Below are 66,148 nucleotides of genomic sequence, written 5' to 3' on the forward strand. Positions count from 1 at the left end.
ACATAAGTTCTCTTGGCAGTCCTTCTTCTGTAAAGAGGGTTGTGCACCTGGGCAACTGCTTGACACGCTAGGTCTGCCCTGACCTCCTGGTAGACTCCAGAACTACAGTTAGATATGTGGGACTTTTTACTTGAAGGAAGGAACACTGCAGGTAAGAAGTAATAACACTCTTCTCTAAGGCTGTCGTGAACAGACATTAAATCCTTATATGCAATAGTTAGGCTTTTGTTTCTAAATTGTAGGTTTGATTATTTCCTCTCAGCACATGTGTAAGGTGAGTTCAAGATGGACATGTCATTGAATTCATTATCCCATTGGAGCAAGTACAGGGAAAGATTGTGGCATAAAAGCAATATCTGACATGTTTTTGGGGCTCAGTATTTTCTTACTGCATTTTGAATATAAATAGATATAAAATGATTTTCAAGTAATTATCTGCTTACCAAATCTCATCTCCATATGTCTCTCCTCTTACCTTGTATTGACATCATGATGCATATATCGGTACAGAGGACACAAGCTCCAGAGGACAGCTACAGAGGACACAAGCTCTCCTGCTCCATCAGGTACAAGCCAAAGTATTTTGGGTACTACTGTACCCTGATCCAGCTTGGCCAATGGTCACTCAACACAAATTGCTGAAGCATATGACTGACTGCCAACAGGGAGATAGGAATTCTATTTGGAAGGGGCTTTGAGTTGTTTACAGAACAATAATAACATTCATAAATCCTAGGTTTTAGAATTGTAATTATAAGACATAAGCAATAGGATGTATGGGATGATGCTTGGTTACATCTGATTATGGACCTCTGACTGGACGTTTGTAGTAGGTCTATAAAGAGCCAAAGGTGGATAAATTAGCCTTGCACCATATGTGGAAGTAAAAATAATTGCATGCTTGTATTGACTGTCCTGGCTTGGTAGCAGGAAAAAAGCCATTTCCTTACATTGTAGGTGCTGGATGCAGAACCAGAATTCCTCTTTAATACTTAGCAAACATTTTTTCTAGAACTGTTCGTGTTTTCATGGGAAGTTAAATACACGGCTTCTCTGTATTCCACATAGCATGAATAAAACACCACTGGCAGAAGTTATAAATCAATTTGAGATGGTAGTTAGTACATGGAGAAACCTAAGGAGAGTTATGCTAGCTTAGCGTATTAAACATGCACACTGCTAGACACATTTGTCACTCTGGGGAATGTACTTAACAAGGAATGTAAGACAGCACTAATGAATATGGGGGAAAGAAGCAATAATGGAAAAAGCTGTCAGCTGTTAATTTTTGTTATTTAAGGTAGACAATTTTATACCGTATTAAAGATTTTTAAAGTGTTATGCAGTAATATAGGGATGTTTAAAATTGTATGTGAGGATCCTGTGCTGTTGATGTGAGCATTTTCTAGCCAAAATAATTTTCATCTTCCCTTGTGTGTTACATTTTATGGCTTGGTTCACTTTATTGGTGCTACTGGCAGCTCTCCAAACCCTGTGCTCCATCCAAAAGAAGCAGCCAAAATGAAGCTGTGCCAAACCACAACTATTGCAGTGTTGGTTTGTTCAGTTTTTTTGCAGGTATGATTTACAGTATTTAGCAGGCAGTCATTTCCTGATATTCACAGCAGCAGCAGATCTTCAGTATATATGCTGACATAAAAATGAAAGAAAAAGAAAATGGAAAGGTCCCAAAGCAAAGTCTTGAACCTTAATGTCACCTGTATCTTAGATAATGTCTGAACCTGGATCTACCCCATGACTGTGGGTGTTTTCTACTTTTGTGAAGGAAGTAAACAGATTTTTGAACTTCTGCTTGACTTGCTTTTTTCAGAAATCTCATTTTCCTTGTCTTTGGTAAGACGGTCTCACTTGTAACCTAGAAAAAAAAGATATCACTACCTTAAGCAATATCTTGTTCTTCCACATCTCCATCACACTGCTACTGTCAAAAAATCAGTGAGATAGGAATGTGGATCAATGGTGGCATATTGTAAATGTCTTTTGTAATATGTTTATTTTCAAAAATAGCTTTGAAGAAAATCATGACAGTTTTTGTCAGAGTTTGAGAAAATCACAATGTGTGTTTACATTTTAGCATTTAGCATTTGTGGATTATTTTATTTATATGATGTTTTCTGATCTAAGTTAAGAAAGGAAGTAAACGTGCTAAAAACAGATACATGAAATTGAGGAAAGTACCTCCAAATAGAGGTATGAGACTTAATTCACAGACTGCCTGCATCTTCACAATCATTCTGACAAGCGCTAAATGGCAGTATGTTACACCTACTTCTCACATAAGTAATTACGCAGAGAAGTATCACTGGTGGCTCTAGTCCAGTGTTTATATATAAAGTAGCAACAGGGATATGAATAATTTAACAAAACACCTTTAAGCAGTGTGATTTTTTTTTTCTTTTTGAACACTACTCAAAATTGAAATTGTAAATGCTTTCTCTCGTGTTTTGAGATTAAATATCTAGCTATATTAATACCTCTTTTGTTTATTGTTCCCATTGTGCTTTTTATTTTTAGTTTAAGCATATAACCTTAGATAAAGAATGAAATCAGTAGTCAATATCAACAGTGGTCCATGCTTCATCTTTTTATGCCTTTTATTAAATAGTTTATCTTAAATCTGGAAGCAGTGTGATATGGCTACATCTTGGTACCAGACTGTAGGTGAAGTGAACCAGACTGTAGAATCAGCAGCTTGATTTCTGGAAAGTTTCTAGATCCCTACTAGCAGCTGTGGCCTGAGAAAGGACATTTTTTTCGTGTTTTACCAGACTTATCGTGGGTTATAACCAGCCCAAGCAAGCAGTGTGAGTGAGACAGCCCAGACCAGAATTTAGAGCTCTCCCTCTCCCTCTCCCTCTCCCTCTCCCTCTCCCTCTCCCTCTCCCTCTCCCTCTCCCTCTCCCTCTCCCTCTCCCTCTCCCTCTCCCTCTCCCTCTCCCTCTCCCTCTCCCTCTCCCTCTCCTTCTCCCTCTCCCTCTCCCTCTCATTTTTACTGAGGTGTCACTGAAATATTTATCAGCTGGAGTAAGAGTTTGGTAAGCCTCTGCTTACAAGGAAGAGAGTCTTTCACACAGTCCTCTGTGCACTTTATTTCCTTTTAGAAGCTATTTAGATTTAAGAAGTCCAAACTACTGTTTAACATCCTTTCCCCTCTTATTTGTTTGGGTTTGTTTACAAAAACATTATAGTCAAGGTAATTTTTTTAGTTCTATGAGGATTCCTGATTCAGAAGCAGAGAAGGCAAATGTCTAATATTTCTAAAAGCAGTGATAAAAAACTGTAATGGTGATGAAGCTGTTTTTTTTTTCTACATGAAGAGAGACACTGAAGGCATCAACACATTGCCCTGTCATTTATGCATCTTTTTTATGGGCTCAAATCCATGCCATCAGCCTTGCATGTCAGCTCTAAGTCTGGGTAATTTCTGTCTTGCCTTTAGTCTGTTTTCTGTGGAAACACTAATGTTTTTCGTTAAAGTAGCAAGGGGCAGAATTTTTCAATTGTGTTAAAAGTCTCCTGACTTTCACATTTAGCTTCTGAAGAAGACAAGTGCTTGTGTGGGAGGGAGGGAGGGAGGGAGGGAGGGAGGGAGGGAGATAACTAACTTTTTGACATAGATTTATCATAATTCTTCCTCAGTCTGCAAAGACTGCTTTTCCTGTGTGATGAGATCAAGGAATTACACCTTTCCAAGCCCAGCTCACACCTTCCCTGTGTCTATGTAAGGTACTAAAGCAATAAAGACTTTCTGGAGTTTTTAGAAACATGACGGCAGCTTCTAGCCTGAGGAGAGGTCAGTCATTCTCCTGCCTGTCCCTCCAGCTCATTGTGTCCTCCTCTAACACCACCAGTGTGAAGCTGCCATTAAGCTGAAGTTAAGTCAGAAGAAAATGCAAGTTTCTGGTTGTTTCTGGTCATTCACAAGGAATAATGGTTAAAAGCAGCTTAGAAAACATCATGGTGAAGATCTGTCCTCCCTCTGGCCGCCAGAAAATTAAAAAATTAAAATGAAAATTAAAAAAATAAAATAGCATGAAGGTTAACAAGCTGTTCGTATGGAAAAAAAAATGTCTTTGGCCACGAGTAGTTACAACTTACTGCCCTGTAAGAGTGTTTGTTGTTAGGTGACAAGTGACTTAACAAATTGATTTCTTCTGGCCAAATTCCCATCATTCCCACCACCATACATCACCTCCTGAGTGTGTAAATTTATGAAAGTGATTAAAATCAGGCTGTTAACAGCTGAAGTTATCTGTACATCCTAGTGCTACACCATGGTCACAAGACATGAGACTCAGCACAGATTCATTCCTATGCTGGAAAATACACTTCTGAGGTTGGCCTCCAAGTCACAGAGCTCTCTGTGCTTTATATATATTGCCACCACATACACTGGCTTAATGACTAGATTATATGGACAATAGAAAATGAGGCAGTAAATAAAGTCTTAATACATAAAGTAATTTTCTGCTGTTACTTATCTAGTACTGAAAGCTATGTTGACATTTATGTACAGTGGATAGGCTCTGTACAGTAGGGGACAAGTCTCTCCATTTGTTGGAATGCATCTTCTCCGGCATTAGTTAAAAGAAGAAAGGTTTTGCAATCTTTTTGAAAAAAGAAATGTTACACAACTTTAAACATTGCACCTCTTTTAGAAGTCAGTAACTTTTAGCTGTCATGCAGCCATCTGTGTGTTATATTCACTGTGTTCAGCTCTGGGGCCCTCAGCACAAGAAGGACATGAATGTTTTAGAACGAGTCCAGAGGAGGCCACAGAGATGATGAAGGGTCTGGAGCACCCTTCCTACAAAGACAGGCTGAGGGAGTTGGGGTTGTTCAGGCTGGAGAAGAGAAGGCTCCAGGCAGACCTTATAGCAGTCTTCCAGTGCCTAAAGGGGGCCTACAGAAAAGCTGGGGAGGGACTCTTTGTCAGGGGGTATAGGGATAGGACAAGGGGTAATGGCTTAAATCTAAAAGAGGAGAGATTTAGATTAGATATGAGGAAGAAATTCTTTAAATTAAGGGTGGTGAGACACTGGCACAGGTCACCCAGAGAAGCTGTGGATACCCCATCCCTGGAGGTACTCAACACCAGGCTGGATGGGGCTTTGAGCAACCTGGTCTGGTGGCAGGTGTCCCTGCCCATGGCAGAGGGGGTTGGAATTAGACAGTCTTTCAGCTCCCTTTCAATCCAAACCATTCTGTGATTCTATGACACCATGATATACATGGTCCTTCGCATGACAGATCACCTTGATTGTTATTGGCTACATGGTCAGCTGTAATAATGGGCTCCAAAATACACTGCGAAGCTTTGGGGTAAATTATGGACAAGAAAGAGATGTTGTGAAGAGGCCAAGAGCAAGTGGGGACAGCTTGTTCAAACTGGCTAACATGGCTCATTCTGTCAGGATGTTATAACATACATAGCTCTGCTGTAATACTAGGGTATGGTACAAATGTGTGAAGTATATGGCGGTGGGTGGGGGCCCTTTCTTCATTTTCCTGTTTCTCGGTAGGAAGGAAAATAACAAACCATTATAGGTGATACTGTAAGAGATCATAGAATCATTAAAGTTAGAAAAGACCTCCAAGATCATCTGGTTCAACCATCCCATAATGTACTTCCTCTCTAAGACAAAATACGTTGCTTTCATCTTTCTGCCTTTTCATAGTACTATCTCTGGCTATGCAGTTTTTTTAATGGACATAACACGTTAACCGTTTCAGCTAAAGAAACACTGTGGTATTGATGACTGACAAGGAGATGGGTCTTGGCACACACAAGAATCATAGAATCATAGGGTTGGAAGGGACCTTAAAGATCACCTAGTTCCACCCCCCGGCCATAGGCAGGGATGCCACCCACTAGATCAGGTTGGCCAAGGCCCCATCCAGCCTGGCCTTGAACACCTCCAGGGATGGGGCATCCACAGCTTCTCTGGGCAGCCTGTGCCAGTGCCTTGCTACCCTTACAGTGAAAAATTTCTTTACAGTGTCTAATCTAAATCTATCCTCTTTTAGTTTAAGACAATTCCCCTTGTCCTATCATTTTTAACCTGAGTAAAAAGTCCTTCCCCATCTTTTTTTATAAGACTCCTTTAGTACTGAAAGGCCACAATGAAGTCTTCCCCAAGCCTTTTCTTCTTCAGGCTGAACATCCCCAGCTTTCTCAGCCTTTCTTCATAGGAGAGGTGCTGCAGCCCTCTGATCAACTTTGTGGCCCTCCTCTGGACCCATTCTAACAGACCCACAACCTTCTGCTACTGGGGGCCTCAGACCTGGACATCCACTCCAGGTGGGGCCTCACAAGGGCAGAGTAGAGGGGGACAATCATATCCCTCCACCTGCTGGTCACATCTCTTTTGATGCAGCCCAGGATGCAGTTGGCCTTCTGGGCTGCAAGCACACACTACTGGCTCATGTTGAGCCTTTTATCCACCAGAACCCCCAAGTCCTTCTCTGCAGGGCTGCTCTCAGTGAGTTCTTCTCCCAGTCTGTACACCTGTCTGGGATTGCCATGATCCACATGCAGCACCTTGCACATGGCTGTGTTGAACCTCGTTAGGTTTAGGCTGGCCCATTTCTCCAGCCTGTCCAGGTCTCTTTGGATTGGTCTCTTCTTTCTTTGGTATCAACCGCACCTCTCAGCTTGGTGTCATTTGTAAACTTGCTGAGGGACAAGAAGAGCCTTAAAAACGTAGGGGTAGGCAGCTTTAAATGCTCAGGTGACTGTGGCTCTACTAAAAAGGTGAAAAGCCTGTAAAGATGGAAAAAGATAATACAAATTTTAAGTGTTTAATCAAATAGGACAAGGTTGCAGCTAACTTCTTTTCCCTTTATTATATATATGGGCACAGCACAGAGATCTTCAGTTAATCTTTTTTTTTTTTTTTTTTTTTTTTTTTTTTTAATACTAGCACAAGAAACATCTCCAAAGTAAAAAAAGTTCTCCCACCTGGAAGAAGGTACTTCTTGGTTTCATCAGTACTGTCTTTTCTGAGGCACCTTATAACCAAACTCACCAAGCTGTTAGTTAAAACATCTGTGAGCTAGAAGTGATAGAAAACTTTCTGAGTTATTCAGAAGGGTGATACAATTCACAGTGAATTCATTTTTCTCCATTTGAAAACTCTTATGGGAGTTTACATGCTTTACAGTCTGTAGGCACAATTAGTCATTGCAGATGATTCACAGGTACATATTCCTAAGATTTTAAGGTACTTAATTTATAAAGCACCATAGAGAATGTTCAAAAAAAAAAAAAAACAAAAGGACAGTTATCAGGGAAGCATATATTTGTTTTTGAACTGCTAACATCCAAAGATACCCAATGAGCAGTAGCACAGGAATTGTTAAGTTTGGTTTAGAGGAAAAGAAGGAAAATATATCCAGGCTGATGTCTGCTTGATTTTGTTTTGCATACATTGCTTTTCAGATACAAAGTATGGTACTGTGGTTTTGAGAACAACGTATTTCAATTTGCTGTATTTGTTCTTTTAAAAATTCAGTATGTGAAAGAAAATGCGTGATACACAGTCTACCAAGATATCTGGGAGAGAACAGGAGCTCATTCTGAGAGTGCTCTTTGTTTTCAGGCAAGCAAAACTTTGAAATCTCCAGGCACAGTTTTCATACTAGGACTGTTGAAATTCTGTTGAAGTAAATGCAGTGCTTTTTTTTTTTTTTTTTTTTTTCTTAAGACAGAAATCACAATTATCAATAACTGAAGTATTTGAAAAGTCAAAGTTGAAGATGAAACAGAGAAATAATAATGATGTATAAAACTAAGCAAATCTATGTATAAATCATCTAATTATTGTCTGTTTTACTAAAGGCTCCATTACAGAGCATCTGCTTATGCAGTATGTATAACTGTGAAATTAACATTTCTTAGATGCTCAAAATTTGGGAAGGTAGGTAGAGAAAGAAACTCATTATGCTTATCTACTTACTTCAGAGTCTCTGCAAAATTGTATGTGTTTTCCTTTTTATTCTGTTTAATAGGAGCGGGAACATTTTAACAGTATGTGTTAATGAAAGGCTTAAACTAACTTCACCAGATGAACCTCCAGTTTTGAGGTGTCCTTTGTCATCTGGTGCTTGGTAACCACCTCATCTGCTCTGAGTTACAAAGATCTCCTGCTCTGGTACCTTTCTTAAGTCAATGTGAAACAACTTGAGAAGGCATGAATCTGAAGTATCAGACAAATGAGAATATTAGATCCTCTCCCAGTAGGAAATAGTACCTGAAAGTAGGGGAGGATCTGTTTTATTTATATTTTTTTTACAGTGAGCATTCACCTGTGTGGGGGAACTCTCTATTTGACCCTGTAATAACCTTGCAAAAACAATATTTTGGCACACACAAGAACAGAACTATGTGAAGGAGGCTTTGTGCAATGTTAGTACAGGCATATGGCTGTATACTCATGAGCAGATGCACAGACACAAATTCAGTGTTTGTTTGGGCTTGTTGGAAGGGTTTACTGGGCACACTGTCCTGTTTTTTCTTGAACAGGTAAATGTTGTACTACTGACCTGCTTACAGATTTGTGAAACTGTTTGTAATTCAGTAAGTGGAAGAAGAAGCACCCAAAATGCAGCCCTAGTCCAGATGTGCTTCTAAAGTAAAGCAACTATGTTTGGCTAAGAAGATCTCCCTGTAGGTTTGTGGAAGTGCTGAACAAATCTTTTGACTTTACCACTGTGGCTTCAGAAAAGTCACTTATCATGGACGGGCTTAAGCAAATGGGTTACAAGTACTTGGTGCTTTCTTTTGTGTCACACAACTGAGTGCACTTCGGCAGAACTGACTTGGGATATCTCAGAAAAGCAGAATGCATTCATAAAGGGAGATGTTGATAAATTGGTCATCTCTGGCCTTTTCAACAAGCAATGGTTAAGAAACAAAACAGTTCGTAGTTTGCCAATGCTAATCTGGAACTGCATCAGAATTTGTAAACAAAATCCAGTTGCCAGGGAAGAATGGGACTCAGTAGGTCAGGCTGATGGTTGGACTTGATGATCCTGAAGGCCTTGTCCAATCTAGATGATTCTGTGATTCTGATTCTAATTTGTATGCCACCTTTTCCTGTATTCAAATTTTAATAGAAAAAGAGTAGTGAGCTGATCAAAAAATCTGTCTCCACAGCTTCTTGTTTAGCTACTCACTTTAAGAGTGCTAGGGCAATGCATCACATAGAAATCTGTTCTTCCATCTGCTGATCTAATGATACGTTAAGACATAACAAAACATTCATTCCCAAAACCTTGAAATTTTATTCCCTGTATTACTGACATTATAATCCATTTCCTTCATACATTCAGAGTGCTCTGCAACTTTGTAAAATAACAGTAAGACTGTGATGTTTCTCTTTTTTTATTTTTTCCTCTTTCAGTGTCTTCCATTCCTTTTCCTTTTTTCCTTTTTTTCCTTTTTTTCCTTTTTTTCCTTTTTTTCCTTTTTTTCCTTTTTTTCCTTTTTTTCCTTTTTTTCCTTTTTTTCCTTTTTTTCCTTTTTTTCCTTTTTTTCCTTTTTTTCCTTTTTTTCCTTTTTCCTTTTCCTTTTCCTTTTCCTTTTCCTTTTCCTTTTCCTTTTCCTTTTCCTTTTCCTTTTCCTTTTCCTTTTCCTTTTCCTTTTCCTTTTCCTTTTCCTTTTCCTTTTCCTTTTCCTTTTCCTTTTCCTTTTCCTTTTCCTTTTCCTTTTCCTTTTCCTTTTCCTTTTCCTTTTCCTTTTCCTTCCTTCCAGCATTGTAGAGCAAAGGTTGTGGAATTGGTGCTCACAGAATGGAGGTTTACGTACATGCAGAATGTTGTGTCATAAGGCCTTGCCATGGGGAAGAAATTATTTTTCCCCAGTTATGTACATGAATGCCAAAACTTTCTATTAATATTCTTTTGGATCCAAGCGATCCAGTCCTCATTTAAAAGTTTCAAGAAATGGAGGCAAATAAAATCCCATGATAATAACCCACTGGTAGTCAGTGTTCCTTCTTTGAAAGGCCTCTTATAAAGAGCTGCCAATACATCTTGCCATGTGCTTATTTGAACTGCTTAAGAGCCCTGAAATGCAAGTATATCTCTGTAAGCATTGCTGGTCCCTCCACATTTTAGCTTTTCTGCAGCAAACTTTCTTTTCCCCCAGCAAAGACTTAACCCAACCCAAGTAAGACCTAGGGTCAGAAGAGAGTCTCACTGCAGCGAAGTTCTTCACCTACTGCTATAAAAACACAATTCATCTTTTCCTCACCACTTTTGTTTTTTGAAAACATCTAGCCAAGCCCAATCAGAGGTACCTCAATGAGTAATCAGATCTTTGCCATATGTCCTCAGGAACATCATGCCTCTGTAAAGGTTGCTCTGACTCCATCGAGAGCTGGATCTGCTTATTCTGTCCCAAGCAGAGACAATGTCTGCTGAGAGGTTGAAGACGACTTTGCATAAAAAGTGGATGCTTTCATTTTAAGCTCACACAAATGCAAGGTGTTTTTTGGTGTTTAAGATCTTTTAAAAAGCAAGTGCACTGTCTTCTGAGGGCAGCATACTGCCAGAAACACTGAGGAACAATACTGGCTCACTGACATTTTTCTGTCTTGGGTTTAAGTGCCTAATCTTGAAATGGGAATTTTGGATACTTATGAATTGAACAGCTAAGACAATGTCATAGACATACTTTCTATGTAATAAATATCAGCTCTATCAGTCTTAGAAATATTATGAATAATTAACACCAACATTTTTAGAACATGTGCTGTTCTTTATTTTTGTGAGTGCACAACTCAAGCAGTGATACATTTCTTTTCACTAGCAAATGTAGAAATATCGGTATGGTAAATGCCAACTTGAAGGTTGAACCAGATTATCTTGGAAGTCTTTTCCAACCTTAATGATTCCATGATTCTTGACTGGCAGGTGACTGATTTTTGAACAACATTACATTCCTACCTTTCCAGGTGTTTTTTAATTACTTAATTAATCAGATGCATTTGCAGCCTCTGCTTCTAGCTCACCTTCCCCATTGTATGCAAATACTGTTGAAATGACTGCAGAGCAAAAGGAACAAAAAGCCGAATTTGACAATTTTTTCTGTAAGATTAGTAGCTAAATTGTTGTTGTTGCAAATCTCTGAACTGAGGAAGATCTGCAGCAAGTAATCTGTACTTTGGATGTAGCATAATATTAATTTTGGCATTCTTTAACCCCACTTAAACTGTGGAAAAAACTGTTCAATCTGACTTACAACTGACATAAGCAATTTCTGGCTGATTTGGAATTTCTAAAGCTTGAGGCAATTATAGTAAAGCTAAGCACCAAATATTTGTTGACACAAAATAACTGAATGCCAAGTGAAGAATCAGATATATCATGATATTAATTTTGCCAACTGACACAAAGGAACAACATTTAAATTTTGTACATTCTATTTTTTTAGTATCATCATGATTTCTAATGATCAATTTTGTAAAATGGGTTTCCAAGCCTGTTCTGCAAGTATCCAAAATAACTGATTTTGCTGATGTGGCCTTACTAGGAAACTGTAAGGTGATGGTGACCCATGTAATGGGACCTTGCTTAACAGCAAGGAAATCTTGTCCCTGTGGTGGTTCTTGGCTAACCTCTCCCTAAAGTCAGTAGATCCAGAGTTCAGTGTTAGGTTCCCAATCAGAGCTGGTGTTTTCTACATATTCCAAGAGAAGGGAACTTAATGGTATAAGATCATGAGATTATTAACTAATGAGAGTTTTAGGAAAAAGAGGTGTTGCATAGGAAAAGCCACTGAAAATTAGGTACCATCTCAGTAGTCAGATAAAGAGGAAGGATGGGGGACTGATGACTTTCAATCGGGATACAGCTTCATTTCATATGCGACAGTGCCATGTGGTTATGTGAAAACTGAAATGGTGCAGCATAGTGAAACCTTTCTTCATTTATTGCTGGAGAACATAGAAGTTGTATATCAATGAGTGTCACATCAAAGATCCCTGAATACCACTCTGGGTCCCACATTCTTAGTCTGAAGTGAAAGCAGAGTCCAGTCCATCACCTTAATTAGAGGGCTGCAAACAAACAGCAAACAGTGACAGCAAACATGTTTGCTAGGAGAGTTATCGTTTCAGAAGTGCATGATGGCAGACATGCCAAAGAATAATGGATGGGCCTAGTGTATTAGTGTATTAATGTATTAGTGTTCCTTAAATTAGGAAAGCGAATGGTCAGCAGCTTACTGTCTTGGTGTCTACACCACATCCCTGCAGGGAAGAACAAGCCCAAGTGTTACTGGAAGTAAATGGAAAGGTTCTGGTGAAATACCTAGACTTTATATGCTGGGTCAGTCACCAGGAAAGGAAGGGGTTTTTTTTAATTCCTTTCTTCTGCCTACATTGCCTCAATGGAATTGCGCCTGACTGACCTCTCCTGCTGAGCACGCCTCGCTGTCTGCAGCTATGGTTTGTTCCTGCCACATACTTTTTTTTTTTTTTTTTTTTTTACCAGTCTGGAGTTCTAAAAAAGCTGGCATTGTTTTCAGGTGTTATTTGCCTCATGATGTTCTTGGGCCACTCCAACACTATGTCACAGGACCAAGATGCTGGGGGCTCCGCACAATTCCAATGAACTTTGGAAACAAACATAGCCATTGTTCTGCATTACTTTTTGTTGTATGGTGCCTAGGGATGCAATTATTTAAAAACTTAAAGTCTGAAATTAAAAATAGAATTCTTTTTGTTAACTTCATCTGTTGTGGAAAATAAGTAAATACTCACATATGCAATCAGGTCAAATACTGTTCTCAGAAAAATACATACATCTGTTTTTTAAAGAAGTAGATAAAATAAATAAAAGCCTTATGCTTAGCAAAAGGACAAAAACACTGGCTTACACTAGACACAGGTTTAACAATGAAGTTCTGTTTGATACAACACTAAGACTGGTCTACCACAAAATCATACCAAGCATTTAGGGTGAAAGAGATCAGTGATCGTGCACAACATGCAGCCAATGCCCAGAGCCAAAGCTCAGAGCCAAAGCTCAGATTACTTCCAGTACTCTCTAACAAACACAAAACTTCTCATGTGGAATACTGAAAGGTTCCCAAAAAGTTCAGAGGAAGTAGATTGCTAAAAATATTAATATTGCTAAAAATATGTAATACTTCTTAACAAGTAAAGCACTAAGATACAACATAAGATACAACAAAGCTGTATGTGCTAAGTTATAGTCCAAGTTAAAGTAGCTATTTTATCTTCTTTTTACGTATGCAGAAATGTATCCAAACATCAAATGCTTTATGCTTTCATAAAACCTCAAATATAGAGATTCCAGGAAGGTCTTCTAAAATGGGAGTGAATTAGTAACTCGATACAGCACTCAACATCTCCAGCTCTCTAGATTAACCCGAGTTTTTCAGGAAAGCCTGTCTTCAAAAAAAGTAGCACGAATACAGGCATTACTTTAGCATGACAGAAGGTTCTAGTTTTGTGTCATGTTTTTGTTTGTTTGTTTATTTTTCAATCAAACTGGAAGTGTTTCTAAAAAGTACTGAAAATGAAGCATAAAACTCAGTTTGGCTTGAGAAAATTATCTCTCTTTCTATACTACTCTTTTAATTTAAATAAAATGTCAATTTCCACCAATCAGTACATTATGGAAACAAATGTTCCTGTGTTGTAAAAACAGATACAGATTGTCTGTGTGCAGATCCTGTTAGCTATACTGAAGTCCTGTCTGAAGGTCATTGCACACAACAGCAATGTAAGCATGGGATAATGTGCACAAGCAACTTGGACAAAGTGAAGTGATTCCCAAACTCACTCATTAAATGGGTAAAAGACTATCAGATTAGACCCAAACATTAGGTTTTATGTAAGGCAGACAATCTTTTTCTCTGTAAATACTTCTCCAAGACTATGTGGCAGTGAAGCTACTTTACCAGTGTCTGAAATGCCCTCTCAGGCTTACTCAGAAGCAAGATCTTTCATAGCACCATCATTAGAAGAAATGCAATATAGAGAATAAGTTTCATGGATCTGGGATTCATTCTTTACAATAATTAAAAGCTCACTGAACTGAGGGATTGGTTATCAGTAATGTCTGTTCTTTGTGGAAGAATGTTGGTAATAAAATTTCTATTCAGTTTTCTTTAATAGAGTTGTGACTTTTTTTTTGTTAGTAGAACTCAGGAAATAAACAATCTTATTAACATAACCTGTGCTAATTTGTTGGTTGTCATTGCAACACTGCTCTGCCAAGGACAAAATAGTAGAAAATAACTTAGGATAGTACAGTCTGTAAATTACTTTTACCTGAAGAGTTAGTGTATTCCTATTCTGAACAGACCCTGGAAAAGTGAACATAAATTAGCTGACTGGGGGACATTTGTTTTAAAGAAAAACTTAACGAGAGAGAGAAAATAATGAGAACAGAAATATCATCTGGTTTTAATTATTGAACAGTATTTAGTAGTGATTAATCATTGCTGGTACTGCTGAAGCAGAAGCAAGAAGAAATTTTCAGTCCAACATTTTGTAAAAAAATCTCAAAACACTTAAGTCAGATCTTGGCTTCTTTTTACTCAATTTTTACTTATCAACATTGCTAGGGAACTTAGAAACTCAACGACTTGTGCACAAAAGAAATTAGCTGTGGTATTATCCTGTCATTACGTATTATCCTCATCCATAACTTTTCACTCTCATATTTGTTTTTCAGAATAATGCTCTGAATGATTTATGTAATGATCTTTCTGGTTATGGCATACTCACATGCTATTTCCCACAGCTCATGCAACAAATACTGCTGTTGCTGTGGAATTGCCAGCTACTTAATGCTCTATTTATGTCTGCTGCAGACAGAATGACTGTTAAAACCTACAAACCACTTTCAGGATAATCATGTGAAGACTGTCTTATTTTTTTCTGGGTTCATGTACTTGGAGTAAGCTATGGAAGATAAGTAAGAACCTTCTTTAAAAAATACATATATCTTTTTTAAGATTGCATGAATCTGATTTGATTTGCTACACAAAATTGCTGAGTTTTAGGAAACCAATATCCTTGTCCGGCCAAGATGGCTACAGGTAGAAAGGCACAGAGCCTTGTATAGAGCTCTCAGGAGCTCTTTTACTTTTACTTAATTTTACCAAATACTTTTTTTTGTTGGCTGTTCTGTGGGAGATGTAGAGATATGTCATGGCCTGGGGCAGTCTGTATGAGACCGAAGATTGCCAGAAGGTACAAAAACAGTCAGAGACATGAAATAAATCTGTGGGTCATGCAGGTTGCCAGAGTACTTGAAAAAGATGTTGCTGAAATGTTGAGTATATTTTTAGGAGGAATAGCTTAAAGTAGAAGCTGTACTTTCCTTTCTGGAGGGAGGTGGTAGTGGTGATGGCAGCTGGTGTCAATCTGCCCAGCTTTCAAGCTCATGACCTGAGAAAAAGCCATGCACAGATCCCCTTTGAGAGCAGGGGAAGAGCTCCATTAGATTCAGTTGATGATTGTTTTTTTCAGTGTTCTGTTATATTTTTATCAGTGTACCTGAGCCTAGCAGCAGCTGTGGTAAAACCACTTGGCACATATTAAGAAGTTAACACATAAAAATTGTAAATGTGGTGTCTGCATAGAAGTACCTATGGTGAAAAATTAAGCAAGAGTGACTGCTTTCTGGCTTAACTGTGACAATCATGATAAATACACAACCTCTGCAGAAGGTGAGCCAAAGGATACAGGTAACTGGCACAAAACCTTTATTGACTGCAATATTTATTAGGATATGACAGTAAACACAAATGAATCAACACTGTTATGAAGCTGTTACAGCCCAGGCAGTCTGAAGTATTTTAGTTTTGTTACTCTATAGAAAGCTAGTACAGAAAAAGGCATACCATATTCCAGCCCTGTAAGGGGATTTCATTCTACTTTTTAACCTCATCCAACAATCAGGATGTAGCACTACGTAGTGACAGATGGTTTTCATTGCGGCTATCTTTATCATTCCTTTCACTTCCAACAGAAGTGCCTCTGGAGGAGAAACCAAAGAGCTAATTCTGTTGGTACTGGGGAACAAAACATCTCCATGGACAGTGGGGTAGAAACTTCTGGGGAGAACAGCTCCTAGGGATAAAGTCTGAGGATAGTAAAGAGTGTTATGCAGCTACAGAGACGAAGGCAATTCTCCTTTCCATGCTTTTTGTTGTTGTTGTTGTTGTTGTTTTTTAACTTAGATATCCAACCAGCATCTTACAGTGGAATTCTTACAGGCTAGTGTGTGATTCAGAGAGTTACCACCTAGTGAAGGGTTTTTAATTTTGCACTCAATAACGGTGACTGTTTCTTGAGACAGTCAGTGCGTGGTGCCTATCTGTGGCTTGGTGTTCCTCTTTGGAGATGAGGCAAACGTCTTTAATTCTTCCATTAAGCCACCACGAATGCAGTAAAGGGAAAGGAAATAATCCAAGATGCTTGGATTGCAGTTGAAGTGCAAGAGACCTTCCTCTTTTGTCATCAGACCTGAGCTGTGGTGTCCTAGTTCTCAGTACAGTTGACCAGTGCTTCATCTCAGGAAAGATAGCAGTGTGAGGTGAGTACAGAGCTGCACTAGTCTGCAGTCTCCACACAGTACTTCCTATCAGTGCAAGAGATACAGAGGAATGTTTTCATCACCTTGGCATTATTTTGAGGCTTTTTTAATTTTTGTTTTGTTTTGTTTTGTTTTCCTCTTTTTCTTATGCAAAGAAAATATGCCTTGGCTGAAGATGAGTAATCTTGATAACTTAAATCGAGGATCTGATCCACCGTTCACTAGCATTTGCAAAATTCTTTGAAAATGGAAACTGCAGTGCAAATACTCTTTGTTCCTGCTCTTCCGTCACACTCCAATAGCAACTCTGATCGAATGGTGGAGATTTAATTGGTGGAGTTTAGTAGTTAAGTTTTGCCAGGGTTGGAGTGAAGAAAGAACTCGGTATGTGGTTTTCACATCAGTGTACTCGAGAACAATCTTTTTCCTCACCAGCCAGATGCTTTATAAACCTCACTGGACTGAAGACTGAAAGATTTGTCTTGTCCTAAGTAGGCTACATTTTAGGCTATTGGTTTTCTGAGGGTTTAAAAAATGAAATCATAACACCGACACAAGGTCAGTGTTAGTTTTTTGCTTCTCTGCTCTAGGCTGTCCATGAGAAGCATCAAATGCTTTTATTTATAAAATGTTTAGAAATAAAGAGCTGCAGCAGTTCATGTTTGTAGCTAGAGTAAGTAAATATACAGGGCTTGCTTAAGCTTCTCAGTGTTGACACAGTCATAATCACATGGAGGACAACATTACAGCCTCATCCTTTGGGCTGCTTGAACCATTAAATTCATCTTTAAGGCCTGATTCTCTCTGAGCTCAGGTCTCTGTGAAACTGAGTAAAATAACTTCTGCAGATGTTGTTGGAGACCTTGCCAACTAGTACAGAAATCCTCAGACTTTACTCAAGTTGAGATAAGCAGGGGCTGAAGCAGCTGCTGGTGCCAATGCTCAGCTGATGGAGGCCATCCCGAGTGAGGCCTCCACTTGGGTGGTGGAGGTCATAGAAATTCAGGGAACAGATGCTGCTGAGCATGGCCATGGGCAGATGAAACGGGAAGCTTTCTGGGAGGATATCTCTCTGGATGCTTCATGAAGAGCCATGTTAGACCTTGATTTGAACCCAGACCTCTGCACAGGCTGCCGTCCTGAGCTGAGAAGTCAGCTCAGAGCCTGGCACAGTCAGAGAAATGTGCTCTAGGACAGACTAGTGCCCCTCACCTAGCGTATTTATGGTGTTCACTTTTTAAGCATGCATAAGGAATATCAGTTTTTATTGTTACAGCTTAAATCACATCTAAGGGAGACTGGTGCAGCAAGGGGAGAAGAATTACTTAGTGTGAATGGGAGTATCACTAAGACAGATAATAAATTTTGTCTTCTAAACTCATGAAGATGATCAAATTTTAAGAAGTTGGAAACTGAATCCTATTTCTTCCTTCTGCCCCTCCAGCTAAATGGAAAGACACTTTTTCATGACTGCTGGAGTTGTAGTTTCTCTGACTTACTGCATGGGCCTCTTCCAAGGCAGACAGGAAGATGAATGCAGTAGCTAATCTTCCTATTCCTACTTTTGTCCTCCTTGTGCCTGCAACCTTGCAATTCATGCAGCTCAATTGCAGCATGAAAGGAGAGCTTCTCTTACAGAAGCTTATTGTAAATTTAGGCTGTGCTAAAACCTGAGAGATCAAAGTATTTTCAATAACATAGGAGGAACTGATCCATAATATAGCCCTTAAAGCTAACTTGGAAGTTATAAGCTGACTTCATTGCATGGGGAGCGGTCAGTCAGTCACTCATTGTGACTGTAGGGTTGTGTTGCAAAGGTATGATAATACTGCTTTTAAGGACACATTCTAGGCTGGAAGTAATTGTTAGCTGCAAGGTTAGCGTGGGCTTTCAGGCATGACCTACAATACAAACTTAATGCCTAACTGCTGTGTGGCTGCCTGATGTTTCAGTGCTACCCATGTGAACAGCCAGCATTTTATGTGAACCACAAAAAGTGCAGCAGGGGAGAAGAAATGGAAGTACTTCATTTAACATTACCATTGTAATCATGCTTTGCTACCACTGAGGTTTAGAAATCAACAGGCAACACTCACAATCCTTTGAGATATTTTTTGCATATGCATGTTTCCCACGCACACAGCATGGGAAACTAGCAGGAGGAGTTGGAAACCATGGTGCAATTAGACAAATATGACCTGATTGCTTTCCCAGAAACATGGTGGGACTTATCTCATAACTGGAACACAGAAATAGAAGGCTACAAGCTCTTCAGAAGAGATAGGCAGGGAAAGAGGGGTGGGGGTGTTGCTCTCTATGTTAGGGAAGGGTTTGTTTGAGAAGAGAAGCCTCTGAGAAACAGGACAGGCTGAGAGCTTGTTGGTGAAAGTTAAGGACCACACCAATAAAAGATACCTTGTGGTCAGGGCTTATTACAGGACACCTGATGAAGGGGAGCCTGTGGATGAGGCCTTCTTGCTTCAACTACAAGAAATGTCATGCTTGCATGCTCTCATCCTGATGGGGGACTTCAACCACCCGGATGTCTGCTGGGAAAACTACACAGCAGGCTGTGACAAATCCAGAATATTCCTGGAGTGCATTGAGGATAATTTGTTGGTCCACGTAATACCAGAGGACAAACATTACTGGATCTGCTGCTTACTAATGCAGACAAACTCGTTAAAGATATTAAGACTGGAGGCAGTCTGGGTTGCAGTGACCAAGCCCTGGCTGAGTTTCTGATCTTGAGGAATATGGGCCTGGCAAAGAGCAAAATCAGGACCCTGAACTTCTGAAGACCAAAATTCAAGCTATTTAAAGACCTAGTAGATGGATCCAGAGATCCCCTGGAACACTGTCCTTAGAGATAAAGGAGCTGAACAGAGCTGAAAGCTCATTAAGGATGTTTTTCTTGGAGCACAAGAACTCTCCACTCTCCTGTGTAAGAAAGCAAGCAGGGAGGGCAGAAAACTGGGATGGCTGAGCAAAGACCTGCTGGTCAAACTGAAGCACAAGAAGGAAATGCACAAACAGTGGAAGCAGGAACATGTGACCTGCGAAGAGCACAGGGATGCTGTCCAGATGTACAGGGATGAGATCAGGAAAGCCAAGGCACAGATGGAACTGAGTTTGGTAAGGGGTGCAAAGAGTAACAAGAAGAGATTCTATAGGTGCATTGAAGGAGAGTGTACCTCCTCTGATAAACAAGAAGGGAGAACTGGTAATGACAGACATGGAGAAGGCTGAGGTACTCAGCAACTTCTTTGCTTCAGTCTACACAGCCAGTCAGTCTTCCCACATCCCTCATTTCCCTGAAACTGTAGATGGGGACTGGGGGAGCAAAGTCTCTCCCACTGTAAGTGAAGAGCGAGTTTGAGACCACCTGATGGAATAGAACAGTACAAGTCTATGGGGCCTGATGACATGCATCCCAGGGTCCTGAGGGAGCTGGCTGATATAGTTGCCAAGCCTTTCTCCATCCTATTTGAAAAGTCTAGGCAGTGAGGCGAAGTCCCCAGTGACTGGAAAAAGAGAAACATCATTCCCATTTCAAAAAGGGTAGAAAGGAGGACCTGGGGAACTACAGAACGGTGAGCCTCACCTCTGCACCTGGGAATATTATGAAGCAGATCCTCCTGGAAGCAACATCAAGGCACATGCAGGACAAGGAGGTGATCCAAGACAGCAGCATGGCTTCATCAAGGGCAAATCATGCCTGACCAATTTGGTAGCCTGCTATGATGGAGTGACTGCATCAGTCAACAAAGGAAGACAAACTGATGACATCTACCTGGACTTCTGTAAGGTCTTCAACACGGTCCCACATGACATCCTGATGTCTGAATTGGAAAGATGTGGATTAGAAGGGTGGAGCATTCGGTGGATAAGGAATTGGCTTGAAGGTCACACCCAGAGAGAGGTGGTCAATGGCTTTATGTCCAGGTGGATGCTGGTGATGAGTGGTGTCCCTCGGGGGTCTGTCTTGAGCCTGGTGCTCTTTACTGTCTTTATCAACACCACAGACAATGGGATCAATTACACCCTCAGCATGTTTGCAGACAATACCAAGCTGAGTGGTATGGTTGATATCAAAGAAGGAAGGGATGCCATCCAAAGGGACCTGGACAGACTGGAGAAATGGGCCTACCTGAACCTCATGAGGTTCAACATGGGCATATGCAAGGTGCTGCACTTTGATCATGGCAATCCCAGACATGAGTATGGACTGGGAGAAGAACTCACTGAGATCAGCCCTGCAGAGAAGGACTTTGGGGTTCTGGTGGATAAAAGGCTCAACATGAGCCAGTAGTGTGTGCTTGCAGCCCAGAAGGCCAACTGCATCCTGGGCTGCATCAAAAGAGATGTGACCAGCAGGTGGAGGGATATGATTGTCCCCCTCTACTCTGCCCTTGTGAGGCCCCACCTGGAGTGGATGTCCAGGTCTGAGGCCCCCAGTAGCAGAAGGTTGTGGGTCTGTTAGAATGGGTCCAGAGGAGGGCCACAAAGTTGATCAGAGGGCTGCAGCACCTCTCCTATGAAGAAAGGCTGAGAGAGCTGGGGATGTGCAGACTAAAGAAGAGAAGTCTTGTGGGAGACCTCATTGCAGCTTTTCAGTCCTTAAAGGAATTCTATAAAAAAGATGGAGAACATCATTTATTATTATTTTTTTTCCTCAGGCAGACAGGACAAGAGAGAATGACAGGACTAGGGGGAATGGTTTTAAACTAAAAGAGGAGAGATTTGGATTAGAGTTTAGGAGGAAATTCTTCACTCAGAGGGTGGTGAGGCACTCAAACAGTTTGTCCAGAGAAGCTGTGGATGCCCCATCCCTGGAATTGTCCAATACCAGGTTGGATGAGGCCCTGGGCAACCTGATCTAGTGTGAGGTGTCCCTGCCCATTGCAGGGGGTTTGAAACCGGGTGAGCTTTAAGATCCCTTCCAACCCAAGCTGTTTTATGTTTCTATGGTTCCATGTTGCTCTTGCTTGCTTTCACTGTCTCGCTCACTTTTTCATAGTCTCACTCATTTATACAGGTTTCAGACAGTATTTGATCCACTTAGTTTCATTTGAAAGCTTCTCTTAAATAAATCAAAAAGGAATAATGAAAAATTACAAACCTGACTGACTATTGCACAAGTTTTGCCAGAGGGATTCATATTTTTTGTATGTCTTTGTTAAAAAGAGATGATGCAAAGACATCTTCATACAAGCTCCTATGAGTAGTGGCTGGCGGACTGCCACCATTTGCTTGTTCACAGTTGTTTAGGAACAGAGCGTGTTCAGAATCATAAGAAGGTACGTCTTCTCCCAGAAGTCTCAAATGGCAATGAGTCAGGTACTGCCTTGCACTAGCATAAAAAATTAAACAGGTGAAATTTGCCACCATCTGGGCTCCCTCACTTCTTCCTGCACTGGCCTGTTGCCATTACTTACCTCCTTTGTCCACTAGGCTCCCGTGGTTTGCCTTTGGATGATATACCTGAGCTCTGGTGGGTGCCGTGCTTGTTAAGTGTTAGGGGACTGAAAAAGGTAATTTTATTCCTCTGTTTTGCTTTTTTGGCTCTGCCTGACAGTTATGAGCTGATGGATATATGCAATGAGACAGATAATCTGTATTTAGGTTCCGGGAACACTTGTCACAAATACCTATCCATAATTAGTCCGTCCACTGACTGTATCGGCAGCCAGGAATGTAACGTGCGTGAAGCAGGTACTGGCTGTCAAAAAGGGCTGATCTCACAAACATTATATGCACATATGTTTAATTAATGTAAGGATGGGACTGTTTGACTTTGGAGAAGAGCTGCAATGAGGAGGGGTCTGAACAAGTCTTTGGCTTACTTTCAACTAATTTTTGTCACTCTTTTTAATCAGTTTTCTTTATTAGGGTTACAGATAAATTGTAAGCCTGGAGGGTATTACAGAGACAAGTATGTCAACAAGTGTGTCAGATCATTAAGATGAATTTTCTTGAACGATGTGATACCAGGAATTTATTCTGCCTCCACAGCTGTGGTAAGAGATAAACTGGGAGCTAGGAAGGAAGGAGAGTTGTTGGAGGATATAAGCTTTCTAACAAAAACACTGGGGATGCTTATGTTGGAAGATTGAACACATGTAATGATAAGTATGACTAACTGAGAACAATGCCCAGGTGGCATGGGAAATGTAATTAACCTTTGGCAATGCAACAGTCTCAGAAAGATGAGACAAAAATCCACCGAGATGCATTAGAATAGTAAGATGTTCATATATATACAGTGATCAGTTTCCCTATGTCAGTATCAGTGTTATTATAAAATATGTATGGAGACTATATCAAGACCCAGAAGCAATCACTTTAAAATGCAGTAGCCAAAGACAAGAGAGGTAAAAGTGATGGAGATAGCCAACAGATAACGATTTGGCTTACGGTTACCAAACTTGCAGTGTAAAAAATGATCCTTCTGGCAACAGAGAAAAACTAGGAGACATGGTACTTAACGAGGAAATTTGCTTCAGTGCTTCCCCCTAACAAGGTGTACTTTCTTCCTGACCTGACAGGCTGATAAACCTCAGGATGCCATTAAATTGATAATGAAGTACTAAGCTAAAAATAGTCTTTTTTTTTTTTTTTTTTTTTCCTGCATGCCAGAACCAGCTGAATCGTCTGTGTAATCAATTTACTCATGAGTTTGAGACATCTCTGTATGGAAGCCTCCTGGGACAAGAAGTGTCATTTTCTTTCTGTAGCTCAGAGCAGATTTCAGTGTGCATCATCTACTAAATAAGCAGAAAGAATTGGAAACTAGTCACTTGATCCTGTTTGTTTGCTATGTGTTTGGATTATTATGAATGTGCTTTAAAAGCTTAAGCCTGAGCATAAGTTTAACCAAGGAAAATGCCCTTCTTGGAAAATGTTGTATGCTTGTTTATTTTTTTAAATGCTGTCCAGTTGTATACAGCCCGTCTGAGGCCAGATCTTCAAACTACACATTTCATGGGCTATGTAACTAGAAATGGGTTTCCATTAAGAGACGCAACAAGAGTACCTCAGAGGCTCACTAGGGCTATAATTTAGGACTTTTAAGGTTTCCATTTTTAGGTTTCATTGGTAATTGTCTCTAACTACACTCAACTTAACCGTTGTATGTAACCATGGGGACATAGGCATCACAGAAGAAGATACCACAGTTTTAATGTGGCAAGACTGGCTGAAAATAAGTTGTTGTCTAGAGAAAGTGGAGGGGACAAGGATACACAAAATCCTGCTTTGTGGAACATGGAAGTTAATTAACAGGTTATGGAAATCCTGCATCCCAAACCTCCACCAGGGTGTTTCTCCTTACCTTCCTCAATGACAAGCAACAACAGGAGGGTAGTACTTTCCTGCTCAGGAGCTACACAGGAACATTTTTAATTACTTGTGGTTGATAGTTTTTTTGTTTGTTTGTTTTGTTTTGTTTTTAGAATGGATAATGCTTTGTGTATTGAAGTAGGTTAGCATAAAGCATTGCTGAAGTCAGATAATTTATTTTACTTCTAGCTGTTTATAACCTTTCCATAAACCCCAGGCAGTGAGGCAAAACTTCAAGCTCTTTAGTTATTTTGCCCTTTGGCAGTGATTAACTTTTCTTCATGCAGGCCGACCTGCAAAAGAACCAACATGCTTTGCCATGTTCCAGCCATCTATGCTTCCATGCTTTCTGTGCCATCAGTGATGTTTACTATATGCAGAATGGTACATGTGCATATTTTTTGATGAGACATAAGTGAATCTATATTAAGATAATGCTTTAAAAGTTTAGCTGAAGGAATTTCATAATGATCATATCCTCAGATCTAATGGGATTTGGCCTTTTAATGGGATTTGTCCTTTTAATGGAATTTGGCCAGAGTCCCTTCATTATACCTACACATGTAGAAGGAACTCCAAACCAGAGTATGTTGGAGAAGTATGGCCCACTTGTTTCTAATACTATTCTCTGTCCCCACATGTATTAGGCTTGACAGGCACACTTCAGGTTCAAGAAAAGGAAGCTTATCTTTCAAGTGATAAATAAACGTCTTCTCAGAAAGAGCAGTCAGGCACTGGAACAGGTTGCCCAGGGAAGCGGTGGAGTCACCGTCCCTGGGGGTGTTCAACGAAAGGTTGGACGTGGTGCTTAGGGACACGGTTTAGTCGGTGACATTGGTGGTAGGGTGATGGTTGGACAAGATGATCTTGAAGTCTTTTCAAACCCTAATGATTCTATGATTCTATGATTCTAAGATTCTATTCCTGTGAAATATGAACATACTTCTATTTTAAGAGCTATTGGACAGACATTCAGAATGGAGAACTAAATATTTCTTATTTTGTTTTTTAGAATTGCCTGTGATGAAAGTAAAGGTAGTCTTCTCAAGGGCTTGCTACTGTTGGATGCAGTTTCCTAGATTAGCAAGTCTTCTCTTCAAACTCCTGCATTTGTAGCCATTAGATGAAGATCACAGCTTAAGTCATCTTAGTGATAGGGAGCCAGAATCTGACTTCAATGGCTATCTAGGAACTTAACCAGTTAAAAGAGCTATATAGTGTTATAAATCAGGAAACCATAGTGCATATATAGTCTTCTAAAGAAATAGATGGCAATGGTGCAACTTAGACAGCAGTTATCAGACTGCCAAGAAGCTCTAGCAACACTAGTACAAGCTGAGGTGCAATCATCAAGCTGTTTCTCTGTCGCAGTCCTGTACCAAGTTTATAATAGTCACACATGAAAATATGCATCTCAAGGTTGATTTCAATGTAGAAGTCAAAATCACACAGAGATCAAAATCCCAATTGACACCAGTACATGCCCCACACTTGTATTGTTTTTATTTCTCATAATACTAGGGCTAATATCTAACTTTTAAGTTCTGTTATTATTTTTGCATGTTGGTATTTCTCTTGGTTTTGGATAAGGAGAATAATGTTGCCCGGTTAAATTGTACCTGCTTTGTTTCAATTAAATTCTGTCCTGTGGTTTTCATGCACTACTGTGGTATCTTAGTAATTTGCTTGAAAGTTATTGAATAGAAATTGGATTTTATTTGCTTATTTACACCAATTATTTTTCATTCCCAGGTCTATATGTCAGGCCTGATTTATTTGAGCAATATCAAGTTAGTTTAACAGTCACTGAAAACGTTACTGGTGTGCTTGTTGCCGTAAAAGCAATGGGACTGGCCAGTCACTTCAGCATTTGGTTTTACTCAGCATTAAAACATATACTTGTAAAACTAGTTAGTGTAGGAAAGGATTACTTTTTAAATTTTCTTGCAGTATTCCTACATGCTTGTCGCATCTGAAATGATCTCTAGAGTGCAATTCACGTAGTTTGATGAAAGACTTTACCCCCAGAATTCAAGTTCAGAGGGAAATCTTCATGTAAACATACTAGGAGACCACTGAGCCTACATTTTATTCCTGCTGAGAAGAATAAACTCTTCTTGTTCTCATATTAGTGTATCTTCCTCTGTGGATAAAAATGCAGTGGGAACATTTTTAGCTGCTTTTGTCTGGAGGGTAAGAATAGGAAAGGGAAAAGGAAAAGAGCTGAATTTTGAGTCACTTTTTAAAAAATGTGTTTTTTTAAAACAATATTTTTGGAAGACTAATTCCCTCCAGTAAGCATCAAAAGCTCGGCTACTGCCAATTAAAACACTACAAGATAAAATAATAAGTTTTTAGTGAAGGAGAAGGGCTTGTTAGATTGCATCTTGAGAAACACATGGGGTGATCACAGTCTTCGAATACGAGAAAGCATAAATTTTGCATATAAATATGATTGTCTGGAGTGTGCTTGGCAAGCACCACAAGCAAGATAAGTTTCATGGATTTACAAAGTGTCATCAGTTGGTTCATCACTGAATAAAATATTGGAAGTCTTGAATACACCCCAAGTAGTTTTCAGTCTCACTGTAGTACTGACAAACACAACATATAGGGCAGAAGAGGTGGAAGCTGTCTCTTCCTTCAGCTCAAGTATCCATGGTACTTAATGCACATAAGCTTCATTAGCAGTACCAGATGATGGTTTTACTAATGCAGGTATCTTGCATAGAACACTACTGAAAGGCTTTACATGATAAGATTTTTTTGGATGTATTGGATGGGCAAGAAAGAAGTGCTCAATACAGGAAATAAATGTTAAAATTAAACATTTATGTAGATGAAGTCTGGGGAAAAAAATGAATATATAGATAATTGAATGATTTCAAGTCAAATTACAGTGCAACAAAATAGTATTCAATGTAAGATCATCTTTATTTCAAAACTAAAGTCTTAAAGAGAAGTCATATTCATTGAGCTTCTAATGAAGTCTTTGTTAGCAAGTGGAAGACTGACACAGTATCACTGAAGTCTAGCATTAAAATGTAAAGCTATTAAAAAGAGAAATATTCTAATTTTCTAGATTTTTTTACTTGGAAGTATTTGCAAAACATGTTTTTTAATTTTCATATGTTCAAATTTTTCCATCAGTGGTCAGGACTCTAAAAGCAATATTTTTAATGAGTTCATATTTGAATACAATCATGATTGCAAGAGCTGGAGTTTGACAAATCAAATATGCTCAAAATGGGCACATAATTGAGTTAACAACAACAATGAACAAAAGAATTAACAGCTAAGCAATCTGTAGAAATTCTATGACCGCATTGCTCCAAGTATTCTCTTTTAATAATTAAAAACACTTTGCGTTTTGGTCTCCATTTCTGGCTGTAATATTCCTGAAGTTTTCAAATACCCAACTCCTTTGCTAACCAGTGCTGCCCATGTTCTCCATCCTGCACGCTATTGCATAGAGCATCAACAGCTCAGGAGTTATGCTGAATAGACCACTGTAAGCCATATGAAAAACAGGTTTCAGACTGCTCCAGTTTGCCAGAACATTCATTTACACAAGCTTCACACAAACAGAAATTTGTTACTAAAACCTGGGCATGAAGTTAAGCAATATGTACATCATTTGCAGCTTACACAAGTCATTTTTAGCACAATCTCACCCGGTCAGGGGAAATCAGTTGAGCTCAGCTGCTGTTTACCTGTGTGAGTGGAGAATGAAGTGTGGTTAGGAAGTTAATATGTGGGACAGGGCTGTAGGTGTATGATGTTAGCAGCCCTCCTTTCAGCCTTGTGGTGGAAATGGTGAGAGCTATTTTTGAATGTTTCCTCGGGAAAAAACAGACTTGGTCACACATTAAGGTTTAATTTTGACCATTTTCCCTTAATATTCAGCTTGCAGATGATGAACAGGAGCTATGAGTCCAACGTAAAGCTCGGCGAGGTCAGCAGTAACTTTTTCATCAAGTGGAACCACATTTTGATGAGGTCTGATATGACTTGTTCTCTTCCAGACTGTGTATTTAACAAGAAGACTTTGGTCTCACAGTCTCACTGCAAGGCTGAAAAACAGCTAGCTTTAAATCTCTGGGCATAGTAGGTGCAATCTGTGTACATTTTTCAACTGTCCCAAAGTGTGCAGATGTAGTATTTTTTCCACTTGACCTGAAAACATGAACATGATGTATGCTGTGTAGAGGGAGCACCCTGCACTCTTGGATTATCCTTTTTCCTGGTAAAAGGAGCACCAGAAAAGAAGTATCTGTAGAGGAGAATCCAGACAGAGTCTGGAGAATCTGGCTGATCCAATTAAAACTGCTGCTGTCGTAAGTTGCAATAGATAAGCTTTCTGATGAAATGTTAGGTACTTGCAGAGAGAGGGATAATTGAACATTTCACAGTTCCTGTGTTAAAGGAAGTGCAGTGTTAGTAATATATATTGCACAAAAAAAGATTGCTGATCTTCATAACCAAGTATTTACTGAGTCATTTTTAAAGAGGAATTCTGACTTTAAAGGACTGACATGGGATGCTTTGTCCTTTGGCCTTTGTTGTTGACAAATGAAATGTCCTGGTGCAGGCCTCACCTTGCAGGTTTTAGGCCAAGAGGTAAACATGCATTTCTGGTGTTAGGTTTCAAAATCTGCTTTTCACAGCTGTACGAAGTAACCTAATTTAGGAAAATGAAAGAGAATCTAGTATATACTTTGAAGTGGAAAAATGAACTTTCAGACCTCTAACTTGTGAGCTTTCGGTGTATAACTATGTACTAACTCTGTTGATGAATTTTGGTGCTTCTGTTTGCACTCTTGTCCTCCTTCCCAGACAAATTGGGCACGGTGCATAGGCATGCATATCACCCAGCTTTCAGGAGATGGTACATATCCCACTACAGGGAACCGAGCTCTTTGGAAAACCTTTGACCAAAAGAATGTGTGTTAGCAAATGGCGTCTGGGCTTGACCCCACATCCCCTGGCCGTGTGGGCTGGGGAACCTGTAAGAGTGCTGCAGGGAGTGCCATGTAGGCAGAGGACAGCCTGCAGCAGGGCTCCTGCGTGTGGCTGGTGCGTGCCGTTGGCAAGTGCCCATTAAGTGGGTGGTTTTGGAGTCTGGCTCGCAACAGCCACTTGTTGCCAGGAATTTACAAATGCAAAATGCATATACAGAAAGACTAGTTTATTTCCTGGATTGTGCTTAGTAAAAGTGCAATTAGGCACATTAGGTTGTTCCATTTATGCCTATGTTCTACCAGTCTCTGCAAACACAGGGAGCCCATTCAAGCAAAGAACAGCTGTAGAAACACGGGTTTTCTGCAACCCACGTTGCTTCGGGGAGCCTGGAAGCAGCTTGCTCAGCTTGGGAAGTGCAAGTCTGTGGCTGGAAAATCTTCTCGCAGCACCTAGCAGTTACACTGAATCACAGTTTCCTCTTGTTTGTCTAGTAATCCAAAATGTCTTCTAGGAAAAATAAGACAGGCAGGTCTTGCATTCCAACTGGTATAAGGAAAGACATCACTAGAAAAGGCTAGTGGAAAAGAAAATTTGTATCTTTCTCTATACTTTGAAAGAAGGTATCATTGTTATTTCCGAATCAGTTGTAAACTATGCTTTCCTTTTTTTTTTTTTTAATTGTTATTAATGTAAGATTAAAATGCCACTAAAATGATTACTTCTGTCGTATATTATCATGCTTTCTTAAACTCTTCAGCTAGCAAATTTTATGAGATTTCCTGCGCTTGCGACATCCTCCATTTTGACAGCTAGCGAGAAAAGAAAAATTGAAACAAAAGACTTCAGTTAGCATCTGTACAGACATATAAAACAGTTCATTAAGTTCCACGGTGCCCAAAATGTAGTCCGTTGCTCTCATGAAAAGTGGTCCAATGTTCAGTACATAACAAAAAAAATAACTGATTTATGGGCGGACAATGATTTTTACAGAAGACTCTTAAGGACTATTCATGCTGAATTGCTTTGTGCCACTGCCTGAGACTACCACGCAGTTCTTTGATGTGCATGTTTATAGAATTGCACTCTACATGCAGCCTACTGCATGGCTGTTTTTAAGAGGCCCTGGAGCCCTGTGCCATCAGACCAACTGAGCAGAAAATGTTATCTACGGCACAAAGAATTAGTAAACTGTGTGCTGAAACAGCCAACCTGAAATTTTCTAGTATCAGTGAAATTCAGTATTGCACTGCTTACTATTTGTTGGCATGCTTTAAAGTGAAATCTTGCAAGGAGCGTAGAGTTTACCATTCTCTTCGACTGGTAAACAAGTATTGCACCTTCCTCTTGCAACGCTCTCAGTTGTCTCTCATAGCTCATTGTATTTTTTTTTGTTATTGCAATTGTTACAAAATGAATGCCGTTGGGAGGCTGTAATTATTGTTCTTCAACATCATTTCACTGTCATTGTGTCCCAGAACTGCTGTGTGCAGTAATGCACTCCCAGCCATCCACAGTGATAGCTGGAGTCCAGCGAGTGTTTTGCACCACTGCAGTGAAAAGTTTAGATGAGTGTCCTCCCCTCCCCTAAGCAACATGACTGTCAGTTGTAGGAGTTGCTTCATCATCTCAAGCTGTAGAAATAACTTTTAACTCTTAGTTAAGAGTCTTGTATGCAACTTCTGTGTGACTCAGATGTTTTTGATGAAAATTCCTGTACTTTGTTTTGTTTTGATTATTATTTCATAACAAACATGGTAAAGTGTACCAGTTGTAATGATACTTGCATCTACTGAGGCTATAGGGCAGCAGGCCTTTCCCGTTACACATCCTGGTCTTGGTAGTGGTGTAGACTTAGTTACTTGGAAAAACAACCCTGGTACACACAGGATCACTCAGCAGGGCTGGAACCGAGTCCAGAAGCAAAAAGCAATAATAGCCGATGGGCTGGGATCTTGGGGAGGTGAAGAGAGAGGAGGCATGGCCAAAGGCACACCACAGAGGACGGTAGGGGCTGGTTGGGAGCCCGGGCTGTGTGAGCCCTTCTGGCATATCCCATGGCATGAGGTTCTCAAGTCTTCTGTTCCTAAACTGATGATTGCCTGCTGAAAGAAGTACAGATATACCCATGTGTTGGATGACAGCATCTCGGGCTATGAGTGGTACTCAGTTTGTTTCTTTTCTCACTAAACCTCAGTGGGGTTGAAACCAGGAGGGGATCCATGCAACTCTATATGGTGGAGTTTGGAGGGAAGAGCCAAGGTACACATAAAACAATTCTAACCATGAATGCCTTGGAAATGGTGTACAATACTCCCTAATAAGACTGTCAGAGTTATTAAAGTCAGAGTTTCAGGCACCTCAGCATGTCCTGCAATTTTAGAATCTTTCTGGCCATGCCACCTTCATGGTACCCCGGTATTATTTCTTAATAGGTAAAAAAAAATTAAGTATAAAATAATAAAATTAAAATTAAAACAATAAAATAAAAAAATAAGTTTCACAGTACTCTGAGGATGAGAATTCTGTTTCTTCTATGTTTTTTTCCAGTGGGAAGGTGAATCCGAGAAACAAATCAACACATCTGGGCTCTCAGAGCAAGTCAACTACTCACTACAAAGCCTAGTTTAATCTCTGGAGCATCTTAACATAGCTGCAGTGGGATGGAGCTTAATCACAACTAGCTTAACTTGTTGAAGTATTTAGCTTTTCAGAGATTTGCCAGCCAGTCTTGACTTCTATCTTGCTGTAGTTAAACTGTAACAGTAGTTTAATTAAAACAGAGGTTTTTTGTGCAGTGCTGGTTGATCTCTACAGGGATCATGCAAAATAAGGATAACTTGAAGAGGTATATGTCCTTTTCTGAGAAACTATATATGCACATATACACAAAAGAAAAGGGGGGGGGGGGGGAGAATGGGGGAGAGAACTGTCTTAAGAAGCAGGATAGCATAAAAATTTTGCCTAAACTTCAGTGAGGGAAAGATGAGCCCTTATTCTTCATTTCAAAAGCAAAGTGATGTATATATTGTAATACTTGATTGATAAGTTTGAAGTCAGTGGAGAACAATATTGGCACACACCATCTAATAACTACATCACAATCAGCCTTTGAAACAATGCTTTATATCAGATTGCAACTATTTTCACTCCTAAGTAATTAATAGGACTGCTAGGAGAAATAAAGGCAGATGTTTCTCCAAAAACTGCAGCTTTTTTCCAGATTGCAATATGGTGCTGAATTGCATCTTTCGTTGAAGTCTGGTAACCTGTCCTGAAACCAGGATCTTCCTGTGAGCACAGGTCACTGTTCTCCCAGTACCAACCTCCTCTGGCACTCAGATCAGTGATCTGTGCAAAGTGCATAGGTTTGTGCCTGCAGAATTGGTCAGGCAAATAGAGGCGTGATCCTGTGCCCGTGTAGGAGATATAGCCCCACCAAGTCACACAAAGTCAACATGTGCCTTGGTTTCACTCCTGGCCTTTAGCACAGTTAGTTTGCCATTTCCCCTTGATACTGGATTGTGATTTTAATAGTGAACACTGGGGTGCGGATAGAGTAGAAAGGGAAATGTTCCTCTGGCATGTGAAAGTGCATAGATAGGAAACAGAAATACATCCCCAAAAGCTATTTAAAAAAAAAATAAAAATAAAAAATAAAGGCTGTGATTGTTTTAATAATGCAGTATTTCTTGGGAAAATTTCTCCAGATAAGAAAGCAGTGTTTTTTCACACTTGTTTTTAACTTTCAAAACTGATTGATGCACACTTAGGTTGCATGTCTTTAAACTAACCGGGTGACTCATGGGAACACAGAACAAGAAAGGTGAATGGATTTCCAAGTTTGGAGCTGTATGACTAGGAGAGATGCATTATGTGTTATTCTTAGTAAAGGTGCTGCAGAAAGGAAAAGAAAGCAATTCACTCAAGAGCTCTGTGTGAATATTTGTTTAACTTTTGCATCCTATTGCTTGAAGTGCAGTACCTTTTTGCCTCATGCAAATCAAAACCACTTATGGTTTCAGCAGAAAATCTCCACCGCCTAAAGAAATCTATTATGATAATTTAACTCATCAGCATGATAATGCTTAAAGAAATGAGGTCAGTTCGCTCACAGTAGGCTAAAGTGCAGCAAGGATTACAGTTGTAGGTGTTTATTGTAAGTGCAGATGTTTTCTTTTTTAAATTCCTTTCCAGAGTAGCAATGCTGGTTTTGAACATTTTGTATTTGAGCGTAATTCAAAAGCAGTAGCAGTGCCTCACTCACTGACATTTGTTGAGTCTCACAGTTTCTTGTGATACAGAAGTCATAAATCTCTTTAAAAGGATGTGAAAGAAGATGTGCTGGAAATACATTACAGCATATAAAGAAACAGTTGCTGAGCTCAGTGGGGGCGTACTAGTTGCAATAATCAGCAGGTGACAAAGCCCAGAAGTAGCTTGCCTGGGAAACAAAGACTGCAAGTGTTTGCTGGCATTTGCTAGTGGGGCTGAGCCTCTTCTCCAGCATATTTGCATTTCTTCACACAATGTCAAGAAGAAAAATACTCCCAGGTATCTCATAATAAGTACTGCAACCCATGAGAGAAGGAGTTTGGAATGATTTTTATAAAAGCAGGGGGGGGGGGGTGGGCGCAAGGGTGGGAAAGGCAGAATGGGGCAAGAGAGAAAGATGTTGACCTGTCTTTAGCACTGGGGCTGGCTCCCAGCAGATCAGGAGAGAAGAGACTCTAAGGAATCATGAACACCTGCTGGAATCGCATCCTATAAATTATTCCGTGGAGAGGGATGTAGGTTGCACTTGTGTCTTCTACCCAGCTCCACCATGACCTCAGGTAATTTGCTTGGGCATACTGCATCTCAGTTCCCTGCTTCACAGTGATGGTTAGGTTTAATTTACTGACTGTATGTATACTGCCTGCAGAGTCTGGGGGGGACGGGGGCAGGTTTTTTTTTTTTTTTGTGTGTGTGTGTGTTGTGGTTTTTTATTTTTTTATTTTTTAATTTTTTTTAGGAAATAGCATAAACAACTGCAAACTACTGCAACCATTTGCATGTGTAACCATGTAAATTAAATAAGGGAGTGGACTTGTTATTTTGAGACTTGCACTTTTCACATCTGCAAACCAGAGCACTGAATGTAAAAGTAGCAGGAACATATGTGAAACTTTCAGTGTTTGCTGATGTTTAGTCCATAAGCAGTGGCCTTATGGAACAAAGTGGATGGAATAAATCACAGCTAGGATATTTCAGTCAGTGACTAGTAGAGTGCTTTTCCATTATGTCCTTCCATCAGGAAAACATCCACTGATTCTTTTCAGACCAGAAATTTGAAATTTCTGAGGACATAGAATAGCTTCAAGAATTAACAGCTTTTTTTTTTTTTTTTTTTTTTCCTGCTAAACTTCACACTTATGGTACAAACAAAATGCATGCAGTATCTTTACTAAAACATATATATAAATTTATGTATATATATAACACATTAAAAAAATAATTCAGTCTGAACTCAGCACTTCTCAATTTGTGATCATTAAGAAACCCTGAAAATGAGATTTTTGTATAGCTGATCAAAGTGATAGCACAAGAAGATGAAGAGAAGAAGCACACTGTGAACTGTATGTACGTTTCTCAGTGATGGCTGGAAGAGAGTGCTGGAGTGGGAGGGCCATTCTAAAAGACAGCTAGACTTTGCCACCTCCCATCACAAGATCTCATGTCCTGGAGGTGAGAAGGGGAAATTAGAAACTGGCAGTGAAGGCAAAGCAGAAAAACTAGAACAGGGAAAAGATCTGGGCTAAATATTGCAGTCGTAAGGTAGTCTTAAAATAGATTTTGGATAGACAAGAGATGTGCAAGAGGAGTGGGTGCAGCAACACATTTCTTCAAACATGCATCCATCACGCTAGATCCAACCACTCTTCTCTGAATTTTCTGGCTTCTGAAATAACGTTTGATATTCTGGCTCCCACCATTTAACATTGCATTCTTCTGAAATGAGGAAAAAAATGTATAGACTCCAACTTTCTTGTAAAGAATGTTATCTGGAAAGGGGTCATATGTATTTGTTCTACCAAAGTGGGATATCGATGCAGTACTGTACCCAGAAATTTGAATTAACATCATTGCTGCAACATGGCGACATTACATGTGCTCCAAAGCTCTGCATTTAGCTGCATCATCTGATGCTTCAGCAAATGCCCTTGAACTCATCAAGGGGCTGATGCATGTGTTTGTAAAGGCTCGGATGGTCACTTTACACGCAATGGTAAACCCGCTGTTACACTTAATGAGGTCAGTGAAGCATCCAGAAAAGACATAGAAAGGTGTAGCATGGGTCTGTAAGCGTGGTGATGCCTGAGCTTTTTAGGCTTAATGAAGCAGCTACTCAGCTGCTGAATATTCTTGTTGAACAGTCTCAGCAAGGATTTTAAAATGAAAACGTTGCTGATATTCATGTCCCTCTGTGCTCCTTGGAGAGTCCATGGCTCTTATGAAGTCTGCATCTTTTATGGTTTAATGGTTTTGAAATCAGCCATTTGCCTCATTTTCATTTTAAATGAGGGCCAGAGTCTGATTTCCTTCCTTCCCTGTTCTCTCAACATTACATGCACCGTAAGACGGCTCATCAGCCTCCAGTTTGCTCTCTGGGGTATTCATGGTCCGAAAACAGCCAGAGCAACGCCACAAAATGAACACATTCCCAGGCCTTTTCCTATTTTAGACACCTTTTAAGAATCCGAGTCCCCACGTGAAATCGTACATGTGGTCCAGCGTCCCCATCACAGCCTCGCGGGGCTCCAAAGTCTCACCGACACCCACTCAGCATCCTCCAGGGCAGCGCCACTTGCTCGCATTGTGAGATTTCTATTAAACACCTCTGTTTAGAGAGGGCGCTCTGTTTAGGTTTTGAAGACGTTTCTTCCTATGGTGGTCTTCCTGGTGCTGTGGTCTCCCAGGCTTTCGGGGGAAGCGGGGGGGGGAGGGTGTGTTAAGGGCGGTGCAGACAGAAACACGCCTGCCGTGGGTACGTGAGCATCGCAGTGGCAGTGCACAGCACTCACGCGTGACCGCGGCCACGCGTTCCCCTCGGGCAGGGTTTATCCGTGCTGTGCGGGGGTTTGCGGGCTGGGAAGGGGGCCCGGGGGCACGCAGCCTGTTGCTCCCGGTGCCGCAGCTGGTGCCCCCGAAGAGCACCGCAGGCGAGCGGAGATTTCCACCTCAGCTCCCTCCCGGCACAAGTTGTGTCCGCACGCAGGCTGGTAGGAGGCGGCTCTGCGTGACACGAGCCTGCTCCGGGCTCCCTCCCGAGCCGAGCCCCCGCCGCCCGGCTCCGTCCGTGTGCGGGCAGCGCATGGGGGGTCCCGGAGCCCCCCGGCGGCGCTCGGGGAGGGGTCGGCGGGCGGGGGCAGCCCGGCCTCCCCGCTGCCTTCTGGCGCCGGGGGCCCTCGGGGCGAAGCGGAGCCGAGCCCCCGCCCGCTGCCCCCGCCCGCCGCCCCCCTCCGCGGGCGGGGGCCGCCATGACGAGCAGCAGCGGCAGCCGCCCGCCCGCCGCCCCCCCGCCGAGCCCCGCCGAGCCCCACGGCGGCGGCCCCCCGCGGCATGTCATGCAGGTGTCGGCCAAGGACGGGCAGCTGCTGCTCTCCTCCGCCGTGCGGAGCCTCGCCGCGAACAGGTAAGGGGGGCGCAAAGCGGGGGGACGTGCGGGGGTCGGTAGCGGGTGCGCGGCCCCGGCCCCATGGGCGGCGAGCGGGGTCGCTGGTGGAGCCGGCAGCAACTTTTCGACCCCCCCCCTCCCAACCTTCGTGCGCGCCCCCGGGGCGCGGCTCCGCGCCGCCCCCCTCTTTCCCCCCCGGCAGCCGTCGGGGGCTGTCCCGCAGAGGGGTGCGAGGCTGTCCCCGCGCTGCTCGGGGGGTCGCAGGGCGCCGTGCCGCCCGCCCCGGCCCCCCAGGCCCTCGGTGCTGGCCGCTTGTGGTGCCTGGGGTCGGCTGGCTCTGAGGAGGTGTTGCGGATCATCGCCAGCCCGTGGAACTTACCTGATGGGTTTGGGGATTTCCTGAAGCTCCTCTGCTGTTGCAAGGAGGTGAGAAATGCGGCGCTACAGAGGCACCCTGCACTCACCTGCCCTCTTCTGCATGTTTTTTTTTCCTTTTTTCCTCCTCCACGTTTTTAGCCCCACCGAGGAGGTGCTTTAAACGAGCTTATCAAAGTGCCTTCGGTCTCTAGCCTAGCAGCCTGCTGTGCTGACTACAGAGCACAGCACACATGCCACAGAAGTTTCCTGCCTTGTGAGTTAGTGACGCACGCAGGAAGAGGGACACTCCAGATCACGGCCCTGCGTGCTGACCGGCGGCTTCTCCCTTCTCCTCCAGCAGCCCCTTCAATGACCGGCCAATGTGCAGGATCTGCCACGAGGGCAGCAGCCAGGAAGACCTGCTCTCCCCCTGCGAGTGCACGGGGACCCTGGGGACTATCCACCGCAGCTGCCTGGAGCACTGGCTGTCGTCCTCAAACACCAGCTACTGTGAGCTCTGCCACTTCAGGTTTGCAGTGGAGCGCAAACCCAGGCCGCTGGTAGAGGTCAGTACTCGGGGCACGTCCCCCAGAGCTCAGTAAGTGAGCCCTGTCCGCTTTTACGTAGGCATCACGAAGCCTCCGCCGAAACAAGGGCAAGCTGTCAGTTTGGGGCTTTGCAAGGCAGCAGTGGGAGCTCAAGGAAAGGGCAGGAACAGCAAAACCCGTGTTTCCAACAAAATCGAAACAAGCGAAAAGAACGGGAATGATGTTTTTGCTTCACTGTAAACAGAAGCAGAGGTCTGGGGAGCAGTGTGCAGGGGATACGTAGTGCACCAGGAGCTCAATAGAGGATGGAGGAGAGGTGTGTCACTACAAAGCAGTAGTTACTGCTCGACAACATCATTATTCAGAACATTTAATATAGGCCAGGAACTACTTTTTGTTTTATTTTGTTTGCTTTTGAGAGAGGGAAAACAAACCAAAGAGCCTTATAAACCTAGCCTCTGTGTCAAGCCCACAAGAAGGAATTGGTTTTGCTCAGTGTCTGGCATCTCCAGCCGCTCTTGAATGACCTTTTGGCCTCCTCTTGCCTGTGTACCAGACCAGACAGTGAATTGGGCAATTGTTTCTCCCTTATCAATTAAAATTCAGTTATGGGCCAACTATAGATGCTTTAGTGGCTGCATGAAATTTGCCAGCTTTTTTTTTGTACCCCCAGGGAAAAAAAAAGAAAAAAGAAGAAAAAAAAAAGAAATAGAAGCCAAGATCATTATCTTTACATTGTTAATGATCTTTCTCCTTTATTTTGCTTTGGGGGGGAAAAAAAAAAAAAGGTAAAATTTATGGTTTGTGTTGGAATTAAAAGTGAATTGCAAAGAGTAACATTTTTCAGAAGTAATGAGAAGCATCTTGCTGTAGCAGTTAGTGATGCAGGTGCTCACATGCTAAGCGTGTCCTCCTTCATTGTTACTGTAACCTGTAGCAGAGCTGTTGAAGGAGACAGGCTATTAAAAATAAGGGAGAGAGGGCATCTTGTTTCGCCCTCACTCATGGGTCAGAGGATACAGGATAATACCAACTGCAAAACAAACAACGCTGAGACAGTGCAGAGCGGTTTGATTTTGGAGTCCGCCTTCTTTAGGCTATGCCCTCACAAGGGCTGCTTGAGAGGCTTCCTCTGCACAAATGGGGTGTGACATTTCTCTGGGCTAATGGGTACTGAAGATGTTGAAGGCAAAAGCCAACCCTGCCCAGGCTGGGGGAGTCCGGTCGCTTGATTGCTCCCTGCTGAAGGGAGCCTCTCTTTTGCCAAAAGAGCAATAATATTATAATCTGATATAATGTACATTCTATATTGTATATTATATACATTATATGATCTATATATTATGTGTATATATATATAATAGCAATAACTAAAACCTGCCTTTTGTTTCTCAGCTGAGGATAAACGAGAAGCAGGTGCAGAAACAATTCTGAAACATGGTACTCATTGTTAATTGATGTTTTTCTCTTTACTACCTAATCCTTTCTTGCTTCTCAGCTACCACATCCACAGTATTTTAACACAGTCGATAACAATTACGTGCTGTTGCAGAAAAGCTTGTAATATGACAGCAACTCACTCTTTTAAAGTCCTTTGCAGTCTTGTAGAAGGAGTACTTTTTTGATTTAGAAGGGAATCGGATTTATACTTTTAAAGCTGAGAGCAGCAGAGATAAGGAGTAATGGGACAAATCTAAGCAGAAAGACATCAGCCAAACTTTTTGATTTCTTTTGCTATAATTTAGATTTGTACTTAAAGTTTGTACTAATTTAATGCACAGTGCTTTGAAATCCCAAAACCTCCCCATGCAAACAGTTACAGCAGATCTGGAAGTTCCCAAAGCACAAGTAAACCAGATGCAAGTTGCCAGATTCTGTCATTGCCTGTGCCCTAAGAGCACTGTCCTGTCTATCTCCCTGTATCACCTGGGGTAGCGAGGCATGGAGGGAGGATTATCAGATGCAGCAGGACAAATTTTCACAAAAACCTGCTGTAATGTTTGGACTAGAGACAAGCCAGAGTGACCACCTGCTTCTAACTCCATCAAGTGCCGATAAAGGGTTGTGTTTGTCTGAGGGGATGACAAATCAGGCAAGTATCATCAGCTCCCTAGAGCTGTTCCCCTCCTGCGAGGTGCTGGCACAGCTGACAGTGTGAGGCAATACCAGAGTCAAAGTTCTCTTCACTTAGTAAGATAATTAGTTCTCCAAATGTTCCTCTCAACTAGATAATGGAAATGGTAAATGGTCCTTTCAGTGGAGGTGAAAGATGAGTTTACCAATGCATTTTGGGAGGTCAAGAGGGGCTATTATACTCATAAAGCCATTTGTAGAGCGTAGCCAATACATGCTTATCCAGTAATTCCTCAGCAGGTCATATGTCATGCGGAGACTGTATCCCATCCATTGGTCAGCGACAAGTAGTATAAAAATGCTTGAAGCAATCTATCATCATATTTGTGTTTTCTGCTAGAGATTTAGAGTTTTTCCATCAGGAAAAAAAAAAAAATACTTCTGCCTGTTCAGAGAAATATTACTCACTTTCTTAAATGGGGAAAACAAAACAAAACAAAAACAAACAAACAAACAAAACAACAACAACAACAAACGCTATTATTTCTCCTTACCCCTTTAATTGGCTTGATCACTATCTCCTATGGGGCTTAGCCATGAGTGTGAAGGAAATCTCAGTGGAACCAAATTGAGTTACTTTACTGGCTTTATCCAGAAATGTCATATCTGACAGGCATTCATGCTGTTAGCACCCAAGAGATGCTGCATCAGTAGTGGGCTTGAAATGAAGTGAGCAGTAAGTGGCAGGGCTGCTTGTTCAGCCATATTCCTCCCTCCCCTGTGTACATTATTATGGAAACAGCAGAGGATTTCTTGCTGCGCTTAATGACTTGGTCAGAGCAGGTTAGTGAACCCATTCCATTTCTTCCTCACCCATGCTGTCAATTTGTCATTAGTTCATTATGAAACGAGAGCAAGTACTCCATGAAAATTTATTGCAAGATGGCTTTTTACCTTCTTTTAAGCAATTGCCCGGGTTCACTCTAAGGGTGTGGGCCCATGTGCTCAAACTGGAGATCTTTAGCTCAGATAGAGGGGAGAAATCTCTACAACTGTATCCTGCCTCCTGCACACTTCATGCACAGGATGCACAAATGCAGGGATCCAGCTTTGCTTTCTCTCCTCAGCTTACATTGTGGGCAGCAGCCTGTTTTGTTGTTGTTATTGCTGTTGTTTTTTTCCTGGCTTTTTGTTACAAACAAAAGCAGAGGTAAAATAGCTTTGATTTTGACCTTCATTTCCTCTTTTATCTCTTGTATCTTTTCTCCACCATGAGCTTCTTTTTGGTCAACTAAGTTTCAAACTATGTACTTCTCCTTGGTGACATTCCTTTGTCTGTGACATATGGCATGCTTCTGTTGTCTGGGGGTGAAACATCTCCCCATAGGTGTGCTATCTGCTGAAGCCCACAGCCTGCACCAGACAGGCAGGAACCAGTGTCAGGCTGATCCATCCAACCTTCTCATTGTGAAGTTTCATGCATTCCTTGACCTCTTCTTATTTTAACCCAGATTCTTTTTGCCAGAAGAAACGTGTTTCTGAACAACGGATTTAGTTTTATGGTGTGGATTGGCTGCACCTATAGCATCCAAGGACAGCAATTTGTTCCTTGCCACCCATCTTTTGTGCCCCAAGTCATTGTGTCATGATTCTGGGTAGTAGCATGTGCAAGCTATGGTCCTTTGTCTTTCTCTGATGCTGGGACAAATGGACTAAAACAGGAGGAAAACAAATGAATTTGTTTTTATACCTCTCTGCCATCCTCTTGTTTTTGTCTTTTACCCCCTGCTGCATTGGGTGGAAGCGCTCTGTGTATTGGTCTTCACCAAGTGAAAGAAGCACACACCAGGGAAATGCACACATTTCATCTCCTCTGCAGGTGTTTGTCAAAGGTTGGTCAGCCTGAAGGAGTTCTTGGTACAATGTTAAAATGTTAAGTTCTTCGTACATTGGAGAACTTGGTACATTGTTAAAATGGACGAAGTAGGAGATGGAGTTTGATAGAAAAAGCGCTTTTTCAGGCTAAAGGTCACTGGGTTATTTTGTTCATTTCCCTTCTGGAGAGGGCACCCAGCAAGCTCTGGCATTGAGAAAACTGAAATAACCTCAATTACCTCAAGCAGCGGTAATCTGCTGTAGCACAAACTTTCCATATCCTCTTTGGAGCTGCCATTTAGTCATGTTTTTGCTAGACCACTTGCTGCTGTTCAGGCACTTGGCAAGCATCAATTTAGCAAGTCTAGGCATTTCTCTTGATTTCAGAGCTCCTCTTTTAGATTGTTTGTAGTCATCCACTGCACTACAGTCTATTTGCCCGTAATCCAACATATGTTGTCAATTTACACGTTTCCAGTACGTGCACATTCTCCTCAGTCGCTTGTGATACTGCAAAATTCAATTCAAAACGTACGGCTTGTTACCGGAAAGATCTGATCCCACCTATTCTACCACATACTAGATGTGCAGCACCTCTGCCTCTGCAGTCTGCTGGAAACAAGAGGTCTACGGCATGTCAGCTTGCGCACATGAAAGTCTTATGTTGGGCATATGCCTGGGGATGATGAATCTTTGAACAATAAGCAGCTACTGCTGAGTAGCCCTACTTTTCCCCAGTGTCCTTGTCTCCTCAGTGACAGTGGGAGCCTAGCACATTTGTCACAGAGCACCTAGGATAAAGTAGCTGAAACCCCAGATGCTGGAGGAAAGAAGTCTGATACTGGGATTGATATGGATAGACCTGATATTCCTTGTGACACACCTAGAAGGGTCTCAAAACAAACACATTGAAATCAAATTACAGCAGTTTCAGTTGGTGATTTTATAAACCTTTCACTTTTACATTATTCTTTCAATAAGGCCAATCCATTTGGTATCTATTGGTTCTTCGTTTCTTTTTTCCTTTTTTTTTTTTTTTCCAAACAAACAAGAGAACAAAAAGCATTTCATTAACAACACAAAACTCTTCAGCAAAACAGCATGAAAGAATGAATAGTCAGGACAAACATCACAATAAAGAGTAGAAATTAACTACAGTTTTTTCCCTAATCTATTTCTGCCTTTGGAGCTCATACTAGAAAAGAAAAAGAAAGAGGGGAAGTGGTTAAGAAGAACTTGCATTATAATTTAAAACTTCCAGGAGCTGTACGCTGAAATCTGAATTTACTTTTCGTGCAAGGCTCTGAGTCATGCTCTTTTTATCTGTTGGGTTTCTTTTCACTTACTTTTCCCTCCACTACTCAGTGAAGCACGTCGTTAACAATCGATTACATTAAATAATGATGAAGACACACCAGATTTGCTGCATGTAGTTTGTAGAAGGGTTGCTCTCAAAGCCAGAAGGAAAATGGTAACTTGGCGTAGTCACCAGCAGGGATGTCTTCCATAAATCTCAGAGCACAGAGGAGCTGTGGCTGTCTGTGCAGCATGTTCATGCCAGGAGCAGATAGGTGCATCACCTGCTTCTGAAAGTAATAGAGGATGCACTCGGGATCGCTGGAGCACATTGCAAAGATGGCAATGGAGTACAGAAGCACTGGCGACAGGGAAAGTGCCCATGAGCAACTAAAAAAAAAAAATGTTGGAAAGAGAGGCTAGCCAGAAAAAAAAAAAAAAAAAAGAAAGAAAAAAAAATTACACCAACTTAAACAAATGGGCACTGGGACAGCACTAGCACTTTGGAAAAGAGAGTCCGTGAAGATCCAGAGGGTGTTGCAAGGGACTCTCTAACTGACTAGCATACATACGTATATACATCTTGCCTCTTGTCTTGACCCAAAAAGGGCAAACTGGTGGAGATGCTTTTGTACCTTCTAGTCCTCAGCTGCAAAAAGAACCCCTTGAGATCCAAGTCACATGGGAAGAATTTGAAGCAGCCTTGCAGATTTCTAGCAGAAATGTGTTTACATGTTACAAAAAGAAATAACAGTTAACCCAATGACACACACAATTTTTAAAAGCTGAGCTGTTCAAGAGTGACTTTTTGCACCTAGAATACCCTTCTGTATTCATTCCTAGTGGGGAAAAGTCCAAGGACCAAAACAAGCTGCAGAAAGCTTCATAAAGTCCTATAAAGAGAAGCAAAGTAGTTATTTTATGTTCTTTACAGAAAAGTTTGGCAACAGTGCTTCACTTTTCCCAAGCACAAATCTTTCTCATAGTTCCGGGAGCAAGAATGCAAACAAAAGCAACTCTCCTGCCAAACACAAAAGAAAACAAAACCCAAACCTTGAGGAAGAAAAGCAAAAATTATTTACCAGCAAGCAGATTGTGGGTCACATCTGTAACTGCTCTTTGCTAAATTTAAAGGACCAGTGATCAAGGGTTGAGGAAAGTTCCTAGGAGAAAGTAAATGAACAATCAGAGAGGAAATAGCTGCCGTGGAAAAGGCCAATCACTGTTCTTTCAGGACTAGTTAAAATGAGGGAAGATACTGTGATTTTTTAAAGGTAGAGCTCTTTGTGTTTCGGATTATGGTATTGGTGACTTCTCTGTGGACATTGTGATTCTCTAATGCAGTTCTAGGCTGCGGGGTTATCATCTCTGTCCTGCAGGTAGCATTTCCTACCACCAGGAGCCAGCCAAGAGGTTGCTTCTTCTAGTGAAAAAATTGCTAAGATGAAAAATTTCAGTGTGTCTGACTTTTGGGAGGGCTAACAAGCTTTTATTGGATCATTAGTTTCCGTATATTTGACCTTGTAGATCAAGGTATTTGTAGTGTATTGAACTTTGTGTTGCAGATAGCAAATCTGCCTTGCTTTGTATTTAAAATGCAAAAACGTGATTTTTGTTGATTGATTTTTCTTGAATGCATACATTTTTTTGGCTAATTGGGAAGGCATTCATCCAAAAATAGAATGGTGGCTTTGCAAAACGTACAGATAAAAGGAAATAACTACTTCTCCCAGAGTTCCACAAAACCTTTTTTCTTGACGTATCTTGAAAACTTTTACCTGTTAGAAGTATCACCTGAAATATAAACTAGAAGTGGGTAACTGGAAAACTGACCAGCAGTAAGCCAGACTAATATTAAAGGATTCAATATCATTTAATTGGACCTGCAAGAAGTTTCATAGATTTTTTTGCAACACAGCAAGCTCTGTTGTTTGTTTTAACTATCATATAGTTACTAATCATGTTTTTAGATATTAACGTTGTATAATCCAGAAACTGAACACCACGTTTACCAGCCACTGCCAGCTCCACAGCTTGGTGGAGCGCTGTGTATCAAACATCTGCTTTTCAGCTTGCAGGCTACCCGAGGTCTAGGTGGCAGAATCTGTTGTAGTGTGATAGCAACAACCTGCAGCACACTGCTTGCTTACTTTCAGCCTAGTGTTGGTTCTCATTTGCACTGTGGCATATTGTTTTTTTCAAAACAGCAACAGCAAAAAAATGTATCCTAGACCATCTTTATAATAAACACTCTACTCTCTCCACTTAAAAAAACATGCAAGTGAAATTATTTTGGTATTTCACATAGTAGCTTTGGCTTTTTTGGACATCAACAATGAAAATACTCCCTGGAACTTTATTTAAAATGAGGGTTAAGTGCAGACTCAGTTATGAACAGGCCATAGCACTAGCATAGCAAAGATAACAGAGCTCAGATCTTTAGTTTCTAACTGTCAGAAAGCTAGAAAATCTAGACTCTGGGACTAAAGGAGCATTTCCGTCAGTTATCACCACGACTTTTCCAAAGGCAGATCACTGACGACAATAATGCTGTGCTAGTAACTGAATATCTGATCTGAGCAGGAAAACTCAAAACTGAAATTTAAGTTTTGTTTTGTTTTGTTTTTTTCCAATGAAAATGTAGCAGTCATATATTTGCTTTCCTTGGCAAAACATTAACCTAGAAAAGTTCTGAGTTAACCAAAGTGTTTCATTGCACTGGAAATGAACATACGTACCATTCTGTTCTGAGAGACTTTATTTTGAGTTACATTCCAGTAAGCTTAGTTTCAAAACATTTCAAAAAAAAAAAAAAACTTAGAATTTTTCAAGTAAATATTTGAACAAAACTACCTGTTCAGGTGTAATTATTATGTGTGGTTTTTTTGGTCAATAAGCGGTCCTCTTGGTCTGTTAAAACATCTTTCATCCAAAAGAAACGCTCTCAAAAAAACAGGCAATATCAGCCTTTCTTGGCTTAAAGCCTAAAGGAAAATGCTCTTATTGGTCATTGCAGGAATGAAACCAGAAATGACAATGATTACTGGCAGTTTTGCTTGTTTACAGGCTGCTTTTGTCGAGATTCACTGCAGGGCTATCAGCATGAAAAGAATGAAATGAAGTGACATGTTTGATGTGTAATAAGCTATTTTTAGTTCAAAGGGAAACACATTTAGGGAAGACAATTCCTTCCTGTCTCCTCCCCCTGCTTCGTCTGTGGTAACAATTTAAATACCTTTAACTAAAAAGCAGTGTGATGGATTTTCTTCATATTCTGCAGAATCTCCTTTGTTGCTGGTATAATTCAAGCAGTATTTATGTAAAATCAATTTTCCAAACAGAACGTATTGAACTAAAAAGGGCTTCTCAGTAGAAACTGATTGTAGCCTTAGGATCTGATCCAGAAAACACTGTGCACGTACTTCGCTTAGTTTTTGTGAGTCATTTAATTGAAGTTAGATCTATGAAGTGAGCGCTTCTAGAATTTGGCCTTTGGCAGTGGTGAAATAGCTCAGACTTCTGGAGGTGTTTTGGAGCAGCTTCCTGCTGGCAACTCATTTTCGTTAGGTTGATAAATTCCCAGCCAGAGCCTCTCGAAGGTGTCTGGTCCTCAGTTGCTGCTTGTTCTGATTATTTCCTTCTTTGAATGGAAGACTTCACTTTTCTGTCACATCACACACATGCCTCGGCTTGTCTCACATCTCAGATAAGCATTTCTCTGGTTTGTTATGTTTGCTTAGACATGATGAAATAAACCAGTTAAAAAGAAACTGAGCGCATTTGCTCATCTCAGGGGCCTGAAGTTTCAATTTGTTTGACAATGTCAAGTAAACATCTCAGTATATTCATGTTGAAAGGGGTTTGGGGACAGATCTGGCTTTGTGTGCAGTTTTAAATATCAGGTGAAATTTTGGAAGCCAGTAATTGGCACACAGACCGAAAGTCTTCCAGGGACTGCTGACAATCCATATAAAGTTCCCCAGAGCTGCAGCTGCCATTCAATTGGAAGAAGCACAGAGACTGATGAAGTTCAGGAGCTCTGTTTTATCTTTCTGGAGTAGGTAATCATTTAAATTCAACACTGCTTTGCGATGTAACTGCAACAGATCCTTCTAAGTGTACTACGCATGTCAGAGTGTGAGATGAAGGTGCCTTGGATGTGCTAGTGGTGTTTCCTATTCCAAATGCCGTACATCGAGCATCCTTTTCAAAAGTTCTTTCATTAACTGTGGAGTTTTAGCCTATACCACTCTTAGAGAGGCTCTTCCAGAACTGGATCCTCTGAAGGCTGGGAATTTTTTTCCGACTCTTACCCTAAATTTATTTATGGCCAATTGTTAGTCATTTGTTCTTAAGCCAGCATTGTCTATTAGCTTAAGTAGCACTTCTCCTTCACTGATGTCCCCCATCTGTTCTCCCGTTTTCTGGCTGTCCCCAAGGTGTACTTACAGAGCATGATCTTGCTGGGGTAAACGAGTCAAACTTTTAAAGTCAGCTCTTGCAGAATGGGCTCTCGGTTTTCTTGGTGCCCCTTCTCTGTACCAGCTGAAGTGATTCTTTCTTGAACACAGGAGACCATCACCAGTGCATCTCGGAGGAGCTTCCTTGCTACTTCCTCGTAGCAAGGAGCTGCATGGCTGAAGCTGTGGCCTTGCCCAGGCTATTTGCTGCTGCTCCCGTACAGGAATTGCCCTTTCCCCAGCGTTGGGACAAACGATCTTGGGTCATTTCAACAAAACCTCCCCATAGTTCTCTGCCTGTGTATCTGGAACAGTAATCGATGTTCACTTTAAGATGGCACTTACCGAAAAAATGCCTTGCCAGCTAGGCCAGTATTTTGTTTCAAATGTGACCCTTTTTATGAGCTGTCTTGCTTTTCAGAAGTGGAAATTATTGCTCGTGGTCTCAATTTATTGCAGAATTAATTGAGTACATTGACACGTTTTAATATAATACATTTCAGAGTACCACAGTGCGGGTCTGACAGTGGCATCCGGCCTTACATCTTATTCTTTGCCAGTGCGGTAGTCCCTCCTGTACTGCCATGCTAATTAATCAGCTCAGCACTTTGCTGGAATCATTGTCTGAGTTTCAGTTTCACAAAAGGATTTGCTGACTTGGCTTCTTAGCTATAAAGTAACTTGACAGTGCACATTTCCAAAACAGAAGACTGAAACCTAGAATCTAAACAGGAGCATATTTAGAAACATGTGTATACTACTTCAGGAGAAAAATACATGCTGTGACTGAAATCCATATACCCATTGAAGTTACTTATTCATTGCTTTTGACTTCCATTTCAGAAATAGCTAGTGAAATTACACCAGCTTTTAAGGTTAGACTGTAAAAATTTCATTTTATTTTTTAATTTATTATTTAATACTACTTTTGTCTGTCCTGGCCTCATCTAATATCTGAATTGCTTAGGTTTAATTCTTTGTTCATGTGGGTCAGACAAGAGAGAAACAGCGCCTGAAGACATCAGCCTGTGAAGCATGCTCAGGCTGCTTTTTATCTGCTCAAGCTTTTGATCACAGTAATCGGAACACCATAAAATACCGTCTCAATCCCAGTGCCTTCTACTGTATCTTGTGAAAGTCATGGAGTGGGAGATGACAACAACGCCCTCGTGCATTATTCCTTGTGTGTACTTGTTCTTGGGTGTCTCTCAGGTGCAGCATTTCTTTTCTAGCTGAGCCACCTGGATACCTCAGGGCACAGACTGTGGTGGTCCAAGGGTGTCACCTGCGCTAAAAGGGCTCAGGGATGTTGCCCTGTCTTCTTCGCCACCCAGCTGCCAGGACGCACGGTGCTGAGCTGTGGAGCTCCTGGCTTTTTAAGGCTTGCCTTGGAAAAGCAGTGAACACCTGCAGTTCCCACTGAGGTGAAGGAGAAGTGCAGGTGCTCAGCAGTTCTCTGGCAGGTCATCTTTTAAACAAATATGTTTTGAAAACCCTTTTGGCAGTCGCCTTTAAAAGCAGAATCCCCACTGCCAGGCACTTTCAGTTCCTCTCATTTTCCTGGTGGTTTCTCATTACGGGGATTCATGGAAATTGAACAAGGTGAAGGTTGCAATCAGTCATGTCTAGAAGCATCCAAATATAACCTGGAACAGTGAAGCATACGCCCCTGGGAGTGTTTTTCAGTAAATGAAATGAAGACTCTGAGGAAAGTGGCTGCGAGCCTTTCACACGTGACTTTACGGTATTCTCTGTAAATTTACAGTAAAATGACAACCTGTTCGAGTGTAAAGCTAAGTCTCCTCACTTTGTGCAAGCCCTGCTGAGGCAAGCTCTGCTTGCAAGACCTTTGCCCTCTGTCCCATCCTCCTGGGGTGGGAGCATGTGAGCGGACGGATGGGCACTCTGCTGCTGGTTGGCATCAGCCCTTGCTCCTGGCATTTGGGTGTTCTTGTTCATCTTCGGGTTTAGACTCTGCTTGGAAGGGAAGGATCATCGTTCAGCCTCCCTCTTTAAATAGCGTCTTCCCTTGCACCCTCTTGCAGAAGCTTATAGTCATACAAAGTAGTTACAAGGCACTTCACACTTTGTTAGGATTTTAAAAGGCAAATCAAGAAAAAAAATAGTTACTGTTTTTTTTTTTAATTTATTTTTATGTTCTCCTGAATTCCTGAGTCATACTTGAAATGGATGTAGGCCACTGTGTTACTGTGTTGCAGTGAAACCTCACAAATTTTGTGAAGTAGTCACTGTGTATTTCCATCTGAGAGAGGGTGAGGCCAAGACAAACTTGTCTGGTGATTTGGGCCTATCCTGATAGTGCTGGGCTAGAGCCAGTGGCTTCCTGCTCCTGGTTGCAATTGATTTCCTGACAGTGGTTTTACCCCGTATTAAGATGGAGAGAGAAGTGCTGCGTTTGTTTTCCTGGAGCAGGCAAAGCAGGAGAAGATGAAGCGGAGTTTGAAAAGAACAGGTGGGATGCCTAGGTGAGCATCCTTGCTGCAGCCAACGTGGCTTTTCTGTTGCACTGACAGCAGAGAACGGGAGCACTGCTGGCAGGAGTGCGACGATCTGCCCAAATCCTTCACCTTTCCACAGCAAAAAGTTGCATGGCTTGGTAGTCATCCTGTTTAAAGATTGACTTAAGTGATGAGGTTTTTATATTAAAAGAGCTTGGTGTGCTGTTGTAGGCTGAACTTCCTTCACCTCTGTGACCTGAAATCCTGTTTATAGAAACAGGGGCATGCAGGATTGATAGCTGTTCAATCAGCCTTCACTCCAGCAGTTGACTTTCAGGCACTCTGTTCTGCAAGATTAATGTCCTCTTAGTAAAAGTAACCTTGTGTGAATCCAGCTCTGCTTGCATGCAGATACCTGAAAGCAAGTTAATAATGGCTTTGCCGATATTATGAGCAGAATTAAAATAAATAAATATAATCTTAAAGTAGGATACAAACCACTAACAAACAGTGTCTGTGCTCTGGAGTTGTCAGAAGAGCGTGTGATTCTTTCTGCGTTGAGAAGGGAGTTTCTGAAACATTTCAGCAGCCAAATGCCATGGGCAGAATTTTGCCAGCACATTTCGGTGAAACGTGTCCCCTTCTCAAGTCAGCTTTTCTACAGCTGCACAAATGATGCTGTGGGTACGTATGGCAGGAGGTGTGCCTCAGCAAGAGGGATAACTTCAGGTGGGAGCTCTCTAGGGACAGCCAAGGCTGTCCCGCGTGCGGTCTCTGTTTGCCCTTCCCGAAGGGGCAGGCCCGCGTTTCACAAGCAAGCAGCTCATCTCAGGTCCCACGTGCTCCCCTTGCTGACACTTGTTTTGTCTGCGTTTTGCCTGCAGTGGCTGAGGAACCCAGGCCCCCAGCATGAGAAACGGACTCTCTTTGGAGACATGGTGTGCTTCTTGTTCATAACGCCGCTGGCAACCATCTCTGGCTGGCTGTGTCTACGAGGAGCTGTGGACCACCTGCACTTTAGTAGTAGGCTAGAAGCTGTTGGCCTCATTGCACTCACTGTCGCACTCTTCACTATTTACCTCTTTTGGACCCTAGTAAGTATCGGTTTCATATTCAACTCACAGGAGTGAGGGAAAGAGTAAATCAGAAAATTAATTGCACCTCTGCCACAGAGTGCTGCAGAGTGGGTGGACTATTGTATGAAGTGTCACTTACGCTTAGTGCTGGTATAAATATACAACTACAAGAAATCATGTGGTTACATAGCTGTTAAGTTCTGTGGAAAGCTAGAAAGATGCTGTACATTTCAGATCAGTAATTCCCAAATCCCAGACACTGGAGAGGATAACAAGATGGAGAGAGGAAGAGTTGTGCAAGTCTAGGTACCAGGTGGTTTCCCACAAAGCTGGCACACCTAAGAATTTTCCATGCTGCTCTTTGTACAATCCCTTATCACTACACTTACATGTTTGTAGGAGACCCTAGCCCCCGAGTGGTTACATCATTAGCACACTGCTGACACCACAGAGTTATTCTGCGCATCCTCAAAGAGGAAGGGTCCCTTGCTGGGGTGGGGTCTCCCAGCCTAGGGGCATGATTTTTACTGTATAAGGAGGATAGTTCACAGATAGTTCACATCACAATACTCATAATCTTTGTTTTTCACTCAACTGTGATGCTGTGATAGAACTATTCATGTTACATTGATTCAAGGGCATACATCAGGATGTTTCCCCCAAGAATGTCAACAGAACGGTCTTCCTGATGAGCAGTTCCTCTGTTAATCATCCTTTAGACATCTCCAAGGCCTGGGTCATCTTGCCCTTTCCTCCAAGTACATTTTTTATCTCTTTCACACAAAAGAGAATTAACTATGCATTGGTATCAATAGTTTGAATCAGTTTGAATTGTTTGAATAGTTTGAATAGTTTGAATTGGTATCAATAAGTTTGAAAAAGAGAAGGAAGAAACAAATAAAAATCCCCCCCCCAATAACTAACGAGGAGCTCCAAGAAGGCTATGAAAGGTAACAGCTCTTTCACTTCGTTCAGAACAGTAAAACCTCAGCTCATCCACAGAGGACTTCAGGCTAATTTTAACACAGTAGTAGAGAAATCTCAGAGTTTTGCCTCAGCCTCCTGCAGTTTCACTTTTCTTTGCTTCTGCTTCCTTTCCCCATAAAGCAGCAGCGCTGCCCTATGACAGGAAGGCAGCTACTCCAGCAGCGACGGGGCGCTTAGGTTTCCTGCCACACTGTGTGTAGACATTTCCTTCGGGTTGTCAAGCAAAGGTTGCTCAAATTGCCTTAGCACTTGACTGCCTTAGAAATCCAAATGCTGCCCAGGTTTTGTTTTTTTTTTTTTTTTTAATATATATATAATATAAATCACAAACATCAGAATGGTTTTAAGTTGGAAATGGCAGTTTGGCTGATTTGCTTGGTTAAATTACTTGTGACATGTGGACATATCCAGCCTTGCTCATTAATACTTCTGGAGCATCTCAGCTGTAATCACCATCAGCATTTATTGCTATTGCACTGGTAGTGGTAAAAATGACCTCTATTCACTTTATAACTTCCCCCCTTCAGAAGTTTAGCGAGAAATCTGCATGCCCTTTATTAACCTTAAGGTTATTTGGCACTTGGAGAATGCGTTGATAGCAAGCTTGATATAAATGCATATCTCGGTTGGTTTAATTGAAATACAGTATCTTTAATGCCCACTGAGTTGTGTAAGATGTTCTGTTGTAACCTGCCATTCAGCCCAGCAGGAGGCGGATGGGCTAATGAGGCACTCTGTCCATCAGGCAAGAGCAAGGCAGGAGGCCTTTCAGGACACAGTAAACGCCCTGTTCAGCCTGGAGTTAATCCAGTGGGTAGAGCAGAGGGAGACGTGGTGGGAAGGATGCTCGGGCTCTGTTCACAGTACAGAAGGTGCCCTCATTTCTCTCCCAGCATTAGCACGGGATGAAAGAGTTTAGCCGACGTTTATGTACATCTGTAAAGTAAGCCAACGGGCTCAGCTGCCAGCGCATTCTCACATGCTTCATCAGAAGGCAGGGCTATAAAGGCAAGGTAGAGGTTTAATACAACTACTTTACAAACAGCACTGAGCACTCTACACACGGGCGGTGTGCTCAGCAGCCTGGGATGCACCAGTCACACAGGAAAGCCCCAGCCTGCGTGTACAGGGAAGCACCACACTGCCCTCACTCTGAAGGAAAGGGTTGACCTGCCAGCAGAAGTGCTAACCCCATCGAGCGCTTCAGCAGCACCCTCCCTATTTTTTATTTTTTTTTATTCCCTACTTTTCAAGGCCTAGCAGATGGGTGAATCCTGTACTTCTTGCTTAGTTAAGGCTGTACAGGGAATATATTGAGTGCTGTTGGGTAAATTACACACAACATGTGATATAATGCTCCTCTAGGACCTGGGAAAATTAAGAAAACTACAGCTTCATTTTAATTCCAATAAATCAGTTTATTTTCTCTGGAGGCAAAAGCTGGCATATAGATTATTTGCACACCGCAGTAGCCCAGTGAAAATGGGAGAGATGCTGTTTTTAGCATCCAAGAATCTATTTTATCCCTTCCCCTAAAACAGCCAAGTTCTCCATAAAAATACTGTTACTTTTCCAACATGTTTGATCACTGTAACTGATCTACCACCACATATATATATAGCCTGCTATGCCCAAGATGAAAGCTTCAGACAAAACGGAGATTTCTATTTAAGAATTCAGGGCCACATTCTGCTTTCTCACACCTAGGTAATCTTGATTTCTATAAGATCGATAGGGATTGGGGTGCAATAGGATTTGGCCGTGCAGCTTCCAGTAGAACATAACCGTTGGTTAAAAACAAAGGCTAGCCTAAATGAATCCAAATTAGAAAGACAGACATCTCCCCTTGCTATCCTATTGAAAAGGTGAACAAAGAACTTCAGCGTGGCAAGGACCAGTGTGAAAACAGGCTTTTGTTCAGTATCTCGAGTTTCCCATCCAGTGCAAGTGTTTAGGATGAGAAACGCTGGCTCTCCATGAAATTGAGTAGCTGACATCACTTGGAAACTGCCTTCAGGCAAGAACCCATTGTAAACAAGCTGTCAAACTTAACTGGGATATCCTCTAAAAATGCCTTAAACAAACAAACAATTAAAGCTTGGATTAACAATGTAGCTGTTTCTCAAAGACTCTGATGTGATGCTACTGGATAACCCATCCTAAACTCCAACTTGCTCCTCTGAAGCTGTCACAGCACTTTGCATGGCATTCATCTTTGCAGTTTTTTTCTTTTTTCTTTTCTTTTCTTTTTTTTTTTTTTTTTAAGTATCACATGAATTCTGCTGATACTGCAGCTCTTTTTTTAAAAGAGATTTCTCATGTCCTTACACATAGGATGTTCCACAGAAATGAAGATGCAGGCTGCTTTACCTTCAGGGGGAGCAGAGGAGATCGAAAGGTGGGGAATGTATTCATCTGTTGGAAGAGCTGTCTTTGGGCAACTGCTATTGAACAAAAGCTCTGTGGGTTTCCCTTGTTAACAGCAGACAACTGGATAAAGATATAATAAAAAAAACAATTTTATTTTTTTTTCTGTCCCTAGTAGGATTTTATAGAATGGTAAATCATTTATTTAGCTAAAAGCACCCCTTTGCACTAAGAAAGGATTTTGAAGAGTACATTCATAGGCATGTTGTTGCCTTACACAAAAACTCCAGGCTTTGCAGTCACTCCACACCACACTGGCACTGCCACAGGGGGTAGGGAACCAAGCAGCACAGCCCCTTTGACAGAGACACTGGTTGGAAGCAAACTCTTTGCTGCAAACAGCAGTTCCTTCCATCTGCCTGTGCAAACCAAGCATGTTACCTCCAGATACAGCATCTGCATGGCACCTTCTACCCTCTGAATAGCAGCGACCCACAGAAGTGGCACAGGTGCATAAAAATTAATGACAAATAACAGGCTGCGCATGAAAACAGAATAGCTAACAAGACAAGGTTCCTTCTGCGCTCACTGCTTAGTTCTCTCCTGCCCACAGCTCAGTAACGTTGTAATTGTCATTTGGCATGTTTCACCCAAAAGGTACCAAGCCTGCTAACAGCTTTTAATAAAGCTGTGAATGTACAGCATCTTACACAGACTTAACTCACTGCAATTGATTGTCACTAAAATAAGCAGTAAACTATTTTTGAAAAAATTACCGGGCCAAGCTATCTTGCATATATCCATAGCAGTCATTTCTCTTCCACTGTTAGCAGAACCACATTGAGGCTTAGCTGATTAAATTAACTCAGAAGACAACCTCGTTTGAGACACTAATTCTAAGACAGTGAGAAGATGGCTTACTCCTCGCTGTGTCTGAGCAACCCTGAGCTCGATGCATACAGCAATAAAGCCATTACAAGGTAGAACATATGACCCTGCCAGTGTATGCACACCTTAGCTACCTGCAAGTCTTCACCATCCAGCCAGCTCCATTTCTTGTCAGTTTAAAAACTCAAACCCAAATTCATCTGGTTGTAAATGGCTACCCGTAATTCTAGTTCTTGGGAAATACTGGCAGGATGTCCAATTTTTAATTTTATAAAAAGGGAATGGGCGGTGGGCAATAGCAGAAGGTAGGGCACAAGCTGCTTTTCTCTTCCGCCGTGGATATGTGGGGAACCTGCCATCTGTATGTTAGGTCTGATCTTTGCCAACCACTTTTTTGCTCAGTTTTATTCCACCCAATATATGCATTTTGTCTCACTTGAAGGTTTCCCTCCTGCAACCCTAATTGATTCCACAGAGGAGTGAAGTGATTCTAAGTGCACTGCTCCTCTTTTCTCTCTGCAGGTATCATTTAGATATCATTGCAGATTATACAACGAATGGCGTCGGACCAATCAGCGGGTGATACTCCTAATCCCGAAGTCTGCCAATGTTCCCTCCAACCAGCAGTCCCTGCTGGGCCTGCCATCAGTCAAAAGGAACTCAAAGGAGACAATCGTCTGATCTGGGGATTTCTGCACTGGGTCTGTGCACTAAAAATATTTTCCTCAAACTCGTTGGGCTCAGACATTGTCCAGAACCCACTAGTGTGCTGTTCTGATTTACAAACTCTTCGCAGAGGAAGAAATCACTGTCTGAATTCAAATCATGGATGCTGCAATCATATGATATTTGCTAAGCTGCCAAACATGTTTATTTAGCAGATACTATATGGAAGCTCGTGTTAATACTTGCATCAACAAGTGATGCAAACTTTTCTATTGTTTAAAAATATTAAACTATGATAATTAACAATGCAAAACAGGTGTAGAGAGTGCTTTGTTTTTATTGTTTCTGTTCCTATAGTTCTATGTCCTCAGGTAGATGGGTAGTAACCAGTGCTGTACTTTATTTTTCTGAATCACATCAACAATATTGCAATTGGATTTTTTTTCCCCAACTGATTTTATTTGAAGGATTTTATACTAGCACTTTGGATTGTTAAAATACTTTTTTTGTGTGTGATGACTTCTACAAATTGGCATATTATTTAAACACTATGAAGTGATTGGAAGATGATCTTCTGTTTCTTGTTTGACGGAGAAGTTTTGATAGGAAAATTCTTCATGAATAAATTTGGAATATGTGAAAGAAAGAAGTGACACAAATCGCAATAATCTTCTTACTTGAAAGTATTCTATTAAGTAACACTCAGGGAACAAAAAAATTGCACTTTTTCCACTCAGAAGCAACAAATCACGCATCATATTGTGCACTGAAGTTCTGCTGGTGTGAATTTACTTTGCGTTTACACCAAGTTGAATTTAACCCTAATTGTATAAAGTAATTTTGTAAGGCAAATTCTGCATGCATAATGAATGAGATCATTAGACACATTTTAGGGAGCAAGAACTTGTCTTGCATAATTATTAACAATCCTTTAAAGCTGCAGAATTTTCAGCTTGACAGGTAGATTTAGCGGTGTATGTAAACCCTGGCCTCTCTTTGTAGCACTGAGACTAGGGCTTTTTTTTAAAAAAATGTAAAACACAGCCTACAGTGGTGACTGAACTGAATTTGGAATCTAAATACTAGACTTTATTCCTGGATGGCATTATCTATTTCCTCTTTGGTTTTTGCCCAAATCGTTTAAGAATTCTTTACTCTTAAAAGAGACATAACATTTATGTGGAGAGATATACATTTTTTTTTTTACAAAACTATGTCATTAACAAATTCTACTAGAATTAGCAATTGATACATAGCTTATTTGAATGTGTTTTTATGTGTTTGTTTGGTTTAGAAGTGTCTGTAGATGGTAATGCCACTATGTGCATTATTTTCCAAACTCTGCAGCAACTAATAATAAAAGGAACAGACAGCAAGAAGGATAATGATTTACATAATCTGGACAGATCAAGGTAATATGGGTATTCACCCACAGAACTTATTTAATGATCTGTTTTAGGGGAGAGAAAGTTTCGTACACCAAGACAAATCTGTTAACATGACTGAAGCTAGAATTGTCCAAATAATAGCATAAAGAAGCTATTTAGCAATATTTGCAACTTTCATAGGGGTAAAGGAATCAACCATCTACGTGATACTGTAACAACAGTTTTATTCAGACATAAAACTGCAGTTTCACAGCAAGAAACAATCAACTTGTGTCTAAAAAAGTCATGAACCTACAGGTCTGTAATCATTAGTCTGACGGTAAGGTCAGGAGTCGGTCATATGTTTGGTATCAGACACCTGCTTCTCTTCCAGAATAAAACAGGGAAAAATTCACAAAATTCTGAGGAAACGTGTATCAAACTGTGATTGCCTAATGTGTTTACTGCTTTGTTACCATCTTTTCAGAGTAACTCTGGACAGAAGACTGAAAACGCACATAAGCAGAGTGTTTCAGGTTAAAAGGAAACCTGCTGGCCATAGGCAGAGAAATATGGGAAGCCTAGCTGGGTCACAACACTGCCACACTAGGACTACCAAGATTTTAATGCCTACACATTTTCTGTATGTAAGATTTCTTCAAAATTCAGTTGCTACTTCTGCTTCTTTGGGAGATATCCCAAAAAGTTGCCCCATGAAAGAAATGTGAAGTCAGAGGTATTCTTATTTTATAAAACAAAAAAATGGGATGATACAGAATTCCCAAAGTAACAAGGAAAATGATAATTCAAATCAAGCTGCAAATCATCTGCACACAGATTAACATAATGACTTCAACCAGCTGGTCTGTGTTAGTTCAAGTTTCATTTCTGGTTTCAAGACAAGTCATTTAGGCAGAAGGCAGCAACCTGAAGCAACCAAAGAGAAAGTACAGTCTAGTTTAGCAATGTATTTACATTGCTACTCTAGGTTCTGTGCCACACAAGCAAGCACAGCAGAACTGACTGGTGAAGCGACTAGCAATGGTCTCCCAGACATTTTATTGAGGAAAAACAAATAAAAGACAATTAAAAGAATAACAAGAACGACGATGACACAGAAAAGACCCAGTCACACACCTACCCTTTCGCACTAAACTCATCAGAGGAAAAAAAAAAAGAAAAAAAAAAGCACATTTGATGTTCCTCTTTTTATTTATTTATTTTTTTTCCCTGAAACACAAAAGATAGGTGACGTTAATCTCTTATTCTCACTTCTGTTCTTAAGTAAAGACTTGTAGACAGAAGGCTTCTTCTGACAAGTACTGCATTTTCTGCTATTAGCTGAGGCCATTGTTGCCACACCAGTTTTGAAATTGTAATCAAAATTCAGACTTGGATCATTACAGCAGCTTTTCTACAACAGCAGCAATATTGTTATAGAGAAGAAAATGCTTAAGAGCCAAAATTAATAGCAAGACGTAGCTACAGCTAGCAAAGCTCCTGGCAGTTCAATGATGTCTTTGTTATGCTATCTTTAAAAAGAATTTCCAGTTAAGCAAAAATAGAAGTTAACTAATGAAAGGTTAGAAGATTTTTTTTTTTTTAATAGTGTCATTCAATTTCCTTCTAAGCAACATTATGCTTTCTTCTCATGCAGGTGGCCTTGTATTTACATTCCTTTTCCATGTGAGAAATGACAGGCAACAGTATCCAAATCAGTATTATGAGATGAAAGTGATAAAATTCAACTTAAGTCATCCAAAAAAAAAAACAACTCTAAAGCTCAGACATAATTGTGTTTTGTTTCTTCTTTTCACTTCCTGTTTGCTGATGATAGAAAACTCCATCTAAAGTATTTAGAGTTAAGCTCAGTCCACTACAATTCAGAATAAATGATGACTGCAATGCAAGACGAAAATGTTGTTTCCCTTCTACTTAACCCTTTCCCTGCAGGCCTAGTCTATCACAAATATAAACAAACAGACATACAAAATAAGACAAAATTAAAGAGAGATTAAGCAGTAGTGTTTGATAAAATAACAATGCTGCAAAGGTAAGACATGCAACAGCAGGCAGCCCTGTGACTCCTTGCTTGTACTGAGGAGACTAAAACAGAGGTGCAGTATAAATCACCTTAGGAAGAAGGAGGGAGTACATTGAATTGGTAAAAGAGATTGATATGTATGTATAAACATACAATTCATATAAATGAAGTTTGAGAAATACCACAGCCTTCTCCTCAACCGGAAGGAAGTCACACTGTGAGTAGGATTAATGATCCCTCAGGTTCTTTACTCCATTCTATATAGTTGTGTCAGACTGAGACTTCAAACTCATTTACATTTTATTTATTAAAAAGAGCTTGCACCATTTTCACAGTAGGAAGTCATGAAGGGCAATTTGATAACTTCGCACATAATGGGCATCAGAGCCAGTACACATAACTGGCGTTTGATGCCAAAGAGGTATCACAGAGCTCATCAGAAAAAGATATGAAGAGTCACAAGGAGGACCACTTATGCACTGAGAGCTAAAAGAGCTTTACTCTGTCAAATGAAGGTAAGATTGAAAATTAACTGCTAACAATTAAGCTTTTCATCTGACATCGTTTATGAGACCAAGCTCCATTGAAAACACAGCTGCTTAATTAAACAAGAATTTTCTTTGCAACTAGAAGGAGTTGAGGGAACTGACTGATATAGTTGCCAAGCCTTTCTCCATCCTATTTGAAAAGTCTGGGCAGTGAGGTGAAGTCCCAGTGACTGGAAAAAGAGAAACATCATTCGCATTTTAAAAAGGGTAGAAAGGAAGAACTGGGGAACTACAGACCAGTGAGCCTCACCTCTGTACCGGGCAAGATCAAGGAAAAGATCCCCCTGGAAGCAATGTCCAGGCCCATGCAGGACAACAAGGTGATCCGAGACTGCCAGCATGGCTTCACCAAGGGCAAATAGCCTGCTATGATGGAGTGACTGCATCAGTCAACAAGGAAAGACAAACTGATGACATCTACCTGGACTTCTGTAAGGTCTTCAACACGGTCCCACATGACATCCTGATGTCTGAATTGGAAAGATGCGGATTAGAAGGGTGGAGCATTCAGTGGATAAGGAATTGGCTTGAAGAATACACCCAGAGAGTGGTAGTCAATGGCTCTATGCCCAGGGGAAGCCTGGTGATGAGTGGTGTCCCTCGGGGGTCTGTCTTGGGCCCAGTGCTTCTTACTGTTGATAAATCAACACCACAGACAATGGGATCAATTGTACCCTCAGCACGTTTGCAGATGACACCAAGCTGAGTGGTGCAGTTGGTACCAAAAAAGGAAGGGATGCCATCCAAAGGGATCTGGACAGGCTGGGGAAGTGGGGCTGTATGAACCTCATGAGGTTCAATAAGGCCATGTGCAAGGTGCTGCACCTGGGCACAAGCAATTCCAGACAGGAGCACAGACTGGGAGAACTCATCGAGAGTAGCCCTGCAGAGAAGGACTTGGGGGTTCTGGTGGAAGAAAAACTTGACAGGAGCCAGCAGTGTGTGCTTGCAGCCCAGAAGGCCAACTGCATCCCGGGATGTATCAAGAGAGGTGTGACCAGCAGGTGGTGGGAGGGGATTGTCCCCTTCTGCTCTGCCCTCATGAGGCCCCACGTAGAGGGCTGTGTCCAGGTCTGGGACCCCCGGCACAGGAAGGTTGTGGGTCTGTTAGAATGGGCTCAGAGGAGGGCCACAAAGTTGATCAGAGGGCTGGAGCACCTCTCCTATGAAGAAAGGCTGAGAGACCTGGGGATGTGCAGACTAAAGAAGAGAAGTCTCGTGGGAGACCTCATTGCAGCTTTTCAGTCCTTAAAGGGCACATAAAAAAGATGGAGAATGACTTTTTGCTCAGGTAGACAATGACAGGACAAGAGGGAATGATTTTAAACTAAAAGAGGGAAGATTTAGATTAGATGTTAGGAGGAAATTCTTCACTGTAAGGGTGATGAGGCTGTGGAATAGGTTGCCCAGAGAAGCTGTGGATGACCCATCCCTGGAGGTGTTGGACAAGGCCCTGCCAACCAGCATGGCATTCCTGCTCATGGCAGGGGATTTGGAACGAGGTGATCTTTATCTTTAAGGTCCCCTCCAACCCAAGCCATTCTGTGACAAACGTCAGAATTAAGTACTACCTATTTACGGCCTAATGGTGATTTGGGGCATTCAAAGTAATTCTAAAGCTCTTAGACAAACCAATATACGCAACAGAGGCCCCCACTTTTATAAACACCTAGTAGGCCTGTAAAACCAAGTCTACATTATAGATATGTAGTATGCCAATTCATTATTGTTATTCTCTCTCTATGTATATATATTATTTCTTTCCCACACGTAGCAGTAGGGGAATTAGCTTTTTCAAAATCAAGGGCTACATCCCAACAGCTGCCAAGTCTGTTAGCTCTTGTGACTGCTTTTAGTTCTCATCAAATTTTTACTGACTGCCTCTTACACCTCACAGTGGCAATGCTACAGAGCTTTTTTCCCTGCCTTTGATGTCACAAAGTTATAGAACTGATTACAACTTTTCCCTCAACTGTATCCTAAGTGTACAAGATAGTTTCACAGCAGAATTTAAGTATACATAGTGTTGATACACTCTCTACCAAACCCCATTACAAAGAGCAAAACACACCACCTTCTGGGAAAAAAAGATACTGCAGTTGCACAGAAAACTGATGTAACTTTTTTTTTTCAGGCTTAAAGAGAAAGTCAAGACTTTATTGGCAATAATCTTTCCTGTTCATAAATGCAAAAGTGAAATTAGCTTGAAAACTCACATCCAAAATTTAATTGGTAACTAAATGAAAATAACCTACCATACAATCAGTCTAAGCTGGAATGTACCCTTATTGATACCACTAAACGTAAGTTTTCTTTCTCCAGAGTTAAACTTACAGGGAACAAGTTCTGTATTTATGCAAACCCATACAAGGAAACCGGAGAGAAGCAGCAAAGAACTCAGAACAGTAACTATACACTAAGCAAAACCAGAGGTAAGTAGTAGCTAACTTTTTGCTGTAATCCTGGGATGTATCTAGTTGAATATTACAAATTAAATGTCCCAATGTTTCCTTGATATTATCTGTCATAAAAAGGGAAAGCCTAAATAAGCATTGGAATCCCTTGTATACAGCCTGTTCCCTTTATAAAATCATCAGTTAGTACTAGCTGTTCTACTTCAGATAAGAGTTTTGTAAGTTTTTATTCCCATCAACAACTTACCTTTTTTGCCTGGAGAAAAGTACTCATAGTTGATTGTTGTAGCCTTTACTTCAAGAGAAAGTCATGTTTTCCATAAGAACCCCTTTTTCACTCCGGAAACACTCAAATTAGCATCAAAACAATACACTAGTTAAGACAGTTATATTTCTCTGTGAGATAACAACAGCATTAAAAATGCCTCTTTTACAAAGGTAGACAAATGAAACATTACCTTCTATTGAACAGAGTGCAGTCATATATGTTTACACAGCTATTAATTTTTCTTTTTGTATTTTACTGTGTGTTTGGACAAACATTTTGTTGGAGCATAGAACCATAGAACTATCAAGGACAAGGGGGAATGGTTTTAAACTAAACCTCGACAGGACAAGAGGGTATGGTTTTAAACTAAAAGAGGGGGGATTTAGATTAGAGGTTAGGAGGAAATTCTCCACTCAGAAGGTGGTGAGGCACTGGAACAGGTTGCCCGGAGAGGTTGCGGATGCCCCATCCCTGGAGGTGTTCAAGAGGAGGTTAGACGAGACCCTGGGCAACCTGATCTAGTGGGTGGCATCCCTGCCCATGGCAGTGGCGTTGGAACTAGATGGTCTTTGAAGTCTCTTCCAACCCAAGCCGCTCTATGATTCTATGATCTTGGTTGGAAAAGACTTTAGAGATCGTCAAGTCCAACCATCAGCCTGACCTAGTGAGTCTCATCACCAAACCACGTCCCTTAGTGCCACAACCACGTCTCTTAAATACCTCCAGGGATGGGGACTTCACCACTTCCGTGGGTAGACCATTCCAATGCTTGACCACCCTCACTCTCCATGAAGAGCTTTCTAATACCCAATCTAAAGCTCCCCTGGTGCAACTTGAGACCATTTCCTCATCCTATCACATAGAGCAGGGATAAAGAAATCAGGTAAGATACAAAACAACTTGTAGCATACAGCTACAGTTGATTACACTGGGGTTTAGTAATGAACTTGCTTACTATAAACAAATAAAGCCATCTAAAATTGTGCTGCTTTTGCTAAGACCAGTCTGAAACTCAAACATCTATAGAAATAGAAACAAATGACAGGAATGAACACCTTGCCTCAGGAATGCTCACTGTTGTGTTGGGTTCACCTAGCAAGGTTTTGGTAGCTGGGGAGTTGCAGGGGTGGCCTCTATGAGCAGAGCCAGCTCCAGACAGCTCCAAAAGGGACCTGCTGCTGGCCAAAGCCGAGCCAGGGAGCAATGCTGGGTGGGCCTCTGGGAAAGCAGATTTAAGAAAAAAAAAAAATTTAAAGATTTAAAAAAAAAAAAAAACTGCTGTGCAGCAGCAGCTGGGAGGGCAAGGAGTAAGAACCATCCCTGCAGCCCCCCAGGTGAGTGCAGCAGCAGTTCCCCTGCGGCCTGTGGAGAGGCCCCTGGTGGAGCAGGCTGTGCCCCTGCAGCCCATGGGTCCCACACGGAGCAGATCTCCACGCTGCAGCCCCCCCGTGGAGGAGCCCCCGGTGGAGCAGGTGGATGTGGCCTGGAGGAGGCTGCGGCCCATGGAGAGCCCCCGCAAGAGCAGGCCCTGGGCCGGAGCTGCAGCCCGTGGAGAGGAGCCCATGCAGGAGCAGGGGGTCTGGGGGGAGCTGCCGCCCACCCGTGGGGGACCCGTGCTGGAGCAGTTTGCTCCTGGGGGATGGATGGACCCCGTGGTACGGAGCCGTGTGGGAGCAGGTCTTGAAGAGCTACTGCCTGCGGGCAGCCCCCGCAGGCTCAGTTCGGGAAGGACGGCATCCCGTGGGAGGGACCCCACGGGGAGCAGGGGCAGAGAGGGACCGTGAGGGAGCGGCGGAGATGAAGCGTCAGGGACTGACCGCAGCCCCCATTCCCCATTCCCCTGTGCTGCTTGGGGGGAAGAGGTGGGAGAGGGTGGATGGAGGGAAGGTGTTTGCAGTTTGCTTTGAGTTTCTCAGTTCTCTAACTTGTTAGTAATAGGTAATATATTTCATTAATCTCCCTATACTGAGTCTGTTTTGCCCATGACCATAATAATTGAGTGATCTCCCTGTCCTTGTCTCAACCCTTGAGATCTTTTAATCAGATTTTCTCCCCCTTTCCCTTTGAGAAGGCGGAGTGAGAGAGCAGTTGTGGTGGAGCTCAGCTGCCCAGCTGGGTAAAACCACCACAATCATACAACACTAGTGCTGTAAAAATGAAACTACTTGTTTCTTAAAATCTTCTTTTTCTGGTTTTCACAGGAATTAATGCATTTTAGCAGATAGATTTCTAGCAAAGTTTTTCTAGTTGTATGCAGCAAATCCCTACCAGCTTTTATGTGCCAGGAAGATACAGTAAGTATGTCCTGTAAACTATAACTGATCAGTATCACATCTTGATATTTTGTATCTGTTATTAACTCTAGAAGAAACAATGTACATAAAAATATTCTTTAAGTAATGCTATAGAAGTAGTAATGAAGATGTCTATACAGCTAACTAGGACATTGCTTACTTTCTAAAGGTCATAAGCTAGCTAATGAGCCAGAGAATCATAGAATATCCCGAGTTGGAAGGGACCCATAAGGATCATCGAGTGCAACTTCTGGCACCACACGGGTCTAGCCAAAAATTCAGACCATGTGACTAAGCGTACAGTCCAAACGCTTCTTAAACTCTGACAGGCTTGGTGCTGTGACTGCGTCCCGGGGGAGCCTGTTCCAGTGCATGACAACCCTCTTGGTGAAGAACCTCTTCCTGATGTCCAGCCTGAACCTCCCCTGTCGCAGCTTGACACCATTCCCTTGGGTCTTATCACTGGTGATTAAGGAGAATAGACTGGTGCCGGCCCCTCCACTCCCCCTCATGAGGAACCTGTAGACTGCGATGAGGTCTCCCCTTGGCCTCCTCTTCTCCAGGCTGAACAGGCCAAAGGACCTCAGCCACTCCTCGTACATCTTCCCCTTTAGGCCCTTCACCATCTTAGTAGCCCTCCTCTGGACACTCTCCAACAGTTTTACATCTTTTTTGCACTGTGGTGCCCAGAACTGCATACAGTACTCGAGGTGAGGCCGCACCAGCGCAGAGTAGAGCAGGAAGCACAAAGAACACAAATACAGTTTAGACAACAGCTAATAAAGCTATCATAAATAAATATGTAACAAAATAATAGAGCTAATAAGCTAATTTATGCTACCTTTACCAAATCTGTCAGTCTGCCTTCTCTCACCTGGGCTGGTGTAGATTATGGCAGTAACTACAATAGTCCAGGTAGCGTATTTTAACACAGTTCCAAACTAACATGAAAACTCTTGTTCCTAAGTGGGGCGGATGGGAATTAGTATTGACATAAAATCATATTTGCATTTACTACACATGCAGTACACCTCTTTCAAGCTTGTTCTTGTTTTTTCAATACAGTAATTAAAGGTCCACCTAACTTCAGAGTGGGAAAGGTAGGGAGGAGGTGGGAGAACTTGTTCTGTCCAGTAAAGCAGAAACATTCTAAAGTTAACATGGTACTTTGCAGGACAGTGTAGGAAATTTTGCTGTGTCCCCCTCCCCTCCCGCCAAAAAAAAAAAGAGTATATATTTCAATAACAAGATCTCCATCTGGTGGTAGGAAGTTTCATTCTAAAAGTTAACAATACACAGCAGAAAGGTCATTTACATTTCCTAACATGCTTTATGCTAGGTAATGTACTAAGTACTTCTGGAAGTAAAACCTTCTTTCTAAAAACCAGCATTTCTCCCACTGCCATCTATCACAAGAGTGCTGATTTACCTGAATATTGTAAAGACTCATCTAAAAGCTCTTTATACAAAAGCCTCAAGTAGCAGCTCCTAGGTACATGCCCAGGTAAGAGTTACAGCACTGTTCAACATTCTGTGGTGATGAAAGACAGACTCTGTAAAAAGCTAGAGCCAAAAACATTTATAGTGGCTGGTTCCTAGCAT

The 66,148-nt window shown here is 41.5% G+C and overlaps 1 protein-coding gene and 2 long non-coding RNA genes across 5 annotated transcripts; 1 reads left to right on the forward strand and 2 right to left on the reverse strand.

The window, feature by feature from the left end:
• Window positions 1–9,627: 9,627 nt before the first annotated feature.
• LOC308185784 lies at window positions 9,628–37,299 on the reverse strand. The gene is made up of 2 exons (XR_013943753.1): window positions 36,939–37,299; window positions 9,628–35,862 (listed from the first exon to the last, which is right to left on the reverse strand). It is a non-coding gene; the product is annotated as an uncharacterized lncRNA (long non-coding RNA).
• Window positions 35,858–55,924, forward strand: MARCHF3 (membrane associated ring-CH-type finger 3). 3 transcript variants are annotated; one of them, XM_080574328.1, is made up of 5 exons: window positions 35,858–36,577; window positions 37,275–37,482; window positions 50,512–50,721; window positions 54,025–54,088; window positions 55,468–55,924. In XM_080574328.1, the coding sequence occupies exons 1-4, from the start codon at window positions 36,423–36,425 to the stop codon at window positions 54,040–54,042; spliced, it is 591 nt and encodes a 196-aa protein (XP_080430454.1). In that variant the 5' UTR covers window positions 35,858–36,422; the 3' UTR covers window positions 54,043–54,088; window positions 55,468–55,924. The 3 variants fall into 3 exon arrangements, with proteins under 3 accessions (XP_080430454.1, XP_080430452.1, XP_080430453.1); XM_080574326.1 differs by lacking the exon at window positions 54,025–54,088; XM_080574327.1 differs by lacking the exon at window positions 54,025–54,088 and having other exon boundaries at window positions 37,278–37,482.
• Window positions 42,426–50,502, reverse strand: LOC308185785. Its single transcript, XR_013943754.1, has 2 exons — window positions 43,791–50,502; window positions 42,426–43,098 (listed from the first exon to the last, which is right to left on the reverse strand). It is a non-coding gene; the product is annotated as an uncharacterized lncRNA (long non-coding RNA).
• Window positions 55,925–66,148: the final 10,224 nt, after the last annotated feature.

The sequence above is a fragment of the Anser brachyrhynchus genome, assembly GCF_964034855.1.
Source record: "Anser brachyrhynchus genome assembly, chromosome: Z".
Lineage (NCBI taxonomy): Eukaryota > Metazoa > Chordata > Aves > Anseriformes > Anatidae > Anser > Anser brachyrhynchus.

Coding starts and splice junctions, on each gene's coding strand:
- MARCHF3 (XM_080574326.1), top strand. CDS start 36,423: ATGACGAGCAGCAGCGGCAGCCGCCCGCCCGCCGCCCCCCCGCCGAGC. Junction 37,483..50,511: donor AACCCAGGCCGCTGGTAGAG/GTCAGTACTCGG, acceptor TTTTGCCTGCAG/TGGCTGAGGAACCCAGGCCC. Junction 50,722..55,467: donor TTTACCTCTTTTGGACCCTA/GTAAGTATCGGT, acceptor TTCTCTCTGCAG/GTATCATTTAGATATCATTG.